Genomic DNA, 60,948 nt, shown 5'->3' with positions numbered 1-60,948 from the left:
TTAGAATCAGCACTTTTAGATACTATGTCATATTTCTAAATTTCTATACCATGTTTTACATAATATATTTTATATTTTTATGAGATAATCAACCAGGTGTGGCCACAAGAGAAAAGAGACAGGCTCAGGTAAACAATAGTTATTATACTAATAGGTCCTAACAGAGACAAGAGGCATAGCAGGTCTTGCAGAGCCAAATGGACAGTAATCAGGGTAAGTGGGAGGCAAAAAACAGGAGGAGGAAGTGGGGGGCAGGGAAGAACTTGGGTGCTTAGAACAAGGCCTTAATTGGGATTTCCATAGGAAAGTCATGACAGGGAAGGGTGAACAGGTTAGGATTCGCTGCTTTGAAAAATTTTTGTGGGTTTTGAATATAGAGATGATCTTTGTTGCCCCTGGATGTTCAACGCAGAAAAATACTGCCTCCTGGAGTTTGTGGGCCAGATAAAGGAAATATGGATTAGTTAGTTTGCAGGCCAAAGATATGCTGCTGGCTAGGCATTTTGCTATCACCCAGACAGACAGAGAGAGCCTCTCCCCAACCAGAAAGGTTTTTTTTTAAGATGCCAAAACATAATATGCATAAACATAAAACATAAAAGTGTATGTATATAATATATAGAAAACTACATTACATTTTTATATTTATAAGTATAAATAAATATGTTTGTATATTTACTGTATATTACAGCAGTAATCCCTCTAGTTTCCTATCAAATAAAAATATATAAAATCCCATTCAGAGTGGTATTCTCTATTCAATGTATTTACCTATAACAAAAATCATACACAGAATAAAACTTGTGGATGATTTTGTTTGTATAATAATTAATGAAAAAGAAAAAAGAGTATATAAAGTCACCTTAAGTTTTTTGAGTAGATTTCTAGAGAAAGAGAAGAGGGAAATTATTGTATAGTAATTAGCCTCCAACTAATAAAAATAAATGGAAAAAAAAAAAAAAACAAAAGTTTGGGTTGGGTGTGAAGCAAGATAATTTGATCAAAAATATCAGAAATGGTTTTCATTGCCAACAGAATATACTAAAATGACAGAAAACATCTAGGTTAGGCTAAACTCCATTATAAACAGTAGAGTGGCCCACAAGCAACTCTGTCCTTCTGCATCTGAAACAGATATTATCATGGTCAAAATATTTAAGCTACAGGGGTTACCCAATAGGTCAGTTTTTATATGTTACCATCATATCCTAATTTATGGTGCCTTTTATTCAATTGACTTTCCATTGATCATCTCAACTTTGTTTTCTTTAAGATCTGTAAGGATTTACATCACCTTCTACCCCATTCTGCTTACACACCATTTTGAAGCTAAGGGGCCAGAATTTTTTCAGTAACTCAAGTTTTCCTCCACTACTGATAAAAGGACATCACTTCCATATAAATCCCAAAACCTGAATAAGAACCTGCACATGGGCCAACCATTTTTTTCTGGAGAGAACAAACCTCCTCACTGTCTCACCTGAGAGTCAATTCTAAGGTTTGTGAGTAGGTATTTTACTTCCTAAACCAGAGTAAATGTGAAAACTGGGAAAAGCTGCCACTTTCTGGAGATTCTGTTTCAAACAAAGTAGGTGGGGCTATGAGTTTGAGGAGTTAGTCTATGACTTCAATTGTTACAGAGGAATTTCACCTAATTTGAAATGTGTCTGAAGTTTAGAAGTGGATATAGACAAAAAAAATTAACGTTGTCATCTGTGGCACCATCTGAGACCACTTCAAAAACTAGTAAGGTCAATGCCCTTAGAATCATAATTTTGATTTCTACAATTTCTAGATGAGAAACACTGGACTCATCTACCTTTTTCATAAATATCCATACTGGCATTTGTAAAAGCTATTCAAGAATTCTATTATCATGCTGATTTAAACTGATTTCCAAAAATTTAATGTCATGTGGCCATATTTCCATCCATTTTTTTCATGATCTACAAGGAATGACAAAGAGAATTTCCTCTTCCTTCCCATCCATAATTTGTCTGTGAAGAGGCATCAGGATCAGTGGTGAGGAAAGGATTCATGAGCCTTATGGGATCTACTAACATGTCATATCTGAACCCGAAGACAGTGATCCTGATTGGGATCCCTGGACTAGAGCATGTGCAGTTTTGGATTGGATTTCCCTTCTTTAGTTTGTGCCTGGTGGCTCTGCTGGGGAACGTCATTTTAATAATCATTATTGCAAGAGAACGCAGTCTTCACCAACCCATGTACATCTTCTTGGCAGTGTTGGCAGCCACTGACCTAGGACTCTGTGTAGCCATTGCTCCCAAGATGTTGGCTATCTTCTGGTTTGGCTCCTATTCCATGGCTTTTGATGCTTGCCTCACCCAACTCTTCTTCATCCACACTTTGCAGGGCATGGAATCTGGCATACTGTTAGCCATGGCCTTTGACCGCTATATTGCCATCTGTGATCCTTTGAGGCATGCATCCATCCTCACACCTCTCTTTCTAGCCAAGATGGTACTGATGGTAGCAATTCGGACAATGGTTCTTGTTGGGATTTTACCCATTCTACTAAAACGACTGCAAATTTTCCAATCAGTGGTTATTGCCCATTCCTACTGTGAGCACATGGCTGTGGTCAAGTTGGCTGCAGAAGATGTCCACATTAACAAATCATATGGGCTTTTTGTGGCCTTTGCGATTCTGGGTTTTGACCTGATTTTTGTCTTCATTTCCTACATTTTTATTTTTCGAGCTGTTTCTCACCTTCCTCAGAAGGAGGCACGACTCAAAGCATTCAATACCTGCACTTCCCACATTGTCATCTTCCTAGAGTTTTATATCCTTGCTTTTTTTTCCTTCTTCAGCCACCGTTTTGGACATGTATCACCCTATATGCATATATTCTTATCTACCATCTATCTGCTTGTTCCCCCTGCCCTTAACCCCATTGTCTATGGTGTGAAGACCACGGAGATCCGCAACCGAGTTGCTGAGATTTGTATTCTGAAGCATGACTCCCAGTAGTAATCCAAAAATAATATTATACAGGAAAAAATATATTTTTAGGTTTAAGATGAAAACTTCTTGTACAATGTCTATTTTGATGAGATTTTTACAACATAATGATCTCCACTAAAGAATATATATTCCCAAAACAGAAACAATCAGAATATGAGATAAACTTAGGTGAAAAAAATATATGTATCTCATAACTTCTCATCATCCTTTCATCTGTCCCTTATTTTCTTCATCTTTTTGCCTTCCTTCCATCATTCTTTTCTCTTTTTTTCCCCTTTCTTTTCTTGTTTACAAGGAAATAAGACACAAGATTCCTTATATCTTCCTCTAATATCAACAGGCAGTTTATCTTTTGGATGTGCAAGATTGACAAAGATATATCCATTATTTAAAAAGATTAAATCTAATTTAATTTTACTTAAGCTATGTTAAGAACAAAAGATTTTGGTTCACACATGAGAAGTAACTACTTTAGATTTTTTTAGGGAATCAGAGAAGATCTCATATAGAAAGTCATGGCAAATGTGAGATTTGAATAATGTTTCATTTAAAATGATGAAATTGTGTTACACATAACTTAGTTTTTAAAACACTATTACTTAGTAGTTATGGAGGAATATGTGCAGATATGTGTGAATCTGACTTCCTTGAGCATTTGATTCGTGAAAAGCAGAATCAAATATGCCTTCACCAGTTCTTCAGGCCAGAATATTGAAGTGGGTAGCCATTCCCTTCTCCAGGGGATCTTCCCAACCCAGGGATCAAACCCAGGTCTCCCGCAATGCAGGTGGATTCTTCACCAGCTGCGCTACTAGGGAATTTGATCAGTGATCAAAATTATACAAATCACTCTGCATTATTTAGTTATGTATTAACATCCAAGTAATAGGATACTTGACCGCTTTTAACAGCCCAAACACAGACCTTTTTATTGGGTAGGTGAACAATTCAGCTTTTCAAAGTTCCCATTGACTAGCATTGCTTGTGATGGCTTTAGAAGGAGTTCATTTTCTGTCTGTATTGTTGCAACTCACTATGAACTTATTTTTTTCCAAAAGGTCATTAGGAGACCCTGACAAATTTTGAGATGCTGTCCATTAATTTGAGCTAGTTCTCTGATGATGCACATGGAACCGTTTCTTTTTACCCCACTCTTTTTATCCATACAACTCAAAAAAATTATAAAAAAAAAACCCTAATACTCTGATGTTGAGCCATCTCTCCCTTAGTCTCACTTTCACATCATATCTTACTGTCCAGTGTCTACAGCTTGAGAGCATATATGCCACCACACGAACAACAATAAGTCTTAGCTCAGGTTTGTCATTGATCACAGCTGTTTGTCCCCTTCCCCTTGATGTTCAAGGTAAGTTCAGCTCAGTTCAGTCACTCAGTCATGTCCGACTCTTTGCGACCCCATGGACTGCAGCACACCAGGCCTCCCTGTCCATCATCAACTTCTGGAGTTTACTCAAACTCATGTCCATTGAGTCAGTGATGCCATCTGGCCTCTCATCCTCTGTCATCCCCTTCTCCTCCCACCTACAATCTTTCCCACCATCAGGGTCTTTTCAAATGAGTCAGTTCTTCACATCAGGTGGCTAAAGTGTTGGAGTTTCAGCTTCAGCATCAGTCCTTCCAATAAATATTCAGGACTGATTCCCTTTACGATGGACTGGTTGGATCTCTTTGCAGACCAAGGAATCTTAAGAGTCTTCTCCAACACCACAGTTCAAAAGCATCAATACTTCGGCGCTCAGCTTTCTTTATAGCCCATCTCTCATATCCATACATAACTACTGGAAAAACCATAGATTTGACTAGATGGACCTTTGTCAGCAAAGTAATGTCTCTATTTTTTAATATGTTGTCTAGGTTGGTCATAACTTTTCTTTCATGGAACAAGTGTCTTTTAATTTCATGGCTGCAGTCACCATCTGCAGTGATTTTGGAGCCCAAAAAGATAAAGCCAGCCACTGTTTCCCCATCTATTTGCCATGAAGTGATGGGACCAGATGCCATGATCTTAGTTTTCTGAATGCTGAGTTTTAAGCCAACTTTTTTACTCTCCTCTTTCACTTTCATCAAGAGGTTCTTTAGTTCTTTTTCACTTTCTGCCATAAGGGTGGTGTCATCTGCATATCTGAGGTTATTGATATTGATCAAGGTAATGACCTATACTATTTCTTAGAGAAGGAATAAAAGATCAAAATTTTACCTCATGATGGTCTCAAACAATCAACAGGTAAGTATGACATTGCTGCTGCTAAGTCACTTCAGTCGTGTCTGACTCTGTGCGACCCCATAGACAGCAGCCCACCAGGCTCCCCCGTCCCTGGGATTCTCCAGGCAAGAATACTGGCGTGGGTTGCCATTTCCTTCTCCAATGCATGAAAGTGAAAAATGAAAGTGAAGTTGCTCAGTTGTGTCCAACTCTTAGCGACCCCATGGACTACAGCCTACCAGGCTCCTCTGTCCATAGGATTTTCCAGGCAAGAGTACTGGAGTGGGGTGCCATTGCCTTCTCCCAAGTGTGACATTAGAATGGCCCTATCAAGAGTTCTCCCAAAAGCAAACCAAAGCAATAATTTTAGTGTATGTGGTATAACTGGGGATTGATACATGAAAAATCTTGTAAGAGAGGAAGCAAGTAAGACAGTGAAGAGAAGCTAACAAAGTAATCATGACTGAGCAGATTACTGCTGTGGATTACCAGAGCTTTTTCCTGCTAGCGGTACTGGAAAAATGTAAGAAACACACCTACAAATTGTTCCAATGGGGGATCAGAAACATGGGATATTTATTTAACAATCTCCCACTCTCCATATAAGAAAAACGCAGAAACTTTAAATATTACCACTAGCTGGGTTGAGTCAAAAGAATCAGAAATGATTGCCAGCAATTAATTTATTTTTATTAATTCTAAAGACACTGTCTGTCATAATATATATAGTGGAAAGATATCACATTCTACAAAATGTTATTATTGGCAGATGCTGACAATGGTTATAATTATTTTTTGTAGATGAGAATATGAACTGATAAATGAATGGTTTGGGGGGTAATTAATTAGAGAAAAGTGCTTCTTTCTTCTATATAACTTACCATTCCATACCTATTCCCAATCCACTTTTTTTTCTGGTATACTACCTGGAATGGATTGAGAGTTTTTTCACAGTGGAGTATGGGCCAGATGAGAACCTAACCTCTTAAATTATGAGGGGAGAAAACTGTGCAGAATAAGGTGTGTTGTCTTGGAAAGGAACAGATGTGTTGGTGTGTCCTGGCTTTCTCATCAATTCCTATAAATTCCTGTATACATAAGTGATGGTGTATTGACTATCTTGGAATCTCTATAGAAAAAAAAAATTCAAAAAACTGACAGTAGACTGCATGTATGAGATTAATGTGGGAAGCACTGAAAATAATTATCGGAGACAACGCTAAAAATGTTTGGGACCATAACATAGAACCTTTGATAGGGTGTTAATAGTGGTTTTTGCATATCTACTGATGATGTAATTGGTGTGTACATCAGATATATGTGCATACAGAAGTTTCTGTGAATGTATGCATATCTCAAGTGAGGTGTATGATAAATACAAATATGCATATGTTATCATATTCCAGAAAAAAAGGAGTTTATAGACAAATAAGATGATCGCAAGGCTGTTTATGAAGGAAATAGCATGTCTATTTGTACATATTTATGTGAGTAAATATCATCTGTGTGATATTTGTTCTAAACAGATTTGAGGGTGTCTATACTATAAATATTAGAGGTATGAAGATGGGTATAATTTGCATGTATAGGTCCCTTGGTTTATGAGTTGGTGTTTAATAATATTTTTTAAAAAACTAAGACAAGGGTTTAGAACTGGTTTGCATGAGGTGAAAATTTCAACTTCTGGGCATGCCATTGCCCTTAAAGAAATGTCAATGTAAGAGGGATAGGGTGGGGAGGCAGGTGAGTTCAGGATGGGAGGGACATATGTATACCTGTGGCTGATTCATGTTGACATATGGCAAAAGCCATCATAATATTGTAAAGCAACTATCCTTCAATTAAATAAATTAATTAAAAATAAAGGTAAAGAGTGCAGACTAAAACTGAACTTTAGAACAGATCAAAGATGACTGAATGCCAAAGAAACTGGCAGTACAGACTGGCATGTATTGTTTGAAGATAAGCATTAAGGAAAACAAACTGAAGAAAGTCTCTTGAGGTGGGAAGAATTTTGACTAAGACCAAGGAAAATGCTTCCTAAATAGCCAGAGAATGAGCTAAAACAGCAGTAAATGTGTTATTTCTTTACAAATAAAGCTGTCAGGTTTGGCTAGACTGATGCCTACTCCGTGATTTAGTGAAAGTATAACACCTGGCAGGGCAGTCTGAAGTCAAGTAATGTATAACTTGAATGCCATGCTGTGGAGTTAAGCCATTATCTTAAGGAACAGGCTGTTGAAGATTTTTAACTGGACAAAATGAGACATCTGTTTGAAAAAGATGACTCCAGGTGGGTGAAGAGTTAATGAAAATTTTGAATATGAGAGAAATTGAATATAGGCAGGTCAGTTAGAATTTTGTAGCACAGAGATTGAAAGTAATGAAAATATAAGATAGAAAAAAGACAAAGGAGATGTGCAAAGAAATATTGGTCACTGGTTGGATAAAAGGTAGGAAATAAGTAATTAAAAGGTTTTGCATTTAATTTAACTCAGGTCAAAAGAACAAAAGTGAAGACTACAGAGGAACAATCTAGCTGGCAAGGAGATAAGGAAATATTTTGGAAAGATTTACATTTAAGGTGCATATGAAGAGAAGAGTGGTTCACAGCATTGTTGCAATGTTTTCTGGAACACAGCTATAACTCAGGGTTTAAGACACAGATCTGGGTGTTCTGGTTTGTGAAAACCTGTGAGGTTGGACAGGTGGAAGGAAAAAAGTGAAGTTAGAGAAAAAAATAGCTTCTTTGAGTCGTTTAAAAATTGGTTTATAACACTATATAAGATGTGCATGTACAATATTTTATTTCATGTTCTGTATACACTACAGTGTGCTCACCACTAAATACTTATTTTTTGCCCATCATCATACAGTTGACCTTTGCCCATTTCACCCTTCACCCACCCTTCTTCCTTCTGGTAACCACTACTCTGTTCTCTGTATTTCTGTTTTTGTTTTCATTTTATTTACTCATTTATTCATCTACATTCCTCATATGAATGAAACAATATGGTATTTTTCTTTTTTTCTTTGCCTTATTTCACTGAGCATAATACCTTCAAGATCCATCCATGTTGTCACAAATAAAAAGATTTCACCCTTTTTTTTTAACCAAAAAGTGTTTGATTATAGGTGTGTGTGTGTACATATGTATGTATGTATATATATATATATATATATGTATATATATATACACACCATATCTTTATCCATTCATATGCTGATAGACACTTAGGCTGCTTCCATGTCTTGGTTATTGTAAACAATGCTATGATGAACATGGGATGCATATGCAGCTTTTAATTAGCATTTTCATATTTATTTGATAAATACCCAGAATGGCTGGACCACATGGCAGATGGCCAACAGGCACATGAAAAGATGTTCAACATCACTAATTCTATGGGGAAGATGAGTCAAAACCATAATGAGACACTACCTCATACCAATCAGAATGTCTATTATCAAAAAGGCAAGAGATAATAAGTGTTGGTGAGGATTTGAAGAAAAGATAACCCTCATACACTGCTGATAGGAATGTAAATTGGTGGAACACTATGAAAAACAGTATGGAAATGGAGGTTACTGAAAAAACTAAGGCTGTCTTTTTTTTTTTTTTCATTTGTAAAGTCTTACCTATCAAGTCCAATCTACTGTATATTGGTTCTATGTTCTGACACTGAGTAACTTTCTAAGGATGACACTTCTCTATTAACACCCTTCAGACAAAAAAAGGAGCTCAGTATTTATTGATATGGTCTTAGATACTTATACATATTCATTTCAATTAGGATTATTTTCAGTGATATATAATTCTGTTGGTGAAATATCTGAAACATAAATGCAGAAGAAAAATCATTATATCAACAAAAACTTTGGATAATTGTTTTTATCCACAGGTCTTAAGATACATGCCTAAATTCATTTTACCTCATTTGAAAAAAATAATTCCAATTTATGTTATGTGATAGAAGTAGATAAACAATAAAATTAATTACAAAATGTTCTCCTGTTTTATTACACATAAGCATTTAGGGAGGATTGCTTGCCATGGTTTCATAACAACTATATCTTGATGGAAAGGACATGCCCCTGCTACATTCCCACATTGACCAATCCTTCTCTTGCCTTGGTTTATATGTTTCCTCACTAAGCCCAATTATGACAAGAATTATCTCTACCTACAACCTAACATGATTTCCAGCTCCATAGGTACCAACATCAACCTCCTTGACAATGGAAGATTCGTAGCACCCACTCTCGCATTTGCTTGGTCCGAGCCCCATAAATCAAAGGGTTGATCATGGGAGGCACCAAGAAGTAGAGATTGTCAATGATAATCTGTAGGTGGGGAGCCATATGATAGCCTAAAATCTGAGCCAAGACAGAAAAGATAACAGGGGAATAAAAGAGAGCAATGACACAAAGATGAGAGCCGCATGTGCTGAAAGCTTTGCCCCGTGCCTCCCAAGAGGGTATTTGAAATACAGCATGAAGGATCAGCCCATATGACAGAATGATAAAAAACAGATCAAATCCCACAGATGCTACAATAACCATGAGGCCATAGACAATGTGATCAGAGACGTCTCCGCAGGCTATTTGCACCACAGCCATATAGGCGCAGTATGAGTATGCAATGATGTGAGTTTGGAAGCTTTCCATTCTTTTCACCAGGATGGGTGCTGGGGTCAGCACTGCCACTGCCCTTGCCAGGACAGCCAGTGCCATCTTCACAAGCAGGTTGTTACTAAGGACAGTTGTATATCTCAGAGGGTGCCAGATAGCCACAAATCTGTCAAAAGCCATAGCCAGAAGGACCCCAGACTCCATGACATAAAACGATGGAATGAAAAACATCTGTGTGAGGCAGGCATTAAAGCTGATTTCCTTGGCATTCATCCAGAAGATACCCAGCATGCGGGGCACAGTGACACTGACAAGAGACAGGTCAACAACTGACAGCATGGCCAAGAGGAGAAACATGGGCTCGTGAAGACTCTTCTCCACCCTGATGATACATAAAATGGTGGCGTTGCCAATGACAGCAACAACAAATACCAAGAAGAAAGGCACAGAGAACCAGCCATGGGAAGATTCCAGGCCAGGAATTCCAGCCAGGACAAATATCAAGGGCTGAGCTATGGAGTTGTTGCAAGAGGACATCCCTCTCCAGACCTCCTCAAGGTCTGATTCCTAGAGAGAAGGAAAAGGGAGGGATATTTTGAAATCACTGCATCATTTGAAGCTAAAATGCTGGGTACAATAGTAGTTTATGGTGATAATCAAAATTTACCAGCTAGTGAACAAACGAATGTTGCAGCTAATGGAGTTAAGGAGGGAGATACTTCTCAGTTATTTTCTCTGCAGGAGGGAGAAGCAGTCTCAGGGAAAAATTCTCAATAAAAACATACCAACTCTGTTGTGTAAATTCTCCTGTTGACCTGATCCTGTTTAATATTCAATGTATATAAACCTGTAGGGGAGTCCCCCCCCCCCCAAAGAATAGGACCTGAAAGGAGACCCAAAATATTCATTACAGGCATGACGTGGGGATGTGGATGCGCTAGAAAGCATGGTTTTCACTCAAGAAGTTGAATTTCATCATCCGAAGGTCCTCAGTTCTTGAGATTGGTCTTGGTACTTTAGAATTCTTCTCTGGAGTGTTTTTGATTATGACCAGTAACCTAGGAAATTTTCTTATCTGATATCTGAAAAATATGGTTTTCTGGAGGAATAACTGATATTTTGAAGGACAAAGGTAGAGTCAAAAAATACCTCAATAGATAATAATTTTGTATTAAAATTTTATATATATATATGTGTGTGTGTGTGTATTTATGTGTTTTTGTATAGCGACCATAATTTAGAAGCTAATGGTAACATATTTCTATATAAATAAGATTATATTTGTTAAATATGTTAATGTACATAACTATTTTAAATAGAAATGCACATTTACAAATTATTTGATGACAGCTATAGGTTAAAGATCATACAATACTAAATTTCACTATTAAGGTCTGGACTTCACATTTTATTAGAAATATTCCAATTATATAATATTTATAAATGGCAATCACAGAAAAAATAGAAGCTTCAACAGATGCTTAAAATACAGAGATGGAAAAACACAACACAAAGTTGCTTTAAAAAATAAAATTACATGGCATGGGGGAGTGGGAGGGAGGCTCAAGCGGAAGGGATATATGTATATATACAGTCTGTGAAATTCTCCAAGCCAGCATACTGGAGTGGGTAGCCTATCCCTTCTCCAGCGGATCTTCCCGACCCAGGCTTTGAACTGAGGTCTCCTGCACTGCAGGTCAATTCTTTATTAACTGAGCTATCAGGGACGCCCATGTATACATAGAGCTGATACATACTGAGGCACAGTAGGACCCAACACAACATTGTAGAACAACTGTACCACAATCACAAAGTACAGCAATATTAATATGTGTCCTTTTTTGTTTTGACAAACTTGGATTATTTGTCTTTTTGCCAATTAATTTACTCTAAATACTGAGGATCCCAAAACAGAGTGGCAAAAAGTACACAACTTTTATACATCATAAATTGAGTTATGAAGATCTAAGTATTTCATGTATCAACCACCTTTGGTAAAAGGCAAGCCACAGCCAAATGACAGACAGGTCTCCTAGAAGGTAACTTGGTACAGTAAAAATAATAAGGTCTTTAGATAAAGGTGGCTGTGATACTATTTCAACCCTGCCACTAATTTAAGTGACTTGACCATAAAGTGTTCAAAGCTTTGAGCCTCTTTCCTCATCTCAAAAATGACATGAGGTTTACCTTGCAAAACTTGCTGTGAGAATTAAGTCTATCATTAAATCCCAACATTGTATAAAATGTGCAATGTTTCTGGCCTAATTCTTTTAATGTTTCTGTTCTCTACAAATGCAAATTTTCTTCTTTTTCAATAAAGTACAAAGATTAAGTGAGATACACCAAAAATAAAGTCCTTTTTGCTTTGTTTTTTTCTTGGAAAGAACAGTAATCAGGATAATAACTAGTCTTGAATGGATACCATAAGAAGGAATATGTGATGGCCCTGATAAAATATGTAATTTTATCCTTAATCTTTTTTTTTTTACATTAGAAGTGTATTATTTATTTTACCATAGCTATTATCACTAGGTTCTAACGAAGTACAAATGATTTGGCAGCCTGTAAAATCCCATTTCCAAGCCATCTTTCTAAAAAAGCATTTTAGACAAGGTTGGAAGGGCCATAAACTTACATTCAACCTATGTACCTTTCTACCATAGTGTGTTTCATAAATAATCTTTAATCAGTACTTTATGGATCCTTACCAGAAAGTCATTTCCTCCTGATCTCAGCATTCCATCTCTAATACAATAGGAGACCTCATCTGAAGGCTTGAGTACACTAGAAAGCTGGAACCCAGAAACCTGGCAGTGATAATGGAGAAGATGGTATACTTTAAGCACCATGTAAATCTATCAGCATCCAAGAAAGTTTTCATTTTGCTTATGGCCACTGAGGTCAGCATTAAACATTTCATAGAGCTGCCCCAAAGTAGCCTCCTCTAACAACTTTTCATAAACCTGTCAGGTTCAATGTGTTCAAAATAAGAACTGTGCATTCTATGTCTCTACTCAGTGTTATTGAAAAACATCTTTTGAAAGTGCAGTGATGGTTTTAAAACCACACATAGAGAAAAAAATTGAAACATACATTTTCTAAGAAAAACAATATTAAAGAGTTTGTCTTTTTTTAAATCGAAGTATAGTTGATTTATATTGTTAAGTTAGTTTCAAGTGTACAGCAAAGTGATTCAATTATATATACATATATATCCATTTTTACATATTCCTGTTCCTTATAGATTATTATAAAATACTGAGTATAGTCCCACACAATTTTTTGATTCATTACCTGCTATGGGGAAAAATATATATTTAGTGTCACCAGACATAGATACCTGGCCAAATAAAGGAGGCTAAAGTATTTTTAAAGGTGCATTTTAGTTCAGTAGGGTAAAGAAACCTACCACAAACTCAGAATAAAAGACAGCCCTGGGAAATTAGAAGCTCACTATCAGTGGGAGTTTTCAGGTAGAATTTAAATGGTCATCTATCAGGAATAGTATAAATAAAAATTATCCATGTGGTGGTGGCATTAGGATGTTATTCGAGCTTTAAGTACTGCCAGCAACAACTATATAAATATTAATCTGAGTAAAGGCAGCATAAATTTAGATTTAAAAATTAGGAAGATACTACTTATTATTTTCTAATGGATGTCACTGGGCAATCTAAAGATTACAGATCTCAACCATAACTGTATAAGGGTTAGTGACTATGTATTTCGATGAAAAGATTTGAGAATCTCTTTATCCCATATGACTTTGTGCATCTCAGGATTTTGTACTCTTTTCCTTCCCCGTTTTTCTCTCTTTTCCTAGCATAGTACCTGTAGATGGTTGTGAATTTGGTCATAGGGGGACTGGGACCAGGAAAGCCACTGTCCTCTTGAGGTGTGCAGAAGATCTGTTGATGTCCAGAATAAGACGACTGTCTGAGCTAGAGGCAGATTTATGCTGGTTTGTCCTGGCCCGCCTGAGTCCTTAGTGGCCTCTCTGTTAAGCAAGGGGCATTATTTAGCTTTGTTATTCTGGAGAACAAATCCTAGAGCCAATTAGTGAGGAGAGTATAGATGGATAAAAATTGTTCAGAAGCACTGCAAAACTAATTGCCAGTGTGTTGTGGCACGTGGTATGGTATGGTTCAGGAAGCCCAGGGAGAAGTAAGGATTAAAGAATTACTTAGAATGAAAATTAAAGAACACCTGGGACAACAACAGGCAGGGCCAACTGCAACTATAATTGTATATAAATTACTATGGCTTACTTCAAAACCAACAGGTTAAATCATTTTAATTTCCAGTGGCACTGGGACCTCCACAGACAAAACTGAAACTGAAATTAGAAGTCTTTATTCCCTAGATACAAAAAGGATCCATAAAAAGCTGGCAAAAAAGTATGCAGTAAATAAAATATTAATTAACTAAATTAAGACCATTGTTTGGTAAATGAGATACGTAAAAAGAAAAATAATATAGAGAAGTGAGATTCAAGTAGAAGAAAGAGATGAGCTCTATTAAAAAAATGCACAATACCAGGTTTAGGAGAGACTGAGTTTCAGAAAGACTCTTGGCAGAAGTCAAAAGCTCAACTTGAGAGTAAATATAAAAGTGGAAGAAATTGCTAACAACTATTTTGTTGCAAGTAGTAGTCAAATGTAAATATCCTGGAGACAATAACTGGGGAGCTGTTTGTTCACTATTTCCCCACTGCCTGGCAAATTGTATAAGTCTTCAAATATTTTTTTAAATCAGTAAATGCACCCCCCCCCACACACACAAAGACACATAAATACACAAAGGTTCTTCATCAATCATCCACTCAAACTTTAGGCTTAAGGTAAGCAACAGTCATAAAATGTGTGAGCTTGTCAAAGTCTTCATTAAGACAAGCCCTAAAGTATATTCAGGGTACTCAAATCAATTTAATTCTTTTCATCATTATGACCATCAACATGGATCAAGTTATCATCATATTGTCCTTGAAAATTTTATAACCTCCTAAAAGTTTTTTTCTAGTCATTCCTTCTACTCTGCCTCAACCAATTTTCTTCATCGCAGCCACAATGATTATTTTAAAACACAAACCTGATTATGTCACTCCTGTTCATAAAATTTCCATTGTCTTCCTTTTGTTTTTAGGATAAAATTGTGAATTCTCAGCAAGCCTACCCCACGCTCTCACGATAGTTTCTTAGCAGTCCTCATCACTCTTCGTTACACTCTGTACTCCATTTCATAAATGGACTTCCTTCAGTTCTTCAAATGTAAGATGACTCTGCCTACCTAAATATTTATCTAAAAATCTACATCAAATCCACACATGTTCACATATACTGTTCTCTTTCCCTTTAACACCACCCCCACATTTTCTCTTGCTTCCCTCAGCTAGTTATCTCCCATTAAACACTCACATAAATGTCTTTTTAAAGGAAACTTTCCTTGATTCCCCTAGACCAGATCAAAACTGATGTTAGTTGCCTTTATAAAAGTCCATGTTTCTACTTGATAGCACTTGATATCCAATGTAGCTATGCATTTGAACATCACTTACTTAAGTCATGTCACCTCAAACAGAATATAAACCCCCTGACATATGGATTTCTTTTTTGCTCACCTCTCATTAGAATCTATCACAACCTGGCACATTTTAGCCACTCCATAAATACTCTTTTGTTGTATGAATATATGAATAAGTTTTATATCTTCTCCCCATTGACTAGAATTTAATGCAGGGATCTTGGCTATATAGTTGTGTGGTTGTTATTATGTTATAGACAAATGCTCCAGGAAACAAACTCACTCAGAAGGACAGTGTGGATAGTGAAGTACAGTTTATTACACTGGTGGGTTCGAGGCAGAGTTTCCTCTTTAGCCAGGGACCCCAACTGACTTTTGTGAAAACCTTATATACCTTAAGTGTAGTGCATAAGCCCACATCCCCAAATTCCTTAAAACTAGGCTGGAAAGTGTTAAAGGGTGATACAATCAGTTACAGCCATGATTCACAGTCAGAAGTGTCAGCTGGTTATACACTGTAGCCTACACCAATGGGAGCCGTAAAGATTACAAAGGTGATTGACTACATAGGGGATTATTATATTCTTTTTGGAGATGGGAAATCTTGGTATGGAATCTGGTGTTGATCAGTCCGGGAGGCCAGTTGAGCCACAGGTATGCTATCCCCATGGTTACCAGGCATGTAGTATAAAGTTCACTGAAAGTGCAAGATGGAATTTCTTTCTTTTTCAAGATGGAGTCAGTTCGGCCTGTTCCTTTCTTCTTTCAATTACTGTTGAACATTTGCAATTTGAGAGCCATTGGTAGATAACCTATAAAACCTAACTGCTTTGTTCGTATTTCCTAATCTAACATATAAACAACCTTGTTTAACATATAAAAATATATTACCTCATCAGGAATTATATTTTAATTAGATTCAATGATCTATCTATCATACTACAAAATTTAATTAAAAAATACAGCTTAAAGGTCCAGATTTTGCAATTTACCTTCTGGAAACATCCAACACAATCACAAATAGTGTTAAAGATTAAATTTCCCTAGAGGTTCTCTTAGGGTATCTATCCCTTTCGTCACTGAATTTTTCTCCATTCTTACAAAAATATCACTAAAACCTATCTTTATGTTTTTAATCAGTTCTTTAATTATAACTATCACAAAACTAGGAGCTCTGAAATATGACAAATGAATTCAACATCTTATGGCTTCATTGATTCAGAAGCATTCATTGAACACACATGGTCACAGGATACTGAGAGGTGTTAAAAGATAAGAAGTAAATAAAGGACAGTCTTTAACCATGGGATTAACTACTTTCATTTTTATAAAAATATATACTTCACCACTTTATCAACAGGTGATGTTGAGAAAATTACTTAATCTCTCTAAGTCTAAATTCCTCATTTGTGAAATCAGACTAACATTCTGATGATCATGGTGATAATTATATAATTTAAATCACATGTATGTGTGTGCAAACATGTAAATATATATATGTGTGTGTGTGTATGTTGCAGTTGTTTTAGTTGCTAAATTATGTTGGACTCTTTTACAACCCCATGGACTGTAGCCCACCAGGCTCCTCTGTCTATGGGATTTCCCAGGCAAGATTCCTGGAGTGGGTTGCCATTTCCTTCTCTAGGGGATCTTCCTGACCCAGGAATTGAACCCACATCTCCTGTATTTTTACCACTGAGCCACTAGGGAAGCATATATATGTGTGTATGTGTGTGTATATGTATATATTCATATATTTAAATGAGACATATATGTCTCACAAAGTCAGGCATTCAATATACAAAAAGTATACATGTCTGTATAGTCCACAATGTTAACTAATGTATGTTTATTAAAAGCTTACTGTGTGGTACTATTTAATGTATCTTTCATACTTTTACTCATTCAATCCTTAAAACTTTATGGAGAAGGAAATGTCATGATCCCTGTTTCATTATGAAAACAAAGCCCAGAAAATTTTAGCAAAGTGCCTGGCTACACGCAGATAGCAAGTGGTAAAGCTGAAACATGAACCCAGGCACTCTCATTCTATAGTCAATGCACTTAACCTCTAACTATACTGTGAGTTTAAGTGGCAAAAGTACAACATATCATTTCGTTTTTTACAATAATGATAGGGAGAATTTCTGTTTGGTTTGATTCAAGGAAACAATCATTCTGAGGAGTTTAAACAGGAGCTGTATCTTGAAGGATAACTGAACCCTCTCCAGGTAAGAAAGAGGATGGGAGAGAGAGAAACATTCTAAGCAAAAACACAAAGATGTGAAGAGAACTACTGTTTGAATAAAAGTGAGAATTTTAATGAATTAGTATAAAGAGTATAAGCAATATATAAGAAGGATAAGAGAAACAGTAGAAAAGGTAATTCATAAAGCTCTGCTTTGCCATCCTGGAGTGTCCATGGGTCTGACACAATTACTCGTTTGTTTGTTTTAAATTATTAGGAGGATTACTATGGTCTCAATGTAGAGAATGTACTGAACATAGTAATCAAAAATTAGTTCCTTGAAGATACCAGTGGAAACTGTTGAAATGTCATAATGGAAATGATAAAAGCTTAAACAATGGCATTTAATAGAGTCAAAGAGGAATGGAGAACTTAGATGTTAACCTCTATGAAGCTCTGAGACTAAGGAGATGGAAAATAATGAGAAAAGAAAAAAAAGTACAAATAATACTCTAGAAATAGTAAATCACACAGAGAAACCAGGTCAGGGAAGTTCAGCATGTAACTCTAAGTACCTCTGTTACCAAACCAAACTAGAGTCTGCTTACACACAAGCAGTAAAGCCAATCTACAGACACCAGGTTGTGGTGAAGAAAGCATTTATTTTTTTTTAAATTTATTTATTTATTTATTTTTTCAGTGGGTTTTGTCATACATTGACATGAATCAGCCATAGATTTACACGTATTCCCCATCCTGATCCCCCCTCCCACCTCCCTCTCCACCCGATTCCTCTGGGTCTTCCCAGTGCACCAGGCCTGAGCACTTGTCTCATGCATCCCACCTGGGCTGGTGATCTGTTTCACCATAGATAATACACATGCTGTTCTTTCGAAACATCCCACCCTCACCTTCTCCCACAGAGTTCAAAAGTCTGTTCTGTACTTCTGTGTCTCTTTTTCTGTTTTGCATATAGGGTTATCATTACCATCTTTCTAAATTCCATATATATGTGTTAGTATGCTGTAATGTTCCTTATCTTTCTGGCTTACTTCACTCTGTATAAGGGGCTCCAGTTTCATCCATCTCATTAGGACTGGTTCAAATGAATTCTTTTTAATGGCTGAGTAATATTCCATGGTGTATATGTACCACAGCTTCCTTATCCATTCATCTGCTGATGGGCATCTAGGTTGCTTCCATGTCCTGGCTATTATAAACAGTGCTGCGATGAACATTGGGGTGCACGTGTCTCTTTCAGATCTGGTTTCCTCAGTGTGTATGCCCAGAAGTGGGATTGCTGGGTCATATGGCAGTTCTATTTCCAGTTTTTTAAGAACTCTCCACACTGTTTTCCATAGTGGCTGTACTAGTTTGCATTCCCACCAACAGTGTAAGAGGGTTCCCTTTTCTCCACACCCTCTCCAGCATTTATTGCTTGTAGACTTTTGGATAGCAGCCATCCTGACTGGCGTGTAATGGTACCTCATTCTGCTTTTGATTTGCATTTCTCTGATAATGAGTGATGTTGAGCATCTTTTCATGTGTTTGTTAGCCATCTGTATGTCTTCTTTGAAGAAATGTCTGTTTAGTTCTTTGGCCCATTTTTTGATTGGGTCATTTATTTTTCTGGAATTGAGCTGCAGGAGTTGCTTGTATATTTTTGAGATTAATCCTTTGTCTGTTGCTTCATTTGCTATTATTTTCTCCCAATCTGAGGGCTGTCTTTTCACCTTACTTATAGTTTCCTTTGTTGTGCAAAAGCTTTTAAGTTTCATTAGGTCCCATTTGTTTAGTTTTGCTTTTATTTCCAATATTCTGGGAGGTGGGTCATAGAGGATCTTGCTGTGGTTTATGTCGGAGAGTGTTTTGCCTATGTTCTCCTCTAGGAGTTTTATAGTTTCTGGTCTTACATTTAGATCTTTAATCCATTTTGAGTTTATTTTTGTGTATGGTGTTAGAAAGCGTTCTAGTTTCATTCTTTTACAAGTGGTTGACCAGTTTTCCCAGCACCACTTGTTAAAGAGGTTGTCTTTTTTCCATTGTATATCCTTGCCTCCTTTGTCAAAGATAAGGTGTCCATAAGTTCATGGATTCATCTCTGGGCTTGAAGAAAGCATTTATTGTAGGGCACCAAACAAGGAGTATGGGATAGTTAACATTCAAAACTCCCCAGTGGGTTTCTGCAGACCATTTTTAAAGGCAAGATGAGGGAGAGGAGCTGCAGGGACCTTGGTTAGCTCATGCACAATTCTCTCATTACTTGATGGTGAGGTAACGGGGCAGTGTCACAAGGGTTAACATTATCAGTCCTCAGGCTCTGGTAGGTCTGGAGGCTAACGCCTATGGTCATCAAGTAGTTAATTTCTTCCATTTGGTGGGGGTTTTAACATCAGTAAAGCAACTCAGGAAATGTGCATTAGATACTGTTTATCTAGGTACTTCTGAGAGGAGCTAAAGTAGAGGATATAGGGGAAGGGTCTACCCCAGAAAGCCCCACAAGGTACTGCTCAGTTACACCTCTAGAGTAATTTCCATTTTGTATAAGCCAAGAAGTAAAGGAATGAAAAGTAACAAATATTTGATTTTTTCTGGTAAAATATTTATATTCTTTTTAATAATTTCATTTTCAATGTCAGCAGTAGCATTATCACTAAAAATTTAAATTATTTGTAATGATAGACTTCATCCCTGAACAAGGACTTATTACATATAAATACCAGCATACTTGAATCTAGCTCAGTGGGCTACCTACACCCTGGGCAAACTCCCAAGGATGTAACATCAAGCATAAAACAATTTTTGTTTTCAGGATAAAGGTTTAGAGATCCCATGCTGGTTCAGGTAACAAAATAATTGCAGACACTTGTTTCTCTTGGTGGAGAGAGAATGCTCTGAGCAATACAGTGTTTACAGATCTGTGGACTTGATTGTTTTTAGCAATGTTGAACTTTTCCACATTTCTATTTGACAACTTGTCCAGTTTGTCAATTCATAGGAATAAAACACAATTACTTGCTGTATTCAGAGGACATCAACCCTGATATATTTCCTCTTCTATGGATAGTTACAGTCATCATTAATTTTTCAATTGCCTATACTTTATGTGGAATTCTTTTGAGATTCTCAGGGATTTCCTTCCTTTTAAAATCATTCCCTATTTGAAAATAAACTACTACCCCAGTTAACGCCACAAATGATCACCAGCAGCATAAAAAGAGGAGAGTCCCTTTAAGTTCATCAGGTTCTAAGTAAGCTCCCCAAAATTCAAAGGCACACAGAATATATTAAATGTACTAGTTTAATTAGAATTGAGAAATTTATATCATGTATGGTCATTCTTCCCCATTAAAATCTGATAAGATGTCTGATACCAGTGGAAAAAGACATCATGTCAGTTACAAAAACAGGATAAGTCATTTATATTCTTCCCTCCTTATTCTTATACATCTGTGCAAACAATTCCAGTATAATCAAGCAACCTTTACCATTAGAGAACTAAGAATATGGTCTCAAATTTTCTTGGTCCTTATACCATAAACAATGGGGTTAAGAAAAGGTGGTACCAGAAGGTATATATTGGCAATGAAGATATGAATTTGGGGGGCCACATTGTGGCCAAAACGGTGAGTGAGGAAGGTAAAGACAGCTGTGGAGTAGAAAACGAGAATGACACAGACATGGGAGCCACAAGTGCCTAGAGCTTTAAGACTTGCTTCCCGTGATGGAAGACGAAAGACTGCACGAAGGATTAGGACATAAGACACAGCAATGAATAACCCATCACAGGAACCAATGACAGAGGCCACACTGAGGCTGTAACGCTTAGTGGGCCCTGTGTCCACACACGCCAGCTTCACCACAGCCATGAACTCACAGTAGGTGTGGGCAATGATTCGACTCCTGCAGTAGGGCAGCTGTCTGAGCAGCATAGGATGTGGGGGAAAGAAGGCCACTCCCCGCAGGACCACAGAAGCTCCCATTTTGGCGATGCGAGTGTGGGTGAGAATGGTGGAGTGGCGCAGTGGATGACAAATGGCCACATAACGGTCAATGGCCATGGACAAAAAGAAGCCTGATTCCATCGCAGTAAAACTATGAATGAAGAACATTTGGGTCAGGCAGGCATCAAAGGCAATGTCATGGGCTCCAAGCCAGAAGAGACAGAGCATGCGAGGCAGTGTAGATGTGGAGAGGACCAGGTCAGTGACTGAGAGCATGCACAAAAAGAGGAACATAGGCTCATGGAGGCTTTGCTCTGTCCTCACCACGGCCAGAATGGTCATATTCCCCACCACCGCCACCACATACATGGAGCAGAAGGGAATCCCAATCCAGACTGCAGGTGCTCCAGTCCTGGGATGCCCATCAGCAAGAAAGTGTCTGGAGATGTTTGGGATTTATTGGCTGGTCCCATTGTTCTGTTGCCTTCTGTCTCTTGCTGACAGAATCCTCCTTTTTACGGCAAAAGCTTTGTGCCAAGATCATCACAACCAAATCTGGCAACAAGCGAAAAACAAGTCTGGAAGATCCAAAAGCATCACATTAGAAAACACCCAAGAGTACACTTCAGGGTGAAAAAATTTAGTAACACTTGTTACTAAAATAAAAACCTTGCAACCAGACACAAAGCACTAATCCTAAATCAAGTCATGAATCTCAGACATTTAAGAACAAAACAAACTCTAAATCTGTTAACCATCTATGTATAGTAAAATTCATACCACTTTTTAAATTCACAATTTGCTATCAACTTAAGTCAAATCATCTTTTGATAAACAATATCAGGCATTATAAATGGAAAGGATCTTAGAAATCATCTAACCCAACTTTCTTCTCAATATCATTCTGACATATAATATTCTAGGACATGTCTGAAGTACACTCTGAGACTACATATTCTCAGGTATGAATACTCATCTCCTAGTCCATTACACATGCTCCTTTGTACTGTCACAGAACCTATCCTTAGAAGGTGTGAAACAGTACTGCCCTTTCCATGGAGCTCTACAGATTTATCTGTCTTGTGCATAAAAGTCTTCACAAAATTTGAGCTTTAACAGTCATACCTTCAATAAGTTCTCTCCTTTTCAGTGAAATAGCCCCAATTGACATACCTGCTTATTTTAAGCTTAATTTTCAAAAATCCTAACTTTCTACCTTAATTCTTCTGTAGATCCCCCAATATGCCTTGTTTCTTACTTTGATCACTTATATCTGAACATACTAATCACTACAAAGATCCATGCACTTGGTACCACTTTTGATTCATACATTATTAGTGTGATTTCAGTTACTATCATTGTTTAAATGAAGTAAGGAAAGAAAGTAAAACTTAGTGATCCTAACATGAAAAAAAAAAAAAAATATATATATATATATATATTTTCCTGGAATCTTTGTATATGTTCATTTGTAGCTGGAAAAGCAATGTAAGCTAAATAACAGTTTTCAAATCTTATCAATTAAAACATAGTACCCCAGAGTGTTATAGATAATGCAATGGCCTCACAGAAAGAATGACTGAGACATCAGAATTCTAACATAACTCTGCATGACTGCAAAGTTCACATTATTTCCATTACACCAAAATCAGTATTTGCTGTCACAGATGTTAAGTAATAGTAAAATACAATCAACAAAGAGTTTTCATAATTTTCAAGTCATATTTGTTAAGACACTTTCGAGGGAGTGTTTCAACATTTGCCTTTTTCAATTAAACTTGATAATTATAGAGTATCATTTTAGATATTCCTTTAAATAACCATTGTGTTTCTTTTATTATTATTAAGCATCTATCAATATTCACACCCTGAATTAAATGATTATTGTCTATTGATTTTAAAGGTATTTATTCTATATCTACAATGAAGCAACTGAAATCTAATTTTGAAATAAGAATAGACCAATAACAAGATTCTTTTTATCATCCTAGAAAATTGTGTTTAACCATTCTAATATACTCTACATAATATCCATAAATTAGAAATGGATCTGTTGAGATAAATGTAATTACAAATATTGAGTCCTATTTACTCCACTGTAATTTATAGTCTGATCAACTGTCATCAAAACTGGAATATGACTTACATTATCCAGCATTTTGGGAGGAACATAGACCTTGTTAAACTGACTATACATTGTATTAGAAATATTCCCAGTGTCTTCTGAAAAATTTTCCAGCCTGACCTGAGCTCTGTAAATGATCATTTACATAATACTTTAAATGACCATGATATTTGGCTCAGAAGAAATAAAGTCCAATAAATCTTGAAATGTATCACTTATCATAAGTAATGGTATAACTTGTTTTCATCTTTTTTTCCCGTCTGATTATTTTCATTCCTATCACAGGTTCTTCCTATGCCCTTTTATTAAATGCATGTGTTTCCATAAAAACTTTTAGTTGTGTTCTATATACTGATTATGGGCTTCCCTGGTGGCTCAGATGGTAAAAAATTCGCTGGCAATACGGGAGACCTGGGTTTGATCCCTGGGGTGGGAAGATCCCTTGGAGGAGGCAATGGCAATCCATTCCAGCATTTCTGCCTGGAGAATCCCCGTGGACAGAGGAGCCTGGTGGGCTACCGTCCATGGGGTCACAAAGAATCAGACACGACTGAGCGACTAAGCACACAGCAGAGCACATACACTGATTATATCTTTTTCTCGGTTTCCTCAACTGTAAAGTGGAGAAAATGAAATGCTGTTAATGCATGTTAAGAAATTAGCACATTATCTTACACAGAGCATTTTAAGATATTATTTCTATACCTCCCATGGGGGTAACAACTAACTTCTAACTATTCCCCAAATACAACATGCTTCTTTGTGAAACTGTGCCTTTTTCACATACTTCTCTGATTGTAATGTTCCTCCCCCTCCTTTTTATTAACTTCCTTTTGCAAACCACTGTTCTTGCAGTATCTAGGTCAAAAGTAATATTCTTCCTCCCACAAACACTTGCCATGACTGATTAACATCTGATGCTGACTGGAAGGAACATGGCTCTTCCTTGCTCAGAGTTAAATCTGACCTCAAAGCTTATCCTGGTCAAGGAGTTTAATGCTACTTTAACTTTTATTTGGAGTATCTATGACCATATGCTCCATATACTTTAGATAATCAACAGAGTTCACTACACCTTCTTAGTGTTTTACATGTCTACAAGATTTACTCTTAACTTTACTAAGGATATTTTTAAAGAGATGGACATTACTTTTTGAGGATCTCATAATTTAAATGCAGATGTTTGAATGTAGCTGTCTTCTCTCTTTTTCTGTCCTGTATCTCTATCAACTCACCCAAATTAGAAGTTCAGAGTAATCCAGACAGTCATCTCGCATGAGAGCAGGTGCTAAGAAGTGTGGTCATTGAATATCAGCTGGATTATACCCAGCATCAAATCCCACTGGGTTCAACAGTGTAGATGGCAGGGGAATCAATAGTCCTCCAGGATATGGGGCCTTTTCCCAAATTACAAGACTTAATTTACTCTAATTAATATTAACTATTCCTTAAGATAACAAATAAGGATATTATTATTTCCCAAAGGTTTGCTGAGTGCTTTGATATGAAATATATTTGTGGGAAAATATGAGGAAACATCAGAACCATAAGAAAGTATTATGTTCATTTACTGAGAAGTCATCACTTTCTGGGCCTATGTTTAATGCTAAAAATCCCTTCTTTCATTGATCTTCAAAACAACCTTTGTAAATAGGAAATTACCACTAAAAAGTCAAGGAAGCAGTGAGTCCATTAGATTAAATGATTTAAGTCAAATTTCTACAGCAAATGAAGGGCGATTTTAGGAACTGAATCCAGATATCTCTAGCTCCACATTTTACTTACTTAATCACTATATGACTAATATTTAAAACTGAAGCATGCCTGAATTAAAGTCTATAACTTCCATGGATTATAATTGACAGCATCCCAAAGGACCAACAAGAACCTTTATAGTCTTGTTGGTTCTTGGCATCACTTTCTGCTAGACAGCTCTTCTTTAAGTTTCCCTGAGTCTCAACCAGTCCAGACTTTCTTTCACTGACTCCTTTAAGATTCTGATTCATGTTTTTGCTTCAATGTTTGATACTTCCCTAGGCCTTTTCATTTCCTATTCATTTTAAGGTTATGATGGAGTGTCACTGCTTCAATAAGTACTATTCTTTTATATGAAATTACATTTATATGTTATATTTCTACAACAATTTGTATCTTCCACTTTCTCATTAATCATATTGGTAAATATTTTTAAAGGACTGTGATGCCAGTCCAGATGTTCAGCATACAATCACACAGGTTGTGATCTAAATAACCACGGGGACATCAATCTCATGGCCTCTTATATGAAAGGTCCCTAGGTCAGAGAGGCCCATATACAGAGGCAATCTTTGGCTTATTTCTATAACAGAAATCTCAAGCATACGCTTTTCTAAAAAGATGGCTAGAGAAAAATATCTTCTACAACCAAGTGACTGGTCTTACTTTGAATTCATATTCACTATAGCAAGTGGGCCCCTAATACTACATTCAATTTTGAAGTCTTTCAATTTCTCAGTCTCCTCAAAATTATTTCCTGTATTCTTTTAAACCAAACCTCTGTCACACTTCCCCTAACTCCACTCTTGGATGATAAACTAGATTCCACTTTCACTGAGAAAAAAGAAGCAAGAGAAGATCCCATCAACACGTTTACCAACATGTCTATCTGCTTCTGAGCTCATGTATTACTACTGACTTGCTGCTACTATGAATGGACTGTCAACTTCTCCACTTGTGCAATATATCCTTCCCTGTCTTGCAACTCAACTATTTTGCTTTTGCTTTTTGTCATGCTTTCTCATGGGTAATCATCATTGTCTTTCTGTGGTCTCATAGTGGATGTATGATATCTAAGTAAGATAAGTTTTTAAATTGATCTCTGTCACTGACCTGGAAGAGAGTGATAATTAAGGGAAGGATTACAGTGCTAGACTTCAGGTCATGCACAGACAGCATGCTCAGGAAGAGAGATGTGGGTTTATACCAAGTAGGGTCTGTCTTGATGATGAACACAAGCACACATTTCTCAACCTGAACCAAAAGGTAGAAAAACAAGACTAGGCAGATGGAAAGGAACACAATGGAAACCTCTTGTCCTGAGTTTCTAGGGAGTAGAAAGGTGGTTGGATGAAAATTGATTCTATTAAGATCTAACATCAAAGGAGTTATTTATCCTTCTCTGCTCTGAGCTTGGGAGAGATGGTTGCATACTCAATCGTGTTCAACTCTTTGCAACCCCATGGACTGTAGCCCACCAGACTCCTCTGTCCATGGGGTTTCCTAGGCAAGAATACTGGAATAGGTTGCTATTTCCTTCTCTAGGGGATCTTTCCTGACCCAGGGACTGAACCCGCATCTCTTGAGTCTCCTGCATTGGCAGGCAGATCTTTTTTTACCACTGTGCCACCTGGGAAGCCCACTCTGAGCTTAAGACTGTTAAAAAATGCCAATGTATAAAACTAGAAATTAATTTTAGTCATGGGATAAAGAGTGGAGTACCCTAATGAATGTACTGAATCTTGACCTCTTATATATAGACGATCTGAAACTTAATAGCTTGACTTACAATTTTTGTTTGACTTTATAATAGTGCAAAGCGATATACATTCAGTAGAAACAGTACAGTGAATATTGAATTTTGATTTTCTTCCAAAGCTAGCCATATGTGGTAAGATACCCTCCTGCTGCGGGGCAGTACAATGAGCTGCAACTCTGTCAACCATGTGATCATGAGAGCAAACATGTTTACAAGCACTGTACATCCATACAACCATCCTATTTTTCACTTTCAGTACAGTATTCATAAATTACATAAGATATTCAACACGTTGTTATAAAATATCCTTTGTGTTAAATGTATTTGCCCATCTGTAGGCTAATGTAGGTGTTCTGAGCACATTTCAGGTAAGTGAGGCTAAGCTATGACATTCCGTAGGTTAGGTGTACTATATGCATCTTTTACCTATGCTATTTTTAACTTATGATGGATTTATCAGGATGTAATCCCACCAGAAACTGAAGGAAGATATGTACAGGATTCAGAGCAATACGGGTGACTAGCCATGTCTTATCAATCACAGTTTTGAAGATAAGTGAGTAGTGAACTGAACTCTGGAGAGAAGAAAGGGCAAAATCTCCAAGTGTGTGTGGGTTGGGAGGGTATGACTGTCACTTAGAATATTATCTATATTAAAATAAATTCTCCATATTTGTGATATGTCTGATGAACAGATTAATAGATCATTATGACTAAAATAGAGCATTTCAGTGCACTAAAAAAGCACTGTTTTTACATATTTATAAATTCTTTGAATCTCTAAGAGATGGAAGAAAGGCATATATTCACGTTTTTTCTTTAACAGAGGCAAAATAGTCGGTTATATATCTTGGTACAACAGTACTTAAGAAATAAACGGAAGAATTCCAAGATTAAAGTATATGTATATCTCTTGTTTGTATTTCTAAGTTTTATGCCCCTAAGGGGAGATAAAGATATAGATATACAGATATAGCCATATACACATAACTTTTTCTCTGTGAGAAATACGCTGAATCTATCAGAACTATTGATTATGTGTTTTCCTCATTGTTCTTTGTTTCAAACTAAGAGGTCTATCCTCATTCTCATAAGAAGTAACAGGATCTCTGTTTTATGTGAGGAAAGAATGCTAAGAAATTCTAATGGTTCATACTATTTTAGACCTGTAGAATAAGAACTGCCAAGCCCAGAAAGAAAATTGTGGAGAATGGACTCATACAATAAGATAAAGTCAAAAAAAAAAAAAAAAGATAAAGTCTATGATGATCTATGATGTTGTAGCACCACTACCACGATTCTTTCTCATATGCAGCAAGGCCTTTTTTCACATTTCTCAAGCTTTTGTTCAAACCCTGCCACCAGTTGAATGTCCTTTTCCTTCCCCTCTACACAATCATCATCTTCTGTTCACACTTTTCTCTTTTTCTATGATCTCTTCTGTTAATTCAGTAGAATTCAAGATATTATTTTTTTAATATTCCTGGCTCAATCATAATCACTCTAAAAAGCCACTGAAGCTCTAACATCAATGTTGACACCTTCACAAAAATTCACGTTTATGAGTTTATTAATTTACTTTTGTTTCTGCTTGTTTCGCTTGAAGGGAGTACTCATGTCTTCTTAATTAAATTTATTTAGTTTTGGGGTATTATTAGTGCTACTCATTTTTCTCAAGCCTTTAATTTCATTCAATCAGGCCAGAGATACAACACTTATTACTGGTTCTAAATATTCACAGCCATATATATAGGACTCAAGATTTCTTCAAAATGTCTGGTCTATAAAATTCAGCATGTAGATCTTACATAACTTTTCCTTTTTTTGGAGGGGGTGTGCAGGGAGAGGTGTCTACTTAAGTTTTCTATCCTTCTATCTACTTTTCATTCCCTGTTGTACATACTCCAAAAGGTATATACTTAGAGTGAGATTAACAATTTCATCACTAATATTTACTAAATAAAAAAGTTACAGTAATGTGTTGAGTTAGAATCCATAGATATTCTACACATCTGATAAATAACAACTTTCAGGTGGTAAGTCCAAATCAGCTTACAGGAGTGAGAGCAGTTAATTATTTTCCCTACATCATCTCTTGCAGTTCTATATATCTTAAACTATGTACTTCATTGATCCAACTAAAATCAAGCAACTTTTACACTTAGAGCCTTAATAACATGCTCCCGTATTTTCTTGGTCCTTACTCCATACACAATGGGGTTGAGAAAAGGGGGTACCAAAAGATACATATTTGCAATAAAAATATGGATATGTGCAGGTATATTTTTCCCAAAACGGTGAGTGAAAATGGAAAAACCAGTTGTGGAGTAAAAGACAAGAATAACACAAACATGGGATCCACATGTGCCCAAAGCCTTAAAGCCAGCTTCTCGAGATGGCAAGCGGAATACAGACCGGAGGATGAAAACATAGGATATAGCAGTAAGAATTGCATCACATGAGCCAATGATAGAAGCCACACTGAGGCTGTAACGTGAGGTGGCTCCTGTGTCCACACACGCCAGCTTCAGCACAGCCATAAACTCACAGTAGGTGTGGGCAATGATTCGTGTTCTGCAGTAAGGCAGCTGTTTGAGCAGAATGGGGTGTGGAGAAAAGAAGGCAACTCCCCGAATCACCACAATAATACCCATTATAGTGACGCGAGTGTGGGTCAGTATGGTGGTGTGGCGCAGTGGGTAACAAATGGCCACATAGCGGTCAATGGCCATGGTCAGGAAAAACCCTGATTCCATGGTAGTGAAGCTGTGAATGAAGAACATTTGGGTCAGGCAGGCATCAAAGGCAATGTCATGGGCTCCAAGCCAGAAGAGACAGAGCATGCGAGGCAGTGTAGACGTGGAGAGGACCAGGTCAGTGACTGAGAGCATGCACAAAAAGAGGAACATAGGCTCGTGGAGGCTTCGCTCTGCCCTCACCACAGCTAGAATGGTCATATTCCCCACCACCGCCACCACATACATGGAGCAGAAGGGAATCCCAATCCAGACATGCAGGTGCTCCAGTCCTGGGATGCCCATCAGCGAGAAGGTGACAGGAGAGGGATGAGAAGTGTTGAGAGGAGGCATGATGGTTTTTTTCTTTGATTTTTATCAGTTCTTCTGAAGATAAAGTTGCTATGCCAAGATGACCACAACCAGAAGCTGAAAACATGGGAGATTTAGTTGAGGACGACCCTTAATGATCTGTTTCTAAAACAATTCAAATTAATAACCACATGAATATTAATTCACTAGAAATAAATTCAGAGAAATAAAATGTGTAATATCATACCAAATACTATGTTTGCAAATACATAAAGATCATTCATGTGTCACTGCATATTATCATAGGTGCATATAGGTCATCTTATCTATTTATTTCCAACAAAAAGTTTCTCTATTTACTTAATTCAACAACTATTTGTTAAGCAGTTACTAACAATCATGTCCTAAGCACTGGGAATAAAGTAACACACATCAGATATTCTTCTCAAGGCGATTACACTCTACAAGAAAAACATCACAATAGGATGGTGATGAAAATGTTACATAAACTGATATCTAAATTTTGGAGCTCACAATCTAGGATATCAGACATTCTTGGAATGGAAAGAGCAAGAAAAATTACTGTGAAGCAGGAGCAAGCAGAAACAGACAAGAGTGTCAGTGGTGGGAACTTAAAAATCAAAGGAGAAAGCAAGAGGCAATGAAGGCAATTTTTCCACATCAATGACTTTATTTTCCCACTGTCCATTTTAGCAAAACATCAATTTTATAAATGACTGTCCTGAGAATATTCTAAAATTATCTGCTTCAGTTTCCTCTGTAAAAACTTTATGATAAACATTTAATTTTCCAATGATTATATGGTTCCAAATTTGTTGTAGATAAACTGACTTGGTGTATTTTCATCCGTCACTCATAAGTTCTCCATACCACCAGTTCCATAGGATTTATTTTTCCTTTCCACTCCTTCCTGTGATAGTTGCCTGAAAATTATGTTGCTAACATATTCACACTTTTCCAAATGCAGTATCACAATGTGAAAAGTGCACAGTTAATATTTAAACTATGGATTTATGACTTGATAAAGTGGAGTCTAAGAAGAGCATGCTCAGATTCCCCACGGTGAATAATACAAGATATTATTCCTCAGAATGCAGAAGTATCTTCCAAAGCCATCTTGGGTTTTGACTTCCCTCTTCGAGCTGCTTTTATGTCAGTGATAAACAGAAACTATGTTCTTTGGAGCAAGACTTAGAAAAGTCCCCCTTAATCTCTCAGTTAGTATTTCTCTCAAGAGAGAAGACTTTTCATGGCTGTAACTGATTAAGCAGAGACATTGTAAAACTTTTTGGGATTTACTGAAAATTCTTGTTTCACTAGAAGACTGCATAACCCACAGTCTAGGTGATTTAAGTAGTAGAAATAAACAATCTCCACCACCTGATTTAACAGAAAGAAAGTTAAAGTGCAGGCAATCAAGCTCCTGGAGTTACATATTAAATCTGGATAACTAAAAATTCATAGGGCTGCATGCAGTAAAAATGTGATATCAGTTGGAGTATTCCCAAATGAAAGAATGATCTTGACACACTTGGGTTGGCTTCTTAAATGACAATAATAAATTCCATGCCTCTGGATCTCATTTGTCACACTGCCTATGTGTCTAATATGAAGCATGGTGTATGAGGATGTCAGTTTTTTCCTGTTTTTTCTACTGTATACACTTTAAATACATTATTATATGTTCTTTGGAAAAAAATATAAACAAGAACTATACATATACACACATATGTGAATATATACATATATGTGTACATGTGTACTAAGTCACTTCAGTCATGTCCAATTCTGTGCCACCTTATGGACTGCAGCCTGCCAGGCTACTCTGTCCATGGGATTCTCCAGGCAAGAATACTGGGGTGGGTTGCCACACCCTCTTCCAGGGGATATTCCCAACCGTAGAGATAGAACTCAGGTCTCTTAAGTCTCCTGCATCGGCAGGCTGGTTCTTTACTAGAGTCACCTGGGAAGCCTATAAATATATATGCACACGTATATACATGAACACACACACACACACATATATATATATGAATATATATGAATGTCTATTAAGGTTAATGCTATTCAATATTTTCCCATACTCAATATTTCAAACAGGTTATTTCACTGTAGAGACAGGCTCTTTTGTGCTCCTTCATTTATTCCTCCAGAAACCCACATTCTAATACAAGCAGAGCTGTTCATACTTGATTGGTAAATTGACCTGCATGTGTGCATGCTCACTCACTCAATTGTGTCTGACTCTGTGACCCCATGGACTGTAGCCCACCAGGCTCCTCTGTTCATGGAATTCTCCAGGCAAGAATACTGGAGTGGGTTGTCGTTTCCTCCTCCAGGAGATCTTCTAACCCAGGGATCAAACTTGCATCTCCTGTGTCTCTTGCATTGGCAGGTGGATTCTTTACCACTGAGCCAACTGGACAGTTCTCTGTAAACTGACCTAATGATGTCCAAAATATCAGTTACTGAATAAATCATATTGCTTTATGCTTCTCATAGTTCTAGCTGAGGGCTAAGCCTACATGGCAAAGAAGCCTTTGGGATCTCCCCCAGATAAAGGTGATGGGTGTGGAGGTGGGGGCTAAGAAAGTTAAGGAAAAGAAGGACTCTTTATATCACTGCAAATTATTTTGTTGTAGAGAAGTCCTTGGTTACTAGTTATCTGTTCTCCCCCATCTCCCATCAAGGCAGCTACACTGAGTAGTACAGACATCAGCTCTTGAGGAGAAATATGATTTTCCTGTCTCAAACAAGTTCTTCTGAAGATAATGTGATCTCATAAAGAAGCAAATAATTATCCCTTAATATGCTTACCAAAATCATGTAAACACACCTAAGTGGTCCAAGTATCACTAACTGAAGAGTTATTTTCTAGGCATCTACATTTACCAAAACTTTATTCTAGTGAAAAACTCTTGAATTGCACATACGTGGCTTTTTGAATGATTTACCTTATAAAGCACACCATAAAGAAGCAAGCTGTAATGCAGTAAACTATTGAGTGGGATATGAATTCTATAGCAATAATTAATAATACATCTACAGGCATGTGTGTATGTATATATATACACAAAACACAGACATAGGTATAGATACAGATATAGATATCAAAAAAATAAGAGCACAAAGTTCCATTAGGAAGAGCAATCATAACACAATGAACTGAACACTTTATGTAATTTGTATTCAATGAGTACACAACAGATGAGATTCTATGGGCAATAAAGTACATGAATACATATATTGTATAACCTACAGAGAATTTTATTATCCAATGTTTACAACAGTGTCTTTGACTTAATATATGTTATATGCATAAATACAAAATAGAACACTGCAAAAGATGAAAAGTACACACACTGATGGATACACACATCAGTTTTCAAAGTGCTTTTTTCTACAAGCATACATGATATGATCATAGGATGACATCTGCTTGAAAATACCAACCTGTGAGTCCAGATGACATAAGGGATCTATTTTCTTGTTATCCATGTTTTATTTCTTTGAATAAATTATGCAACATACAATAAGTTAAAAAAGAGAGATAATCCTTACTTCTATGATATCCTTACAAAAGATCTATGCCTCCTAAAATCTGGTTCTTTCAAAATTTCATCCATGAGAATAAGTGTGTATTTCCTCTGCTCAAAGACTATTTCTCCTTCTTTGAATTTAGGTCATTCATAAAATAAGACGGTGTGTATTATGGAATCTCATGTCTTATAAAGTTATACTGAGATCACCCTTTTCTCCACCCTTCCCTACTTTCATAACAACCCTAAGTCACTTGTACAAGAAACTGATTTAAAGCCAAAAAGAAACTCAAAGACCTAGCTTTTATGTGTAGCAGCCTCAACATAATATTCTCAGAGGATAAGCAAGAATTACATTTGTCACAAAGGGGTCCCTATGGAATCAATGCCAGAAGGAAGACTATTTTGTATACTTAAAGCAATTGATAATCTACATAATTTGAGAGCTAGCAGTTTATTTCTGTATTTCCTCAGATTTTAGTTCCACATGTAGCCATTCTTCAAAAATATGATATAATTTAATGTCAACCACTTAACAGGACCTGAAATCCTGAAAAAGGTCAAAGAGGCAAATAACATATTTTTATTCCTTTGATTAACACAGTTTAATTACAACTTGAAACAAGAGTGAGTGATCTGATTTCCTTTGGATATATTCCTAAAAGTGGAGTTACTGAATAATATGGCACTTCTGTGTTTTGGTTTATTTAAATTTTTGAGGAACCTCCATATTGTTTCCTATCATTACTGCAATAATTTATATTCTCACAAGCAGAGTACAGGGGTTTCTGTTTCTTCACAGTCTGTCCAAAATTTGTTGCTGTTGTCTTTTTTTCACACTAACCTTCATAATAGGTGATACCCATTGTGACTTTGATTTGCATTTCCCTTATTATTAGTGATGTTGAACACCTTTTTCATATAAATATTAGCCATTCATGTCTTCTTTTGAGAAATCTCTCTTTAGGTCACTTGCCTAAGTTCTAATGGAGTTACTTTATTGTTGCTGCACTGACTTACATGAAATATATGAATTTCTCACATATTTTAGATCCTAACCCCTAAACAACTCCATGGCTTTCAAATATTTCCTCCCATTCCATAGACTATTGTTTATTCTGTTGATTGTTTCCTTTAACAGGACAGAATATTTTTAGTTCCACACAAACCCATTTGATTATTTTTGCTTTGCTGGCTAATTTTTGATGCCATATCTAAAACACCATTGCCCAGACAAATGTGAAGAAGCCTTTTCCCTCCATTTTCTTCTAGGAGTTTTATGGTCTCAGGTCTTTAATCCATTTTAGTTCATTTTTTGTATGATGCCAGATAGAGCTCTAATTTCATTCTTTGCATGTGGTTGTCGAGTTTTCCCAATACCATTTACTGAAGAGAATATCCTTTCTTCCATTGTGTTCTGGCACCCTTGCAGACTGTATGGGTTTATTTCCAGGTTGTCTTCTCTGTTACATTGATCTGCTTTCTCTGACTTTATGCCAGTTCCATACTGTTTTCATTACTATGCTGCTGCTGCTGCTAAGTCGCTTCAGTCGTGTCCGACTCTGTGTGACCCCATAGACGGCAGCCTACCAGGCTCCTCCATCCCTGGGATTCTCCAGGCAAGAACATTGGAGTGGGTTGCCATTTCCTTCTCCAATGCATGAAAGTGAAAAGTGAAAGTGAAGTCACTCAGTTGTGTCCATCTCTTCGTGACCCCATGGACTGCAGTCTACCAGGCTCCTCCATCCATGGGAGTTTCCAGGCAAGAGTACTGGAGTGGGTTGCCATTGCCTTCTCCGTTTGATTACTATAGCTTTGTAATATATTTTGAAACCAGGAAGTGAGATGCCTCCATCTTTGCTCATACTCAATATTGCTTTGACTATTTGAGATCTTTTGTGATTCCATATGAATTTTAGGTTTTTTTTTTTCTATTTCTGTTTGAATGCCATTAAATTTTCGATAGGGATTACATTGAATCTGTAGATCACTTTAGGCAGTTTGGAAATTTTAACAATACCAATTCTTGTAATCCATGAACATAATGTCTTTCCAATTACTTGGATCTTATTTCAGTTTTTTCTCAAAAACTTTATAATTTTCAGTGTTCAAGTTTTTTGCCTCTTTGGTTATGTTTGTTCATAACTATTTTATTCTTTTTGTTGGTATTCTGAACAGAACTGTTTTTTCAATTTCCTTTTAGAATTGTTTACTGATTTTGTACAAAAACAAAATGATTTCTTATACTGATTTTGTGTTGTGCAGCTAAGTTTATTAGTTCTAATAGTTACAATTAATAAACCAGAATACTAAACTATTCACTAGTAGTAGGAGTAGTCATACATTCTGCACTTTATTCTTGCCATCTTAATCTTTCTTCAATTGGCTCTCCATCATAGCAGCTAAACTCACTTATCTGCATTGTACTGGAAGACTCCATCCCATATCACCCTGAATTTTACTAATAATTTCCCTCATTGCCCAACTTTTTAATAATGACTCATTTCATACTCTTTAAAAAGAAAGAAAAAAGTGGTTTACATTACACTATAGGCTAAAGTTGAGGTTAAGTATTCAGACATACACACACACACACACATGCATTTATTCATTGAGTATTTAACTCAATATATATTCTTCCCAACCTGGAAATGAAGGATTTTTATTTATTTATTTATTTGCCAATTTTGGAACCATCCATTTTCCAGTCACATAGAGAGAAAAGATGTATCTAAGGGAGCCTGAAGTGTATGGCTCACAACAAAGAGCTCACTATCTTTTAAAAGATTGTGTTTAAAGGATAAGTAAGTTTGTGTGTATATGCACATATATATATATACAGGGAGGCTGCTTCATTAAAAGATTGTGTCAGAACTGCAGTTCTGATAACAGAGAGCTCAAAACAACTCTGAACATGGTGGCTCCTTACTCATCACAGCTCCAAGCACCAGGTAAAGAAGGTCTCTGCCTAAAGGAACATCAATCCAGACACAGGAAACAGGTATGGCCAAACTAAGTATACATTCATGTAGTGACTTGGAAGTTTTAAAGAGTATTACATGGACTATATGGGCCAGAGATAAATAGTAAGAAGGCAAAATACCAAAAGAGACATGAGGAAATAAGAGGATTCCAGTGTGTCCTACTGATCCAAGAAAGCGCTGACATTAATTCTTGCTTAAATGACTTCACTTCCAACTCTAATTAATCAATTTTAACTACAATTAATTCTTTCCTAAAACATTTTCTCCTTCAAATTCACATATTAAATACTTTACCATTCAAAATAGATGAGGAATATTGTGAGAAATACAGCTAGAGAGGCAAGATTTTATATATATATATGTGTGTGTGTATAAGTGTACATATATATATATGAATGTGTGTATATATATGCATTTTTATACATATCATATACACACAAACTAACTTCTCCATCTCCCACAATATTCCCTATTACAATGAATTGTAGTGACATGGAAATGTATGTATGACCTTTGTTTCAAGATTATTTTGCTACATCCATCCCTTTGCTTGAATTTCTTCATTATGTTTTTCACTCAGTAAGCTTCAATTTGCAATTTAAAATTCAAGTAAAATCTAAAACAAGGTAAAACTAATCTATGGTAATAAAAACAAAAAATAGTAATAGTTGCTTGAAGTGAAGAGAGGTTTGGATGATGATTGGAATGTGGCATAAGGAAGTCTCTGAGATACTGAAAATTTTCAGTACCTAAATATTAGGGATGATTACATAGTAGTATACATGTATTAAAAGTTCATCATACTGAGAAAATAAGAATCATTATCCTTTTGATGGACATTTCAGTCATTGGGGTTAGTCTGAAAAAGACTACTACAAATATTACAAGACTTACTGTGGACTTATATGTGTTACTTTTTAGTAAATACTATGTAGCAGAACTGTTGGGTCATGAGGGAATTTTGTATTTCTTTGAAAGTAAAATTCTAATAGAGAAAAAAAGATTAAACCATATTAATATGGGACATACAAAGAATATATATATATGTACATACATTTATACATATATATACTACTATTCAATAATGTAGCTATAAAATGAGAAATCTCTCTTTGTCTTTCTTGCTTTATGCTTTAAAAATGAATATTTAACCATTCAATGTATATGAATGGCTTCAAATTCTTTGTAGAAGACAATATTAAATAAATAAACAAATATACACATAAATATATATAATGAATAACATTTCTGAAATGTTTTTCGCCTAAAGAAGATTATATTCTTTTAAAGAAAATCTTAAATTGATAAATGCATGCATATTGGAGAAAGGAGAGAGTGGGGAGGCAACTATTCCAGAAAGAGTGGACAACTGATGAAAACCTAACTCTGAGAAAACACTGTGACAGGCATAAAAAAAGAGAGTGATTAAAAGAGAGAGAAAGTGGAAGAAAGGAAGGAAAGACACAAGAAAGAAGTGAAAGATGAGCAATTATAAAGGAATAAAATGAAAAACAATCAGAAAGTAGAGTAAAGAAGGTAAGATAATGAGATGGGAAGAAGGGAGAGATGTCAGCCTTTAGAATAAATTCCTGAGGAAGCTGTGAAGAAAAAAGAATAGGAAAAGCAATGAAGATGATAACTGTTAGTGCATGAAAGCATTTTTTTCTCCTCAGAATTCAAATTGATATTCTGTATACTGAAGCTGGATAAATAATTCTGAGGCTGGACAACTACTGACAACTTAATACCCAAAATAAACACATAAAGAAGTAAATAAACAAAAATGTGATGGCATCATGTGAGGATTGAAAGTGAGTGCAGACAGTTGAGCCTCACTCAGAAGAAAACTACTTAGGTGGACATCCTCACATTTTGGTCACTGTTACTTAAAACCCCACAATCTACATGCTTGCTACAGAAAGGCAGTTTGCCATCTTCACATTGCAATCTTAGTTAATTAATGATTTTTAAAGTAAGTGAGTGAACTACTAAAGCTCTAGGTTAGGAAACAGTCTACATTTGCAACCGCTGAGAGGGAAAACCCATTACTGACAGTCTTCTTAGATCCTTACCTCTTGAGTTCAGTTCAGTTCAGTCACTCAATCATGTCTGACTCTTTGTGACCCCATGGACTGCAGTATGCCAGGCTTCTCTGTCCATCACCAACTCCCGGAGCTTACTCAAACTCATGTCCGTTGAGTCAGTAATGCCATCCAACCATCCTTACCTCTTAATAACTATCAAACCCTTCTGTGACAGTCAATTAGTATAATTAGCTTTGAATAACATTTTTAAAACCTGGCTACTCAGCAAATCTCCTTTAAAATAATGAATAACTTTAATGATTTTTTAAAATATATCTGAGATTCAGAGGGTTTTCAGCTCATACCAAAGCTTTGTATACCTAAAACAGTAATTCCAAAGAGTACTTTAAGCCTTTAGAACTCTAAGCCCTTAGAGTAAATGGGACAGAAAAGAGCCCAGCAATCACCTGCCGGGCAATGTGCTCACTCACGCTCATCCTACTGCTTCTGCTAGAGGGAAATAGACTAACATTTTAAAATGCTGCTTTGGTCATTAATTTTTCTGTCCATTGCCATGTCATTTCTATTCTCTGTGTTTAGAATACATCAACAAAAAGAGAGTTGGGGAGCTAGATTAATATAACTTAGATTTGAAATAATTTTGCAGATAATTTAGTCTCCTCTTGTTATTTATAGTCCTCAAGTAATTTATTATGTGTGAAAAATGGTCCCCATATTCTGGATTCAAGTCACCTGAAGGCCTGTTGACTCTAATGTTCTATGGCTTCCTGAAAACTAAAAAGAATAATTATGAGCAACAGACCATCTATGTCTATGGAGATATGGTATATGTTTGAGTGATATGGAAAGTAAGACAATATAGGAAAACTGTAAGCTTTCAAAAGGTTTAGTATCTTATTAATTTATACAAAATATTAGTCTTCATTGTGATGGGGCAAAAGATATCCCAATCTCCTTTCTGGCTGTTTGCTTCTATTGGAGATCATCTGTTAGTACCTTTTAGATGATCCTGTATGTGACTAGATTATTTAAAAGCTATGGTGCACTGAGATGACCCTGAGGATGGGATGGGGAGGGAGTTGGGAGGGGGTTCAGGATGGGGGATACATGTACAACCATGGCTGATTCATGTGAATGTATGGCAAAAACCATTACAATATTGTAAAGTAATTAGCCTCCAATTAAAATAAGCAAATAAATTAAACAAAAAGCTAAAGATCATCAAACCCAAGCCCTTATTGTTTCTCATCCTAATTGTATTCAATGCAATTTAGATGCATTGGACTCACAGCATGTTATTCCTACTAATTCACAAAGCTTGTAAATGAGTAATTATTACAAATATACTTAAAGAAATTACGTGACATTTCCTAACTATATGATACTAAAGATATCACCTTAATATTTTGGCTGTGGTCAATCTTATATATAGGAAGATGAAGAAAGCTCTTAAGCTCGGGAATTTTCATCTTCTTGTGAGGTTTTGCTTTTTCTTTTCTTTTCATTTCCATAATCAAGGACTTTTCCGTTGTGTGTTTTGTTTTGCTTCCTCAATATTATTAGCTTGTTTCTTGGTAAAATAACCAGTTTTTTCATAGCTACTGTAGATAATACCTGAACTGTGCCAACCACCAATCTATTCTATATCTCATTTAGCACTGAGGTAAGTGAGGTTATTATTCCTTTATAGGCAAGTGAACTCTAATATTCCATAAAATCCTCAGCAAAATTCTATAGTAAAGTGTGGGAGGGTGGGATCTAGGATTAGTAGCCAGATCATCTTTCATATTTTCAAGCACTTAATTTTAACTTCTTGTTTTTCAGTCACTCAGTTGTATCCGACTCTTTGTGACTCTATGGACTACAGCACACCAGGCTTTCCCTGTCCTTCACCATCTCCTGGAGTTTGCTCAAACTCATGTCCGTTGAGTCCATGATACCATCTCATCCTCTGTCGTCCCCTTCTCCTCCTGCCTTCAATCTTTCCCAGCATCAGGGTCTTTTCCAATGAGTTGGCTCTTTGCATCAGGTGGCCAAAGTATAACTGTGTTAACTGTGCTATGCTGTGCTTAGTTGCTCAGTCGTGTCAGACTCTTTGTGATCCAATTACTGATAATTAGACAATTAATCTGATAAAAGCATTGCCGTTAAGTGGGTGTGACTATTTATTTTTGCCTTTACAATTCAGGCAGTTTCTGAATTGAGAAGATACTGATTTATTTGGATTCTGAGATTTCCTTTTCTCTTAGCTTCTATCATTTCTCACAACTCACACTCATAATTATTAGCAACATCTTCCACACATTTCATCATTTCTCCCACTACATCCTTCCAAATACTACATATAAACATTAAAGAAAATCATTTGTCACAATATTTATTGCTTTAATCCATATCTTATGACTATTCTGACTGCAGTGTTAATATCAGTACAGTATATAGCATTCACATTGGTGCAGGATCACAAGCAAAGAGATCTCAGTGTACCTCCATTATTCTTTTTTCATTCAAATGAGAATTATTACACCAAAAAGTCCTTTTATACCTCTATACATGTGCTTTAAGTGATGAAACAGCTACTTACATGATCTTTTCAAGAGACTAACACCACAGACAAACAAAAATAGAGACTTCCACTTCTACTCATAAATGGCTTCCTTTTCCAATGTATATGAATATGACCAGATCAGAGGAAACCTCTTTGTGGGAGTAGTTTCAATCAGTTTTTAGGCATGGACAGACAGTAGTAAAATGTGAAATGGTCCAAATATTACAGAATGATTAATGAAATAGACATTAATAGGAAATAAAAATAAATTTTTTAAATTTGAAATTAGGACCTTATAAAAGGGAACCCAAGTCAAATACAGAAAAGAGTATAAAACTAGAGAGGTACTAAGAGTTGGTCATTATATTCAAAAGTGCTTCAGAGTCCAAGCCACAGCTAATTAACTACAGTATACTGTAGAGAGACATAGTACAACTTGGGATCACAGTACAGTATAAAGCTATTAAAAAGAAAAGTAGGATCCCCACTGCATAAAGCAGAAGGATATACAACCAGTTATCTACTGAACTTTACCTTGTGGGGGAAAAGCATAATATCATGCATCCAGCTATATGTTACATGCAAACTAGCTTAGTTCTGCTTTTGACTCAATTCTACCCTATTTTTAGCTATTACTCTTCTTGAAATATTTCTCTCTATTCTTTTTTTTTAAATTTCCTAAAGCCTCCCTGTAAAAATATCATCTGTATTTCACCTTCTTTATTCCATGCAACAGTTCTCCTTAAACATAAATGAAGAATAATTTATAGAACCAACAACTTCAGAAACCTTTAAAAACAGATCACCTTCTCCAAATCTCCTCTAAGGGGCATGCTGCTTAATGCCCTGCCAACTAGTGACTTGTTCAGCATTTTGATATTGGAATAAGTGAATGTAAGTAGCTAAACTCACTTCTACTGATCTACAATTGAGAACTAATGCCAATGACTTGGGGATAAATAGCATGTTCTCTGGGACGAGGAATAGACTGCTTAAGGGTGAAGATTCCCAATAGGATTGTGGACTAATGCACATGGGCGATAGCAACAGTATTTTCTGGATCCTTAAGAATCCCAGGGAGAATTTGCATTTACAGCAAAATTGGATTGGTATCTAGAGATAAAGATAGAAAGTCTGACAGTTTTGCAAACAGCCCAGACTCTAGGTAATGGAAAATTCAAGAAGAGTGTGCTGAGTCATAGTTTCTACTTACATAAATGGTAGGTTAGAAATCCTGAGACTTTTCCCTGTTGCCTCTAGTAAAGGTTTTGTTTTTTTGTTTGTTTGTTTTTTCTTTTTCTTTTTTAATTATTTTTTTTTTTTTTTTGTCATACATTGATATGAATCAGCCATAGATTTACACGTATTCCCCATCCTGATCCCCCCTCCCACCTCCCTCTCCACCCGATTCCTCTGGGTCTTCCCAGTGCACCAGGTCCGAGCACTTGTCTCATGCATCCCACCTGGGCTGGTGATCTGTTTCACCATACATAGTATACATGCTGTTCTTTTGAAATATCTCACCCTCACATTCTCCCACAGAGTTCAAAACTCTGTTCTGTATTTCTGTGCCTCTTTTTCTGTTTTGCATATAGGGTTATCGTTACCATCTTTCTAAATTCCATATATATGTGTTAGTATGCTGTAATGTTCTTTATCTTTCTGGCTTACTTCACTCTGTATAAGGGGCTCCAGTTTCATCCATCTCATTAGGACTGGTTCAAATGAATTCTTTTTAATGACTGAGTAATATTCCGTGGTGTATATGTACCACAGCTTCCTTATCCATTCATCTGCTGATGGGCATCTAGGTTGCTTCCATGTCCTGGCTATTATAAACAGTGCTGCGATGAACATTGGGGTGCACGTGTCTCTTTCAGATCTGGTTTCCTCAGTGTGTATGCCCAGAAGTGGGATTGCTGGGTCATATGGCAGTTCTATTTCCAGTTTTTTAAGAACTCTCCACACTGTTTTCCATAGCGGCTGTACTAGTTTGCATTCCCACCAACAGTGTAAGAGGGTTCCCTTTTCTCCACACCCTCTCCAGCATTTATTGCTTGTAGACTTTTGGATAGCAGCCATCCTGATTGGCGTGTAATGGTACCTCATTGTGCTTTTGATTTGCATTTCTCTAATAATGAGTGATGTTGAGCATCTTTTCATGTGTTTGTTAGCCATCTGTATGTCTTCTTTGGAGAAATGTCTGTTTAGTTCTTTGGCCCAATTTTTGATTGGGTCATTTATTTTTCTGGAATTGAGCTGCAGGAGTTGCTTGTATATTTTTGAGATTAATCCTTTGTCTGTTGCTTCATTTGCTATTATTTTCTCCCAATCTGAGGGCTGTCTTTTCACCTTACTTATAGTTTCCTTTGTAGTGCAAAAGCTTTTAAGTTTCATTAGGTCCCATTTGTTTAGTTTTGCTTTTATTTCCAATATTCTGGGAGGTGGGTCATAGAGGATCTTGCTGTGGTTTATGTCGGAGAGTGTTTTGCCTATGTTCTCCTCTAGGAGTTTTATAGTTTCTGGTCTTACATTTAGATCTTTAATCCATTTTGAGTTTATTTTTGTGTATGGTGTTAGAAAGTGTTCTAGTTTCATTCTTTTACAAGTGGTTGACCAGTTATCCCAGCACCACTTGTTAAAGAGGTTGTCTTTTTTCCATTGTATATCCTTGCCTCCTTTGTCAAAGATAAGGTGTCCATAGGTCCATGGATTTATCTCTGGGCTTTCTATTCTGTTCCATTGATCTATATTTCTGTCTTTGTGCCAGTACCATACTGTCTTGATGACTGTGGCTTTGTAGTAGAGTCTGAAGTCAGGCAGGTTGATTCCTCCAGTTCCATTCTTCTTTCTCAAGAGTACTTTGGCTATTCGAGGTTTTTTGTATTTCCATACAAATTGTGAAATTCTTTGGTCTAGTTCTGTGAAAAATACCGTTGGTAACTTGATAGGGATTGCATTGAATCTATAGATTGCTTTGGGTATAATAGCCATTTTGACAATATTGATTCTTCCAATCCATGAACACGGTATGTTTCTCCATCTGTTTGTGTCCTCTTTGATTTCTTTCATCAGTGTTTTATAGTTTTCTATGTATAGGTCTTTTGTTTCTTTAGGTAGATATACTCCTAAGTATTTTATTCTTTTTGTTGCAATGGTGAATGGTATTGTTTCTTTAATTTCTCTTTCTGTTTTTTCATTGTTAGTATATAGGAATGCAAGGTCTAGTAAAGGTTTTGTAGAATGGCTTTCTACCACCATCCTGTCATCCTGCATAGAACCTCTCAATATTCTGTCCTGATTTTCATCTAAAGCACTACATTTATTTCTTTAATGTCTGATATGTCTGAATGATAGTGAGGTCAGTGTCCTGTTTCACTTCACATTCATTCTCTTCTCTAGGTATGAGAACCAGTGGTGAAAAGAGATCACTAACATCCATGGAATCCATGAACATGTCATATATGGACCCCAAAACAGTGACACTGATTGGCATCCCTGGACTGGAGTATGTGCAGTTTTGGATTGGGTTTTCCTTCTTTGCTGTGTGCCTAGTGGCTCTTTTGGGAAACATCATTTTACTGATCATTATCCCTACAGAACACAGTCTGCACCAGCCCATGTACATCTTCTTGGCAGTGTTGGCAGCCACTGACATAGGACTCTGTGTAGCCATTGCTCCAAAAATGTTGGCTATCTTCTGGTTTGGCTTTTATTCCATGGCCTTTGATGCTTGCTTAGCGCAGCTGTTCTTCATCCATGCCTTGCAGGGCATGGAATCTGGAATCCTGTTGGCAATGGCCTTTGACTGCTATGTTTCCATATGTGATCCTTTGAGGTACACATCCACCCTTACACCTTTCATTCTGGTTAGTATGGTGCTGGTTGTGGCAATCCGAGCAACAGTGCTCGTTGGCATTTTACCCATTTTAATCAAAAGACTGCACTTTTTCCATTCCATTGTAATTGCCCACTCTTACTGTGAGCACATGGCTGTGGTCAAGCTGGCTGCAGAAGACATCCGTGTCAATAAAACATGTGGTCTTTTCGTAGGTTTCACAATTCTAGGATTTGACATGATTTTCATCCTCATTTCCTATATCCTTATTTTCCAGGCTGTTTTTCGTCTACACCAAAAGGAGGCACAGCTTAAAGCATTCAACACATGCACAGCTCACATTTTTGTTTTCCTCGAGTTTTATATTCTTGCCTTTTTCTCCTTCTTCAGCCATCGTTTTGGACATGTTGTGCCCTCTACCCACATTCTTCTGTCTACCATCTACCTCCTTGTGCCCCCTGCACTCAACCCTATTGTCTATGGTGTGAAAAATAAGGTAATTCACAAGTGTGTGGCATGGCTATTCTTCCTGAATCACTGATAATAGCAGTAATCCATCAAATATTAAGTTCATAGGAAGAATATTTTCATTTCCTAAAGATAGAGATGACATTGGCTAAATTCTGTGTATTCATTGTTAAAGACTTCACTTCATCAAACTCAAACTTTTAGACATTTATTTCACAAACCTCAGCTAGAATAAAATAAAATCTATTCAGGTTAATACTGATATTAGTTCTATTTAATAATTTTTTAATTTCTAATTTAATATTTATTGCTTCCTTTTAATTTGTACTTAATTTGCAATTATGTTACTTATTGATAGGAAAATTCATTAATACTTTTCAATATTTACCTTTTGCAATATTTGTATTTTAAACTACAGTTACATCTTAAACCATTGTCTCTGCTGCAGCCCAGAATTTTGGCATTTTGTCTTAAAGAGCTGTAATATTCCAGTAACTAATAACAAACTGTCATTCATATCTTCCTGGCTTAAACATTAAAAACACCAAATCAGAGCCCTTCATTTGGAGTAGCTTCTTGAGTCTACCTACATTCCTAATATATCTTACTAGATGAGAGGAGAGAATGTTGGCTACAGTCTAGGACAGAATCCTAGTGCAACAGTCATAGCTAAAGGAGCTTTCGTCCAGGTACACAGTTGCTACCACAGACTTTCTACTGGTGCCATCGACACATTTCTGTTACCCCTAGAGCATCCCTCAAATCGAACTGCCACCTTAACCACTGTAAGCTAGCCTTGAAATCTGGCTGCCCTATCAAAACTCCAGTCTTCAAGCAAGCATAGAGAAATTCGTAGGTGATTCTCCACGAGTTGGAGCTTTCCCAGAGTAAGAGACAATCAACCCCACAGCTCAGCTTCATTTCCTACAGTTCTGCCTAGCCCTGTGTTCTGGCATCTATATGTATGTCTGAATTGTTTCATCTCCTAGGAGAGATTCACAGTCTTAATAATGATAGGAGTCAAAGTCTGTTGACCTTTTCGTATACGGGCTAGCAGGTATTCTCACTCAAGGTCAGTCAGGTGGCATGGCTTAGTTTGGCCTGTAACCATCATTTGCCCCAGTGGCATTATCATTCATATCAGTTCAGATATGACTACACTCATGGGTAGGCTCATTTCATGTCCAGAATTGGAGAAGATAAATCTTTCTTCCAATACAGATATAATTTCATTCCAACTTTTATAAATTCTTCTTCTGGATTTGGATCCTTAAATGTGAGTAATAACCCAGTCATGGTGATGCAAACTGTGCCTGTACCATCTTTCTCAGTTCACCAGTTTAATCAGTTGCATACCTAAGGTTACTTTATACCACGGTGTACAGTACTGTTCTGTGCTAGCAAGGCACTCTTCCTGATCCATGGACACAAAACTAGCATTCCTGCACTACTCAGGTAATCAGTTGCTTCAATCCTATAGTGCAGTTATCTCTTTAACTTGTACTGTCACAACAAGGCCTTGAACACAGAAAGAACCTTTACACTTCTAGCCATCCTGGGAATGTTATTAACCTGAATCTATTCATCTCAACTCTTTCTCTAATCCAGTCACATTGTTAGGTCAACCTATAAGTCTGGTTAATGCTCAAAGTATTAAAAAAAAATGTGTTTTCAAATATCCCCATGAAATGCAATTTACTTTACAACAATAATATGATCCAATTGAAGATAATGTTATCCAGAATGTTCTAGGATCCCTCATATTTTTTTCACAATCCTGAATGTAAAATATATCTTCCTTATACCTCTGAAATAGAGGTAGCACAGAGTTGCCCCTCAAAAAGTCCCAGATGACTTGTATCAATTAACAAGAACTAATACAAATTATGTCATGTCCTTAACAGATTTTTATCTAAATATGCATTCTCTCTGCTCAGTATAGGGTACTTATATGTAGCTGCACACCTACAATGTAACTTAGCTCCAGGTCCTCAGACAACTGATTACAACTGATTAAAACTATGCATCTCTACTCCTAGTAGACTACACTATGTTCAAATAAAAATTTATACTAATTATGACAAAGTGGTATTGATACAAAGATTTTTTTAAAAAATGACCAATACAATAAATATGAAGTCTAGAATGGTCCATTCTATGGACAAATATGTCACACATATGACATATGTGTCACACAGTGTAATAGAGAATAATGTTCTTTCCTTTTAATATATGCTGTTAAGTTGAATATTCATATTCATTACTCTAAAGTTTAGTTCCTACAACTACACTATACGCAAAAAGCAGACTTCAGATTTATTTTAGATTTTAATAGAAAGGCCAAGTAATAAAGCCATAAGAAGAAAATATGGGAGGGAATGTATCTGTATTATATTAGAGTAAGCAAAGTTTTCTTAAAGGGTATTAAATAGGCCATTAAAAATAGCCTTTGGGAAATATTAATAAATTGGACTATGTTAAAATTAAACTTTCTATATTAATCTAAAAGCACTACTAATTAAAGGAGAAAGATACAAGGAGAAGATATATACATTAAATTACACTAACTCTATTGATTACTCTGGTGAAAATTGATATCATAACTATATTCTTAAAGCACAAGACTATAGTTATATCTCCATTGATTCAGGTCTTTTAAAAACTTATTTCAAGCAGTGTTTTGTAGCTTTGAGTATGTAAGTTTTACACATATTTTGGTCTATTTTTTGAGCTATTTTAAATGATGTGCATCCATGCTAAGTTGTTTCAGTCATGTCTGACTCTGTGCGACCCTATGGACTGTAGCCCACCAGGCTTCTCTGTCCATGGAATTCTTCAGGCCAGAATACTGGAGTGGATTGCCATGCCCTCCTCCAGAGGATCTTCCCGACCCAGGGGTCGAACCCTCATCTCTTAAGTCTCCTTTATTGGCAGCTGGGTTCTTTATCACTAGCGCCACCTGGGAACACCATTATAAATTACACTTATTTTTAAATTTTAGTTGCAGTTGTTCGTTGACTGAATTTTGTATATGGATCTTGATAAACATTATTTCCAGAAGATCTCCTTAAATTCCTTGGTATTTTCTATGTAGATAGCATGTCACTTGCAAAAAGGGATAATTTTATTTCTTTCTAATCTGAATGTCTTTTTTTCTACCCTTGATGAATATACAAAGACTTCAAATATGATATTGGACAGAAGTGGTCAAAATGATCACCCTTACTTTGTTTCTGGTAATAGACACTACTTAATCTTCAACCATCACTTATATTGTTCTTTATCAACTTGAGAAAGTTTGCTTCTATTTCTAGTTGGCTAAAGTTGTTTTTTTTTTTTAATCATGATTGGATATTAAAATATTTTCAAATGATTTTTGCATGTGTCAATAAAATTATATGACTTTTTTTCTTGTTACAGCTTTTAATGTGGTGTGCTTCACTGTTTGAGTGTTCAATCATGCTTGCATTCCTGAGACAAATCCTACTTTTAGTGACATATTATTTGTCTTTATTTTGTAGGATTCAATTTATTAATGTATCAGTTCAGTTCAGTCTCTCAGTCATGTCCGACTCTTTGCGACCCCATGAACCACAGCACACCAGGCCTCCCTGTCCATCACCAACTCCCGGAGTCCATCCAAACCCATGTCCATTGAGTCGGTGATACCATCCAACCATCTCATCCTCTGTCGTCCCCTTATCCTCCTGCCCTCAATCTTTCCCAGCATCAGGGTCTTTTCAAGTGAGTCAGGTCTTCGCATCAGGTGGCCAAAGTATTGGAGTTTCAGCTTCAACATCAGTCCTTCCAATGAACACCCAGGACTGATCTCCTTTAAGATGGACTGGTTGGATCTCCTTGCAGTCCAAGGGACTCTCAAGAGTCCAACACCATAGTTCAAAAGCATCAATTCTTTGGTGCTCTGCTTTCTTTATGGTCCAACTCTCACATCCATACATGACCACTGGAAAAACCATAGCCTTGACTAGATGGACCTTTCTTGGCAAAGCAATGTCTCTGCTTTTTAATATGCTGTCTAGGTTGGTCATAACTTTCCTTCCAAGGAGTAAGCATCTTTTAATTTCATGGCTGCAATCACCATCTACAGTGATTTTGGAGCCCAGAAAAATAAAGTCAGCCACTGTTTCCACTGTTTCCCCATCTATTTGCCATGAAGTGCTGGGACCAGATGTCATGATCTTAGTTTTCTGAATGTTGAGCTTTAATCCAAATTTAGTTGAAGATTTTAACATCTATATTCATCAGTATTGATCTATAGCTTCTTTTCTTGTACAATTTTCATCTGGTTGTCATTATGAGCAAATTTGGCCTCATAAAACAAGTCTGAAAGTTGTTTCCTTTCCCTCTTAGTTTCTAGATGACATTGAAAGTATCTGGTGTTATATCTTCCTTAAATATTTGATAAAATTCAGTAAGATATAGATGTAGAAAAAACAGATTTATTTACTTATTCTTGAGTGTATTTCGATAGTTTGTTCCTTCAACAAATTCATCTGTTTCATCTACATTGTCAAATTTATGTGCATAGAATTGTTTGCAATATTCCATTATCTCATTTTGCTATCTGTAAGGTCAGTATTGATATGCCTTCTTTATTAGCTTTTAATGTTGGTGATTTCTCTCTGTGTCAATGAAGTTACAGATTTATGAATAAAACAGGCATTGGTGCCATTAACTTTTTTTCCTATCTTTTGTTTTCAGTTTAGTTTCTATTTTTAGTATTTCTTTCCTTATATTGTTTTTTATTTATTTTGGCCTCTGTTTTCCATCTTTTTAAGATGGAAACACAATTTAGGTAATTTTGTTATTTTTGTTATTGTTGTTATTGTTATTTTTGTTATTTTGTCTAATATAAAAATTAATGCTATCATTTACCATTAAGAACTAGCTTACCTACCATAGAAATTCTGGTTTCTTGTATTTTTATTTCATTACATTTGAAATATTTCCTAATTCTCTTTGACACTTCTTCTTTGAGCTATGTATTACTTAGATGCTCTTTAATTTCCAAATATTTTAGAATTATCTTTTTCTGGATATCATATAATTTTGTCATTGACAATGAGTTTAACTGCATTAGGTCAGAGAACATATCAATACTTTGAATCATGTGCTAATTTTTCTTAACAATTGTATGTCCACTTAAAAAGAACATTTATTTTTAGTTGTTACACAGTCTTTTTATTTCAAATACTTTTGCTCATGTTTATTTATTCTCAGTTTTCAGTCAACTACATTTTTACTTTTGCCTTGGTTTCCAGGAAACTAGACCAGTCAAAGCAACAGCAGCAGTAGAGAAAGCAATATGTGGGCTTTTCTGGACATGCATAGTTGCAGAGGAAATTTGAATATTCTCTAAGAAAGGTTCAGGTAGTAAGTAATATAGGGATAATCTCCATAGAATAATAAGAAAATATGGGAGAAGCATGAGACATTCTGCTTTTCTAAGAAGGTATCTACATTTTATTTTACTTAAAGTATTACCCTTGACTTCAATCATTATATTATCTTTCATACACCATCTGTTCAGAAATTTTGTTACCTGTGTCTCCAAGACATATCTAAACCTAATTTTGCAAATTCATTTCAACCAACCTTATCCAAACCATTATCATCTCTTCTGAATTACTGCAATATCCTACTAATTTGTCTTTATCTCTCAGTTTTCTCAACTCCTACAAACTTTAACTGATTCTATAAATAGCAGTCAGAGCAACCCCATTAAGATTTAACTTAAATGCTGCCATTACCTTGCTCAAAATCATCTAATTATTTTCCATTTCATTCAACGATAACCCAGAATTCTTAGCACAAGCTATACATGGCTCATGGTACAATACCATATCATTTTCTATTTTATTTTCTACTGTTCTCCCCACATCACCACTCATCATCCCAGCCTCACTGTCCCCTCATCCCAAGTTTTTCTCCAACTAAAGTCACCCATGTGAACCTCTGATTTGCACATTAAACTGTCTATTGGGTATTAGCCTTAGAATATTTGACATTCATCTTCAATTAACGTATCCAAAACTATTTTTCTCCAGTGTTTCCCATATCACTAAGAGCAAATACATCCTTACAATTGCTCATGATAACATTTCCCAAATTCTTCTCTATAATCCTTTCTTTCATATATCCCATTCAAATCAACAAATGCTATTCACTTTTCTACCAAAATATCCAGAACACATATTTATCTAATAACATTCTTGAAAACTATTATTTACTTCTTGGATATTTGTAATAACAATGTAGTATACTATTAGTTCAAAATATTCACTGAACCTGCCTGATAGAGCCTCTTACTGTTGGAGTATTATTTTTCAATCCTAGTGACATTAGTTTTCATCATGTGATTTGCATTGGCCAATATAATATAAGATTTAACTGTGTTATTTATGAATGAAGATTTATAAGCCATAATTTATTTTCAGAGTCTCTTTTTCTCTATGACACAATAGCAGTAGTTCTTTATAATGGCATCACATTCACAATAAATTCCAGACTGAAGCAACAAAACTGAAAAATGAGTGAGAAATATATTTTTGCTGTTATTATGATAAGCCCATGTGAGCTGAGGAATTAATTTTAATATATTACTTAGTTCATGTTACTTGATACAATAATGATAAATGATCCCCTTTCTCAACCATTTCCCTCTTTAGCCAAAGATCAAAGTAACAATCAGAATTATCCTCTGAAAATACAGCTCAAACCTTACCTATTTGAAAACTAACCTAGTCTTCTCATTTTACTCAAAGTAACAGACTAACTCTTACATCTGTTACAAGGGTACACAACCTCTAGACCCCTTTTATGTCTTAGAATATGCTTCTTACAAGTGATCCCTCCATTGTATATTTCTTTCTAGTTACCTCAGCTTTCTTACAGATAACAAAAAATGCAAGGTATGTGAAACTTCAGAGTCTTTTCATTTTCTGTTTTTGTTTTATTTTGTTTTGCCTGTAACATTCTTCCCCAGATATTCAGGGGGCTCATATTCACCAAGCATTGGAACACATTACTGTAAATCATCTGCTCTCCAATTCCTGTGTCTCCTAAAAGACACTCTACATATAGAACACCATAAAGTAGCCACTAAAAAAGTATAAGACTAATAATATATGAATTCAGTTAAATCAGAAGATGTTAAATCAATGTACAAAAATACGTTACATTTCCAAAAGGTACAAACTAACTATCCAAAAATTATATTAAAAATCAACCCCATGAACAACAGTGTCAGCAAATTCCTTAGTGGCTAAATAGTAAAGAATCCATCTGTCAAGGCAGGAGACACAGGTTCTATCCCTGATTCAGAAAGATCCCACATGCCATGGCACAACTAAGCCTGTGTACCACAACTATTGAGCCAGTGCTCTACAGCCCAGAAGATTCAGCCACTGAATCTATGAGCTGCAACTACTGAAGCCTGCAAGCCCTAGAGTCCATGCTACACAACAAGAGAAGCCACCGCAATGAGAAGCCCATGCACCACAGCTAGAAAGTAGCCCCCACTCTCTGCAACTAGAGAAAAGTCTGGGTAGCAATGAAGATCCAACACAGTCAAAAATAAATAAAATTATATATAAAAGCAATAGAATCAAAAACAATAAAATAGTAAGGAATATATGTAACTAAGTAGATGAAAGGTAGGTACACTGAAAATTATAAAGCAACAATGAAAGAAACTGAAGAAGACACAAATAAGTGAAAAAAAAAAATCCCATGCTGATAGAATGGAAGAAATAACACTGTTCAAAGATCCATAATATTCAGAGTGATCTCCAAGTTAAATGCAATCTTGCCTTTCAGATTTCCAGTGGAATTTTCACAGAAATAGAAATAAATAATCCTTAAATTTATATGGAAGCACACAATTTCCTAATATTTTATAATTTATATAAAATTATATATAAAAGCAATAGCATCAAAAACAATAGAGTAGTAAGGAATATATGTAACCAAGTAGATGAAAAAATATCAAATCACTCTAGAGCAGGAAGAACAAAGCTGGAAGGATCATACTTCCTGATTTCAAATATATTACAGAGCTACAGTAATCAGATCAGTATAGTATTGGCACAAATCAAAAATACAGCCACATGAAAGAGAGCCCAGCAATAAACCCACTCATGTACTCATGTATAGGCAACTGATGTGTGAGAAGAGAATCAAGAACAACATACAATGGGGAAAGCATTATCTTTTCAATAAATGGTTTGGAGAAATTCTCCTACCTGATCCAGTGGCACTACAGATATGGACCCACTCGCTTAGGGCATTTGCTATCTTTTGCAGAAAGACATCCAATCTTTTTTTGGTATTATCTCCAAATCAGCAAGTCAGCAGCACCATCAAAATCTGTTTCATCACTTAGTTAGGCATACAACTTCTATGTCCTGTGGTATGTAAGATGACCAGTGGATGACATGGCCATGTGCCCACAGCTGCACCCCATTACTGTAAACTTTGTTTGATGTGATAGTTTGTAAGGTCCTTTTCTTGCATATAAATTATTTTGTGAATACTCAGTTAGCTTTGCTGGCCAAGGTCCTGCAAGCAGAGAAGATAATCTCATAAAGAAAACTGGCTGAATATATGTCACTTCCAATCATGATGAATTGTTGATTATTTTAGAATGAAAGAGGTCCAGTGTAACTAGCGTGCCATTAAATGTCAGGATGGTCTTCTCAAAGGATGGAATTGTATCAGCTCTGTCTGGAAGGTAGGACATTCTGTAGTAGCAGTAGCAAGAGTAGCCTTTGTATGTGGGAACCCAAGGAATTGAGACCATGTAAAACCTCCATTTCTACTCCCAAGTCTACTGCATACATTGGACATTTGTTCCAGCACTGGAGGTAACCAGTGACAGATGATGACTGCCAGTCAATCCATTCTGTCTAACTGGTTGTGCCATGTTCCTTCTTTGCTCAGTGCTCTCTGCTGAATATTAACGGTAAATGCAAATATCTTTACACTTGCGCCCTCTGCTTTGACTTAACCACACATTTATTTCCCAGATTTCCTTTTCCCAAGGTTCCATTATTTCTCCATCCAGCCTTCTAACCAATTATTCTTTCAAACTTCCTAGGAGTCTGTAGACATTTTTACCTCAGGGCACTTTTTTAACACAAAATGTATGACCATGAATACCACTTGAAGCTATAACTATTGGGAGCACTTGCTGTAGTCAGATGTTCCAAATGCCAGGTGTATTTCCCGTTATTATTATCTATCAGGGTCACTCTTGATCCTAATAGAGTGGTACTGTAGTACAGAGGCAGTCCATTTCAAGGTTGTACTGATATACGCATTCAGAAGTCAAGTTTGACTTGTTTTCTTTTCCTTTAGCTGGTCACAATAAACCATCCTGAGACAACAGATGTGACTTGGAGAAGTGATGGTACAAAAGTGATAGGTGACAGGGGCAAGTGGGAAACTGGTTTATGGTGATTACTTGTGTCTTCTGGCCCTGCTTGTATCTGATCCAACGGTAGAATTTCCATCTTACAATGAACTGTGATGGGCCATATGACTCAGTTGATACGACAGAATTTAGGTAATAATGGGTAGTCTGGACACAGAATCACACTTCATTCCATGGTCAAGTGCTCTGTACCTCTGGTACCTAACAAGGTCAAGCAAAATAACAAAAAAGAAAAATCTGTGTTAGTTTAATGTTACAGTAACTCTGAGTTGGCTAAGGATTCTTTTCCAAATCAGTTTAGAAGTTTCTCCAAATAAGTCATAAAATAGTGTCTATTTCCAAAATAAAGCACATGGGAAGGGAGATTTTTTTTCATGATGCCAAGTATGAAATATCTTCTTAGGACTCTCAATCAGACTCATTATGATGGGGAGTCGTGTGGTGGGGGATGGAGCGAAGAAAAGGGAAAAAAAATTAGTAAAGGATTTCAAGGAGAAATTAGTAATGGAAAATATAGGGTAGAAACTTTGCTTCCCTACTACTAAAAAATGATATTAAAAAAAAAAAAAACTAGCATCACAGCAAGAAATATATGAGTACAGTATATATGGCAAAACTGTTCAACCGGTTATTTCCACACAGTCTCATAAGTTTCTTCAGTAGAACTCACTAAAACCTGATGCATACTGATATTATCTAAAATCCTGCAACACAGAGAAAGAAATACTCAGGCTCTATACAAGAAGCAAGAAGGGCAATGCTGTTCCTTGAAGACTGGAGAATAGTGCCACAATAAATATTGCCTCCTAGACTAGGCCTGGAGAAGGAAACAGCAACCTACTCCAGTATTCTTCCCTAAAAAACCCTGCGGACCGAGGAGCCTGTTGGGCTGCCATCTATGCGGTTGCACAGAGTCGAGCATGACTGAAGTGACTTAGCATGCATACATGCATTGGAGAAGGAAATGGCAACCCCCTCCAGTATTCTTGCCTGGAGAATCCCAGGGCTGCCATCTACAGGGTCGCAAAGAGTAGGACAGACTGAAGCGACCTAGCAGCAGCAGCAGACCAGGCCCTTGCGAGGCTGTGAATATCGGAGAAAGGCTATGAACAGAGATGGAGATCACAGGCCTCAGGCATGGAGCTCCTGTAGCTCAATGCCCTCCCTGTCTCCTCAAGTTGGCTTCAATGAGGACCAGATTTTTCCCATGGACAGAGATGAGACTTTGGGGCAGAGACTTAAGACTGCTTGTCTTCCTTGACCCTATTTTCTATCAAACACTTTAAAAATGTTTAGTCCTCTACACGCTCTTGGATCATACCAGCAGCATAACTATGTCCTTATTTACCCCCTTCATGAACACAGTCACTTTGCCAAGAGAAAGTTTAACTGAAAGTCTTAGCCTTCAGTTAAATGAGACCGCCCACAACCTGTAGAAATTACAGGTGAGGGGAAATGGTTCAGTGAATGGCTGCTTTGCAGGAAATCCAGCGTTCACTTCTAGGAAATTCAAAATTCACCGTCTGACCCTTACCCCTTGTGTGCCCCCTCCTCCGTGACCTCAGATTATAGGCAATGATACCATAGGTGCGAGAAAAGGATTCTAAGAAAGATGACCAGAAAGGAGAGCTGAGGAAAGAGAGGCGGCTGGTACAGAAAGGTGGGTGGAGGGACAGTGGTAAGGAGGAGAGAGTACCAACGGAGAGAGGCAGGCGCGGAGGAAGAGAGTGAGCCAGAAAAGAGGGTGCTGAAGAGTAGAAGGGCGGAGAGCCAGGGGTGACAGTCCAGGGCTGGATCCAAGCTGTGGGTATGGAGGGGTGCGACAGGGCTCCAAAAGTCGGCCAAGAAAGAGCTGGTTTACAGAGTGGACGGAATGTATCCTACTCTGCTTCGCCCTCCCTCAGAACTGCGCTCACCTGCCTGCAGCATCCAGATGCGCTTCCACCACAGTTAGAAATCTCACGACCTCTTTTCCTTGCCTCGAAGGCCAGAGCCTTCCCCGGAAGCGCTACCGCCAGGCCCCGCCCCTCTATCCTGCCGCACCTCCTCATTGGTGGAGAGGACCGTTTCCGTTAGTCAGTCGCGTTAGCCTAGCACCGGACTCCACCCACTCAGAGTCCTGGGCTTACGCAATTGGTCAGAAATGGAAGCCTACTTGCTCTGGGTGCTCCTGCTTCCGGTTCATCTCTGCAATTTGCCTGACAGAGGAAGGAATATTATTATTACTATTGTTATTATTCTTGTCCTGGACTCTGGGAACTCTGTATTGCGCTCAAGGGAAGGGCAATAACCTGTATTTGCTACAGGCAAGAGAGAAGCCCCCTGTTTTGGGGGGTAAAAATTTCTGCCACTTATGCCATGGCTTTACTCAACTCTAGAGGTCTACAGTACCTGTACCTTACTAGAGCTGACCATAAATTCCACATATCTTTCCACCACAAATGTTTTAATCCGTTAGAGACTTCCAGGTTGTATGTATCACAAACTGTTGGGCTCTGTACGATGCAGCCAAGGCCTGCTTCATAACTCTTTCTTGCTTTGGAACTAGCACAAAGCTTAAAGTCTTTCCTATCACTTCATAAATGCTTTGAAGATATAATCCCAAGCGTGGTACATGTTTGTAGTAGATGAAAAGGTGTACCAACTTGTGCTTTATTTTGGCGATGGGAGGTGTGAGAGGCAAACATTCATCCTTTATTTTAAAACATGTCTTTTAAAAAAATATCTCAGTGCAAAAGGTTTTTTAAGAATTCACTGATGAGATAGGCCATTTAATATTCGTAAGGTTTATTTTCCACCTTTTGAAACAAATGTGTCTTACCAAGACCTCCAATAAAATTTCTATTAATGGTTCTACTATTTCATTAAAATAAACTAGTTTTATATTATCCAGAATCTATTGATTGTTCAGCGTCCTTTGAACTATATCAGAACAGTAGGAGAATTAACAAGTCCTGAGTATGCCTGAATTTTTATGCCATTTTTGTTCTTTTTCCCCATTAATGTGAACTGTTTAACTTTCTTCCTGACAAAATTGGAAAATAATGAATCTGCCAGATCAATGTCATTTGTTATATACCCAAGGGATCTAGCAAAAAAAAAAAAAAAAAAAAAACTTGTGGCACAGCACTGCAATTGCTGCCATTCATTGGTTGTGTTTTCAGTAGTCCATTAACTCCTTCTCCACCTTCATGATTTGTTTAAATAGAGACAAAACGTTTGACTGTGTTAGACTTGTGTGGGGATCAGATTGGTGAATTAAATGAGGGTATGAATAGGGTAATCCTTCTTCAACATTTAAGTTTGTAATGAGTATTTTGTTCTCTGCCTTTCCTCACAAGAAGCAATGTTGTTTTTATTTACTATCTGCAGAAGGACCGTTGGAAAGTCTCTCACTTAATCTTCTCTTGTACAGTCTCTTACCCACTGTTCAAGAAATGAATGTGGAGTTTCTGCTATCTGCTACATATGTCCTTTTAAATTATAGTTTTGAAAGGGAGTAAATAATTACTGGATTTTGTTAATGCGATTGGATTTTGATTCCTCTGTGAATCAAAGTTGAAACCGGCCTCCATTTTAACCTTTTCCCTGTTTTTTTTTTCTCATTGTAGTAAGGGGGTATAGTGATACTTTGAGTTTCTGGTATCATGTCAGTTACAAATATCTTTGTAATAGGACTGGACTCCACTAGGAGATTCATTTCCAAGAAAACTTGCAATACTGTTGCAATATTCTTGCTCTTGGAAACACAGTTTCTCCTGTAGTCTGGATTTGGATTCTGGATCTGGAAATTGTCTCAAGTTGAAAACTGAGTAAAGTATTGTGATATTTCCACTGAAATAGTTGCTCTCAGCCTCCTGATGACCTATCTTTGGTTTCTTTTGGTTGTATACATTGAAAAATAGCTTTTTTTTTTTTTTTTTTTTTTTTTTTTAGCTGACATTTATCTGCCCCCTGGAATGCCATATTATATTAACCGTCTCCATGTTTCTTTCTGCATCAGGACCCTTGACCATTACTGTGGCCTTCACTTTCACTACAAAGAAAAATTTACCACCTTGTTTCATATGACTTAAGTTCTATTAAGATGATATTATTTTATCTTGTATTTCCTAGTTCTATAATAGTATGTAGGAGAAGGCAATGGCACCCGACTCCAGTACTCTTGCCTGGAAAATCCCGTGCACGGAGGAGCCTGGTGGGCTGCAGTCCATGGGGTCGCTAACAGTCGGACATGGCTGAGCGACTTTCACTTTAACTTTTCACTTTCATGCATTGGAGAAGGAAATGGCAACCCACTCCAGTGTTCTTGCCTGGAGAATCCCAGGGATGGGTGAACCTGGTGGGTTGCCATCTATGAGGTTGCACAGAGTCAGACACGACTGAAGCGACTTAGAAGCAGCATACGTAAGGGCTTCCCTGTGACTTGGCTTGTAAAGAACCTGCTTGCCAATGCAGGAGATACAAGAGACGTGGGTAGGAAAGATTCCCCTGGAGAAGGAAATGGCAACCCACTCCAGTATTCTTGCCTGGAAAATTCATGAGGAGCCTGTCAGGCTACAGTCCTTGGGAGTCACCAAAAGTCGTACACAACTGAGCAGGCACACAGTCCATAATAATACGTGCCTCCTTTATTCCAGGCTATAGAGGCCAGTCATCACTAGATTCTCAGTGGTGACATTCCCTCTCTCATCGGTGTATTACTTCTGGATTCACTTGATAAATCCTCTCTATTGCCTTTCATAAAATATAATTGGCTACTGGTTTATTGGCATTTTATAATTTGTCCATTCCATCATATCCAGATCTCTGAGTGTTTTTATACATTTCTGTGTTATGTGAGATGTTGGCATTTCTATACTGGCATTTTATAAGTTGTCTATTTCATCATGCCCAGATCTCTGAGTGTTTTTATACATTTCTGTGTTGTGTGAGATGATGGCATTTCTAGCATCTTTATTTCAGTTAGTAAAATAAAATCTCCAAGAATCAAACTAGCCACATAATAGTACCATTTCAAAGGTTCTTACAAAAAATGTTATATCATAGGGGATTGCTCCTATATCAATAATATTTCCCCAACCAACTTTAAATTTGTGCCCCCCCCAATTATTGATATTGTCATTTTCTTTTATTTTTTAAGCAAAAGTTTCAAAATTTTTAGGTGTGACAGCTCAGATGTCTTCATTCTATGACTCACTGCCCCACCCTTTTCCAAACATGGTCCTGAAGTAGCATAGAAGACTTACTAGGTTTGAGAATTTCATCTTCCTTGGAGCTTCACTGTTCCTAAGCATTCTCAGTTCTCCAAGTATGGTAATGAAAGTCAGTCACCTTCTTTCAAGGATGTCCTCTGACTTTCCAGTTTTACCTTAAGTTACTGGACAGCAGTGTTCTCATTTCATTGTTGTTTTTCGGTGTCATCATTGGTCCCCAGGATGATCACACAATTCTGTGGTCTGAATAATTATGATCAATGATTTTGGTTTCTGTAGCCTTCTCCAAATACATATGTTATGACTCTCTCCTTTGTCCATTTTGTTCCCCAAGCACAGTTCTTCTAACTGTCCTTAAAGAACCTATTCTCTACCTTCAGGTCTTTTTACTTTTTCCTTTGCATGAATTTTTCTTTCCCACCTTTTCAAAAAAGTGTTTTCATTATATTTTAAACCTATTATCAGAGGGAATATGAATATACCCTCTAGAGAAGAACCCTCTTCTGTTCTTTTAGAGCACTACTTATATTTTTTATATTATATTTCCATAATGTGAAGTTATTTTCTCACTGTGTATTAAATCACTTATTTTAAGCACCTTCTCAAATGTCCCTTCCTTCCAAGATACATGAAATATAATTCAAGGGACCTGT

General features: G+C 36.6%; 4 protein-coding genes and 1 pseudogene across 4 annotated transcripts; 2 read left to right on the top strand and 3 right to left on the bottom strand.

The window, feature by feature from the left end:
* The first annotated feature begins 2,046 nt into the window (after nucleotides 1–2,046).
* On the top strand, nucleotides 2,047–2,994 carry LOC133054234 (olfactory receptor 52A1-like). Its single transcript, XM_061139034.1, has one exon. It carries the CDS (start codon nucleotides 2,047–2,049, stop codon nucleotides 2,992–2,994), a length of 948 nt encoding a protein of 315 aa, XP_060995017.1.
* Nucleotides 2,995–9,436: 6,442 nt separating this feature from the next.
* Nucleotides 9,437–10,381, bottom strand: LOC133057562 (olfactory receptor 52K1-like). The gene has a single exon (XM_061144232.1). It carries the CDS (start codon nucleotides 10,379–10,381, stop codon nucleotides 9,437–9,439), a length of 945 nt encoding a protein of 314 aa, XP_061000215.1.
* Nucleotides 10,382–21,064: 10,683 nt separating this feature from the next.
* LOC133057500 (olfactory receptor 52P1-like) lies at nucleotides 21,065–21,969 on the bottom strand (annotated as a pseudogene).
* Nucleotides 21,970–29,279: 7,310 nt separating this feature from the next.
* On the bottom strand, nucleotides 29,280–30,224 carry LOC133057430 (olfactory receptor 52M1-like). Its single transcript, XM_061143974.1, has one exon. It carries the CDS (start codon nucleotides 30,222–30,224, stop codon nucleotides 29,280–29,282), a length of 945 nt encoding a protein of 314 aa, XP_060999957.1.
* Nucleotides 30,225–44,759: 14,535 nt separating this feature from the next.
* Nucleotides 44,760–45,698, top strand: LOC133054225 (olfactory receptor 52A1-like). The gene has a single exon (XM_061139021.1). It carries the CDS (start codon nucleotides 44,760–44,762, stop codon nucleotides 45,696–45,698), a length of 939 nt encoding a protein of 312 aa, XP_060995004.1.
* Nucleotides 45,699–60,948: the final 15,250 nt, after the last annotated feature.

Source organism: Dama dama, chromosome 1 (genome assembly GCF_033118175.1).
Source record: "Dama dama isolate Ldn47 chromosome 1, ASM3311817v1, whole genome shotgun sequence".
NCBI classification, from domain to species: domain Eukaryota; kingdom Metazoa; phylum Chordata; class Mammalia; order Artiodactyla; family Cervidae; genus Dama; species Dama dama.
The sequence above is the reverse complement of the archived record's forward strand: the minus strand, read 5'-3'. Positions and strand labels throughout refer to the sequence as shown.

What these genes read in the sequence shown, in the direction of transcription:
- LOC133054234 (XM_061139034.1), top strand. Translation starts at nt 2,047, where the DNA reads ATGGGATCTACTAACATGTCATATCTGAACCCGAAGACAGTGATCCTG.
- LOC133057562 (XM_061144232.1), bottom strand. Translation starts at nt 10,381, where the DNA reads ATGTCCTCTTGCAACAACTCCATAGCTCAGCCCTTGATATTTGTCCTG.
- LOC133057430 (XM_061143974.1), bottom strand. Translation starts at nt 30,224, where the DNA reads ATGCCTCCTCTCAACACTTCTCATCCCTCTCCTGTCACCTTCTCGCTG.
- LOC133054225 (XM_061139021.1), top strand. Translation starts at nt 44,760, where the DNA reads ATGGAATCCATGAACATGTCATATATGGACCCCAAAACAGTGACACTG.